Raw genomic sequence first — 72089 nt, forward strand, 5'->3', positions numbered from 1 at the left:
CAGACATCACTCTAGGCTTAATTCAGTACGTTATCCCACTAATTTAGTACGTTATACGACTTTGGTGCACCATTTACATGAAATCGGTCGAAACTATATATAGGAGCTATATCTAAATCTGGACCGATTTAAACGAAACTTGGCAGGCATCATTCAAGGCTCAATTCAGTACGTTATGCCAAATTTGATGCAAATCGAAAGATATATAGCGACTTTGGAGCACCATTTACATGAAATCGGGCGAAACTATACATGGGAGCAATACCTAAATCAGGACCGATTTTCATGAAACTTGGCAGACATCATTCTGGGCTCAATTAAAAACGTTATGCCAAATTTCCTGGAAATCGAAGGATATCTAGGGACCTTGGGGAACCATTTACATGAAATTGGACGAAACTATATATGGGAGCTATATCTAAATCTGGACCGATTTTCACGAAACTTGGCAGACATCATTCTAGACCTAAATGATTACGCTGTACCAAATTTCGTGCAAATCGAAGGATATCTAGGGACTTTGGGGCACCATGTACATGAAATCGGACGAAACTATATATGGGAGCTATATCTAAATCTGGACCGATTTTCACGAAACTTGGCAGATATTATTCTAGGCTCAATTCAGTACGTTATGCCAAATTTCGTGCAAATCGAAAGATATATAGCGACTTTGGGGGACCATTTACATGAAATCGGACGAAACTATATATGGGAGCTATATCTAAATCTGGACCGATTTTCACGAAACTCGGCAGACATCATTCTAGACCTAAATGATTAGGCTGCACCAAATTTCGTGCAAATCGAAGGATATCTAGGGACTTTGGGGCACCATTTACATGAAATCAGACGAAACTATATATGGGAGCTATATCAAAATCAGGACCGATTTTCATGAAACTTGGCAGGTATCATTCTAGGCTCAATTCAGGACATTACGCCAAATTTCGTGCAAATCGAAAGATATATAGGGACTTTGGGGCACCATTTACATGAAACCGGACGAAACTATACATGGGAGCTATATCTAAATCTGGACCGATTTTCTCGAAACTTGGCAGACATCATTCTAGACCTAAATGATTAGGCTGTACCAAATTTCGTGCAAATCGAAAGATATATAGGGACCGTTTACATTAAATCGGTTAAATATATATATGGGAGCTATATCTAAATCTGAACCGATTTTCCCAATTTCAATAGGGTTCGTCCATGGGTCAAATAAGTGACCTGTGCCAAATTTCATTCAAATCGGATCATAAATGCGACCTGTACTTTGTTTACAATTTAACAACTACAGACGGACGGACGGACGGACGGACAGACGGACGGACGGACATACATAAATCGACTCAGAAAGTGATTCTATGCATATTCTCAAAAGGAACCATGTGACTATCTCGTTTCCTTTTGCCTGTTACAAACATATGCACAAAGACATAATACCCTGTACCACAGAGTGGTGAAGGGTATAAAAATATTAGACACTTCCCTGTCTTTAATCTGGGGATTATAAAAACTTAGCAATTTTTTTTAATTCCGTTAAGTAAAATTTTTATTAGTATTTTGAGTTCTTATTGGTTAAAAAATCATCCTTTTAAAAATGATAAATATATTTTTTATACCCTCAGCCTTATGGCCAATGAAGATGGGACCCATTGGTCCACTCCTTCTGGTACCTCCCCCACAGAGGGTCAAAATTGTGCAAAGTTTGGTTCAAAACGGAAATTCCATTCGCCTGATATTGGATTTATAAATATTGAAAATTTTTACTCTTTGTGTGGGAGGTACAAGACGGAGTGGACCGATATTCCACATCTTCGAATTTGAACTAAGTTTGGAAGAAATAATAAGATGTGCAAAGTTCGGATGAAATCCAAATTTTCTCAAACGGTTTTGGTCCAAAGAAACATGAGTTCTAGAAGCAATATTTCGATGAGGCACATTTTCACTCTATCACAGTGTATACACCCTCATTAGCCATAAGGCTGACGGTATCCATTAAAAATTGTTGGAATTTGTATTTTGTGTACATTAGGGTTTAAATAATCGGTTTGTAGAAAAGTCGGTATAGGTCCACTTTTTGGCATGTTCCGTATATTGTCATTTTTAGAACCGGTCAGTATACCTATGGTGGAGGGTATCCAAAATTCGCTCCGGCCGAACTTAACGCTTTTTCAATCGTTATTTTTACCTTTGACCTTTGTTACGCAAAAAAATATCAAACAAATAAAATGGTAGTACACATTACCCGAAGTTCCTCTAATGAATTCGCGACTCGAGCAGATTGGAACTCCAGTGAATTATTAAGTAATAATGCTACACTCACAGAATTGTTAATACATTATTTATAACATACTCATTATTGTAAGTTGTCATTTTATTGCTGTAATTAGAATTGTAAATAAAACATATTTAAAGCAGTTACTTTATTTTAATCATGTCGAACGATTGTTGAATTCGGTCAGAACTGGGTCCGATTTAGTTCTTAAGCTAAAAAAAGTTATTTATTAATATGTAGTTTCGAACATCATTTTTAAATACCTTTGCCTTGATTTCTTGTATCTCTTTTTCCAGTTCCTTCAACATTTCATTGTTATCATTTAAGTGTTTCAAAGTATTATTACTAAAGCCTGACATTTCCTGAGATCTGCAAAAAGGAAACCAATTAATGTTTATACCCTACACAACTATGTTGTCAGGGTATTATAGCTTTGTGCAGCCCCAAATGTTTGTAACGCCGCGAAATATTGGTCCTAGACCTACCTTTAAGTATACCGATCGTCATATCTCGACTAGCTGAGTCGATCTAGACATGTGTGTCCGTCCGTCCGTCCGTCCGTCCGTCCGTCTGTCCATTATAATTTGTAAACACGATACAGGCCACAGTTATGGACCAATCTTCACGAAATTTTGCATGTAGGATGTGTTCTGGCCAATGAAGACCCCTATTGTTTTTGGAAAAGATCGGTTAATATTTAGGGGATGAAATGGACCAAATACTAAATTTTTGTCGGTTTTTCTGGTCGCTCTAGAGGCCGCAATTATGGCCCAAACACCGCGAATTTTTGCATGGAGAAGGGGATCGGGCCAGAGAATAAGCATGCATGTTTTGATAAAGATCGCTCAATATTTAGCGGGTCAAATGGACCCTGACTTTTGTGTGAAAAATGACAAAATTTGTATTCTATGGCATATATATTTACTCCTGGAGGATGTAGACCCCAGGAGATGATAGCATATCCAAGAGGAGTGGTTGGCCTTTAAATTGACACCAAATATAGTGATGTATCTACTCAGATGTGGGAGTTACAGTCAAATATTTACAGGTGCTTACGTATTCAGATATTATTTAGTAACCCATTACCACATTAGAGGGAGAAATATCGCGCTGATGGCTTTGAAATTTTTCATGAAGTTCCAGTTATGGTCAAGAACAACGCCTACAATTTCCGGTGATGATCAGATTAAAATTTTGGGATGAAATGGACGAAGAACATAATTTTTTGTGTGTTTTCGAGTAGAGTATAATCCGAAAATCACAACACAACCCACCGTGAAGGTAATCCGGACAAGTAAATAGAAGGGTTGTACTGAATATTCGAAAAAAGTAAGGAAGAGATGTTGTTAACCTCTAATCGGACAAGAGGGGGCAAATATCACGAAATATTACTCAGACTCGGAATAAACATCCTCAGAAAGTTAGAGTTCGTGGTAGTTGTGTAGGGTATCGCATGGTCGGCCCCGTCCGACTATACTGCTCCGCTCACTGGTTTTTTTTTGTTTTTTTGTTTTTTTTTTTTTTTTTTTGCTGTAGTTGCAGTTTTTGGCTTACCTATTGTTCAAATCAATCCTAAATTGATCCTCCCAATCTTTCACAAAATTTGAAATAGTGTTCTCAGTTTTTGTAAGATGATTTCTCGTTGCATTCAGGTTGAATTTGTGGTTGCTCATTCTAAATTAAAAACACATTGTTGGGTTAAAATCAATTAATTAAAAAATAAAAAAATAATTGTAATGCTTTTTATGATTATGATATGCTTTTTATGATGCTGGTCCATTAGTCTCGAGTTTTAATTCATATTGTAACTTTTTTAGTGTCACACTCCATTGGATTGTATCCAAGTTATTAACCCGTCATTGGTTTTGTTGTTGTTGTCATTGGTTGCCATATTTTCCTACCAAACATTAACGATGGTACCAAAAGGTTACATGTATTTTAAATGTCCAGCTCATGGTGGAGAGTATAAAAAGTGTGGCTCAGCTGAACAGAGCGACGTCTTTACATGTTTCTTCTAAATATTTACCTTCGATTGAAATCAGCAAAACTTTCCATCGATGCATTCAAATTTCGTTCGTAACCATCGATTTCTAGTGCTATATTTTCCATAAAGTTGTTAATTTGCGGCGAAATGTCATTAAACTGTTTCGTCACATTCTCGAAACTATGATAATAGAAGAAATAATACGTTATAATGAAATACTAAATATGCGAATGGCAGTATCATACGTTTGTTTCAGGTCAAATATGTCAGCTTCAATTGCAGTAGTCGCTTCACCCAGGTTAGATAAAATAGTAAAAAGTTTTGCCACCATTTCAACATCGTTCAATTGTTCCAAACCGCAAAATCCATACTGATATAAACCGAAGACAAGAAAAATAACTAATTTCATTTCTTCAAATTTTTTACGCTTTTCAAAAAATTGTATTGATCGGAAAACACTACAGCTCTGCAACACACAATGTCAAAGAATGCTGATTAAATGTTAATATTATCGTTTTATATATCTGTTGTTTCTTCTTTTACAATACGATGTTGAATTTTCTGGAAATGTTAGTCATTATGTTGAACTGTAAGTTAAAGAATAAATAGATTGCGGTTTGTGTTAAGTTTTTATAAATAAGTTAATATATGGAAAATGTATAAAATAAATCAGAAAATTTCGATTACAATTGTTGGGTGTGCTCTAGAAGTACAGCTGTAAACTTGAACTTACTGCTGAGCTAAATCCCCATTTATCATAGATAAAAAAAAAAACAAAATGAAAAAGGCGTTAAGTTCGGCAGGACCGAACTATGGATACTTTCCACGATAGGTATACTGGTAGTTACTTCAAATGAAAATATTCCACAGAATGGGCATTTAACGATAATTCTACCCAACGTTTTGCATCACAGTACCTTGATTCATGTTAAATATTAACTAGTAAGGAAAATAGTAAAGTCGGATGGGGCCGACTATATGATAACCTTGACCACTTCGGGTATATTCAACAGATGAATCCTAACAGACGTCGCATTTTTGAAGGACCATTATCATGAAATAGTACCCATAAACATGTCATTCTGCAACCTATACTAAATTTTTATCTGGCCAGATATAGAGTTACAATGGGACAAAATTATGTAAATAAGTTTAAAGCAAATATCAATCGGACACCCTTTGATTATTTAAGTAAATATCAGATAAACATGTGGAGTTTGGTGCAACATTCACTTAAAATCGGACGAAAATAAATATAAAAGCTATATCGAATATGTTTTGTGCATATCGGCCATTACGATATGAGTTATTGGTGCATCATTTACTTAAAATCGGGAGAATGTATATATATATATATATATATATTCGTTGTGCAAAATTTTGCGTCAATCGGCCTAACTTTGGGTCTTTGATGCATCATTTACTTAAAATCGGACCAAACTATATATGGGAGCTATATCTAAATCTGAAGCGATTTTCCCGAAACTTAACACACACCATTTTATACTTAATTCAGTACGCTTTGCAAAATTGTGTGCAACATTTACATTACATCGGACGAAAATATATATGGGAGCTATATCCAAATCTATTTTCGGGAAGCTTAACACACATAATTGTAGACTCAATTCAGTACACTGTGCCAAATTTCGTGTAAATCGAAAGATATATAGGGACTTTGGTGCACCATTTACATTAAATCGGACGAAAATAAATATGAAAGCTGTATCTAAATCTGAATAGATTTTCAGGAAACATAAGACACAAAATTCTAGACCTAATTAACCCTTTGATTATCGAATTTTTTCCGTAATCATAGAACAATTTTCTTTTCCCAGATTTAATGAAACTATTTTAAGTAAGATATGAACAAAATTTGACATCGCTACATCCTTGCATTCGGGAGATCCAGTACATTATTTCTGAAAAATAAAAGTCCAATATCAAGTAACCAAATGGAAAATCGACGGAAAATGCATTTATTTTTTTTTCTCTACATTCTTTTTTCCAAGAATCAAAAATAATTCTGATAGCAGAATTCGTACGATTCAAATACGAAGCGATTTAAATAATGTAGACTGTATACACAAATTAGTGCTGTACACATATTTGCCCTCTTCTGTACATTGAAAATCTCATAACTTTACAAAAAAATTGAATTTTTATACCCTACACAACTATGTTATCAGGGTATTATAGCTTTGTGCAGCCCCAAAAGTTTGTAACGCCGCGAAATATTGGTCCTAGACCTACCTTTAAGTATACCGATCGTCATATCTCGACTAGCTGAGTTGATCTAGACATGTGTGTCCGTCCGTCTGTCCATTATAATTTGTAAACACGATACAGGCCACAGTTATGGACCAATCTTCACGAAATTTTGCATGTAGGATGGGTTCTGGCTAATGAAGACCCCTATTGTTTTTGGAAAAGATCGGCTAATATTTAGGGGATGAAATGGACCAAAAACTTATTTTTTGTCTGATTTCCTGGTCGCTCCAGAGGCCGCAATTATGGCCTAAACATCGCGAATTTTTGCATGGAGAAGGGGATCGGGCCAAAGAATAAGCATGCCTGTTTTGATAAAGATTGGTCAATATTTAGCGGGTCAAATGGACCCATACTTTTGTGTGAAAAATTACAGAATTTGTATTCTATGGCATATGTATTTACTCCTGAAGGACATAGACCCGAGAAATTGATATTATATCCAAGAGGAGTTGTTGGCCTTTAAATTGATACCAATTATATTGTCGTATGTGCTCGGATATGAGAATTACATTTAAATATTTACAGGTGCTTACGTATTCAGATATTATTTAGTAACTCATTACCACACTGTAGAGCGGAAATATAGCGCTGATCGCTTTGAAAATTTCCATGAGGTTCCGGTTATGGTCAAGGACAACGCCTATAATTTGCGGTGATGATCGGATAATAATTTTGGGATGAAGTGGACCTAAAACTTAATTTCTTTGTGTGTGTGTTTTTTTCGAGTCGATCTATAGGCCACAATTGAAAGCGGAACATCACAACACAATCCACGGTGAAAGGAATCTGGACAAGTAATTAAAAGGGCTGTATTGAATATTAGTAATATTTGTTGACTTCTAGTCAGTCAAGAGGGTGTAAATATCGCGAAATATTGGCCAGACTCAGAATATAGAACCACACAAAGTTAGATTTTCTTGGAAGTTGTGTAGGGTATCATATGGTCGGCCCCGACCGACTATACTGCTCCGCTCACTGGTTTAGATTTTACTTTTGATATGAGTCGTCCATAAACAGGTCTTGACATACAAAATCCAAAGAATATATATCTACTGGCTGTATATTAACACCAGAAAGCCTGGAATTGTGTATATACTTGTATTGCCTAAAATCGGTCAAAATGACCTCATTCTGAAAGAATTTTTATTGTGTAATGAATTTGTTTTTATACCCTTCACCACACTGTGGTACAGGGTATTATGTCTTTGTGCATATGTTTGTAACAGGCAAAAGAAAACGAGATAGACACATGGTTCCTTTTGAGAACATGCATAGAATCACATTCTAAGTCGATTTATGCATGTCCGTCCGTCCGTCTGTCTGTCCATGTTAAATTGTAAACAAAGTACAGGTCGCATTTATGATCCGAATTGGATGAAATTTGGCATAGGTAACTTATTCGGCCCAAGGACGAACCCTGTTGAAATTGGGAAAAATCGGTTCAGATTCAGATATAGCTCCCATATATATATTTAACCGATTTAATGTAAACGGTCCCTATATATCTTCCGATTTGCACGAAATTTGGTACAGCCTAATCATTTAGGTCTAGAATGATGTCTGCCAAGTTTCGTGAAAATCGGTCCAGATTTAGATATAGCTCCCATATATAGTTTCATCCGATTTCATATAAATGGTGCCCCAAAGTCCCTAGATATACTTCGATTTGCAGGAAATTTGGCATAACGTACTTAATTGAGCCTAGAATGATGTCTGCCAAGTTTCGAGCAAATCGGTCCAGATTTCTATATAGCTCCCATATATAGCTCCCATAGTTTCGTCCGATTTCATGTAAATGATGCACCAAAGTCGCTATATATCTTTCGATTTGAACGAAATTTGGCATAACGCACTGAATTGAGCCTAGAGTGATGTCTGCCTTTTTTCGTACAAATCGGTCCAGATTTAGATATAGCTCCCATATATAGTTTCGTCCAATTTCATGTAAATGGTGCACCAAAGTCGCTAAATATCTTTCTATTTGCACGAAATTTGGCATAACGTACTGAATTGATTCTAGAATGAATGCCTGCCAAGTTTCGAGAAAACCGGTCCAGATTTCTATATAGCTCCCATATATAGTTTCGTCCGATTTCATGTAAATGGTTCACCAAAGTCTCTATACATCTTTCTTTGCACGAAATTTGGCATAACGTACTGAAAATCGGTCCAGATTTAGGTATAGCTCCCTTTTATTATAGATTGATTATAAGTAATTGACGAACCAAGGATCCAATAGGCTGATAGGAACAAAACGTTCTGAAATTAGTATAACCTAACCTGTGACAAGTTTGTTTGAAATCGCTTAATATTTGGATAGAGCTTCCATATATATTTTCGCCCGATTTCAAGTAAATTGGGCATCAAACTCCTCATGTTAGTCAGATTGACATCAAAGTTGGCACAACTTACAAAATTGAACATAGAATTACGTAGTTGCGTTTTCTAGAAGTACAGACATGACCTATTTATATTTGTTTGAAGTCGATTTACATACTTTATGGATAGATCTAGGTAGATTCATATTTAGATAAATATCACATATTTTATTTCATCCAATTTTTAATAGTCCTGTTTTATATACCCATAGTGGTGAAGGGTATCATATAGTCGGCCCCGTCCGACTTTACTACTTTCCTTACTGGTTTTTTTTTGCTAAATTGGTTTCGTTGGGATGGGGAAAGGGTTTTAGCATCTATTTACTTTGATATACAAATAAATGTTTGTATATTTGTAGATTGCAAGAGGGTGATGCCATATTTATCTCATGGAACAGGAAACAACAAACATGATAATAGAAAAGAGGAAGTGCGATAATTTTGAAAATAAAACTTTCTTTTTTCCGGTTTTTGTTACAGCAACAATTAGATATGATAAAATTTAACAATTTCAATGGTCATACATATTGTTATTAAACACGCATACACATACAAAATTTGCTCTGCACCCTATTGTACACACACATCCAAAACGAAATGATGCTGCTGTGTACATAGATCCCCGAATGATGGTCACGGACAAACAAACATCTGAATTAGTCGTGATAATGATGTGAATGGTGTTAAAAAGTTCCATGCATAAGGTCGACGAAAGGTTCATTGGCCCGAAACATTGCGACCGCCAGCCAACCAACCAGCCAACCCAACCCAAACGAAACAAAACGGAATGAAAATCTGATGCTGATGGTTAGGACGTTGACAACCCGTGTTGAAAATGATGTTAATCTACAGAAAAAAGCCAACACACTCAACCATGGGAGGTCCATTGGTCTTAGGGATTTTATGTTTGTTTGTAAATATACATACATATATATTTTCCTACTATACTTCGTCTGTGTGTCCTTCATGGCTTCCGTATTTTGTTGTTTGTATAAAAATAGGGATACATAAGGCTCTTTTATTTGAACAATGGAGGATTTGGCAAAAAGTATTTTTGAAGGCGTTGGGCAACATTTTATTTTGTATAAACATTCGAGTACACTGTGGGGAAGCAATTGAATTTTTTCTCTGCACACCTCTACTCCAAGTAAATAGTCTACGTTTATGACAACGTTGGATATTATAGTGATAACAATTCTCATTCATTCTGCAAATCTAAAATCAGTTTTGCAAGATCCATCTGAAAACATATAGGTGTTCTATAACTGAAACTTCAGAGAACAATCCATTATTTTTATACCCTCCATATAAACAGTAGTCATATCGTCTTCGACTCATTAACATAATGATTGGCGAAAATAGGTTCAGGTTTAGATGTAGCTCCCATATATATATGTTTGTCCGATTTCATAATAGTTAGCTCACGTCACAAGGTTTGTCCGATTGAAACATTTTTTGGCACATTGTACTAAATTAAGTACAGATTACCGTATATGAAGTTTTGCTCAAATTTGTGCAGATTTCGTTTATGTAAATGATGCACCAAACTCCCAAAGTTTCTCCGATGGATACAAATTTTGACCATCCCTCATTGAGTCTAGAATAAAGTGCAACAAGTCTTGTAGAAATCGGTTGAAATTTAGATTAGCATCAATATCAATTTTCTTCCAATTTTATGTAAATGGTGCACTAAACTTCCATGATAACGAGTCCAATAAATGTGAAGTTTTATTGAAACCTGAACATACCTGCACAATAAAATCGAAACAGACGTAAATATAGCACCGATACGAACGAATAGAAAAAATAAAAGAAATTTCGCATGGCGTATTAACCTGAGTTTTGTTGATAGCTATTCGGTTATAGGTATAGTTTCCTCCTATAATTTCGTCCGATTTCGTCTAAATGGTGCATTAAATACCCAAAGTTTATCCGATTGCAATGAATTTTTGTACAGCGTAGCTAATTAAGTCTACGATGAAGTGTATTATGTTTCGTTTTGTACGGTTGAGTATTACATGAACTCTTATACATTCCTTCGAATTCATAAAGTTGTGTCGTAAATACCCAACGTTTGTTCAATTCAGATATATACCTATGGCTGCACGTTTTGCTGTAAAATTTGTTTAAAATCGGTAAAGATTATATATCACTCTCATACATCATAGAACCCAAGTATTGGTATATATACCTATAGAGATCAGGTATTTTATTTAGTCCGATTCCATGTCGATGGTCCTCAAATTACGCTATGTCTATTCTGTCAACAGGATATTGTACGTATGAGCATCTCTGTATGTATACAAAGTGGTAAAGGTCGGCCCGTCCGTTTTATTAATATTTTATTTCACACGTAGTGCTGTTTTACTATCTTTCGTTTAACTACGGAAACTTAAAAGGTGGTTTTAGGAAAGTTGTAATGTCCGACTTCATTATTTACCCAGGAACAGTCATGTTCCTTTCTTAAGCGGTGGTATTACTTAACCTATCTGTCACGATTCCTTGTGATGCAAAAGGCTCCACCATAAGGGGAGCATTCAAAATAGATCGGGGTTTTAATACGCTGTTTATGTTATGTGCAATTGTCTCTAAATACCAAACCGTTATATTAGGGCTAATACGGAATAATGTAATGCCAAACTCCTTAAAATCTAATATATGGGTGTACTTGGACAGATATTTATTTGCAATACTAGGCACCCTAGGAGTAATAGCAGTGTATGTACAAAATCGATTCCGACCAAGAATATACATATGAACATAATAGGGGTTCTTCGGCGAATATTTCGATGTGTTGCCAAGGCAATGACAAATTTTCACCTCACCTCTCCTTTTGATCGCAATGTGGCAGCGATTTATTATTTTGGGAGTCAATTTGGATACAAAATTTACTTTGTTTCACTTTCAGTTTTATCACATATATGAAACAACACTTCTCTAAAACACCGTTACCGTTACTTTATTTGCCTGCAGGCAAAATACAACTCTATGCAACATTTAGTCGATCTACCTCAATTCATTTAGAAGCTAGAGTGATTACAACAGACAGACGGGCATGCTTATATCATCATTTTACTCTGATCAAGATTTTAATATCGGTTCACATTTAGACAAAGATCATATATTTAATGCAGTCCACTTTCATTTAAATTGTCCTTCAAAAATGCGAGGTCTGTTATGATGCATCTCTTGAATATAGCCAAAGTGGTAAAGGGTAATACAATTCCTACTTAACTCTCGACCCGTCCAACTTAACTCTTTTCCTTACTGATTTAGCATATAAATTCAATAATATTCAGTCAAATTCGATAGAAATTGGCAGTTTTCTTCTAATTGGGACGAAGTAAAAGCAGGCGGGCCGACTATATGATACCCTTCACCACTATGGGTATATTAAACAGATGCATCCTAACAGAAGTCGGTTATACTAATTTCAGTACGTTTTGTTCCTATCGTCCATACTTTGGGTCCTTGGCGCAACATTCACATAAAATTGCAATTTTTCGTGGAAGAAGCACTTCGAAGCAAATGACAATTTGTGTGTAGCTCTCATATTCAAACACATACGACAATATAATTGGTATCAATTTAAAGACCAACCACTCCTCTTGGATATACTATCAATTTCTCGGGTCTATGTCCTTCAGGAGTAAATATATATGCCATAGAATACTAATTTTGTCATTTTTTACACAAAAGTCAGGGTCCTTTTGACCCGCTAAATATTGACCGATCATTATCAAAACAGGCATGCTTATTCTTTGCTCGCAAAAATTCACCATGTTTTGGCCATAATTGCGGCCTTTGGAGCGACCAGAAAATCAGACAAAAATAAAGTTTTTGGTCCATTTTATCCCCTTAATATCAACCAATATTTTCCAAAAACAATAGGGGTCTTCATTGGCCAGAACTCAACCTACATGCAAAATTTCTTGAAGATTGGTCCATAACTGTGACCTGTGTCGTGTCTACAAATTATAATGGACAGATGGACACACACATGTCTAGATCGACTCAGCTAGTCGAGCTATGACGATCGGTATACTTAACGGTGGGTCTAGGACCAATATTTGGCGGCGTTACATACTCTTGGGTCTGCACAAAGCTATAATACCCTGAACAACATAGTTGTGTAGGGTATAAAATTCAGAAACTATGTGCTGGAGGTGGTCTAAATCTGAGACTACATTTTCATTATTAAGCCAATAAATATATATTGTAGCTCTCGTAGTCAACAATTTTGCAGTTAGGGTTCATGGTGGACGGAAACACTATTTCATAATTGTTTCTAGGAAAGAAATCCGACAATAGGGGGGTTTTCTAGAACCATCCCATTTTTATACCCTTCACCACACTGTGGTACAGGGTATTATGTCTTTCAGCATATCTTTGTAACAGGCAAAAGGAAACGAGATAGACACATAGTTCCTTTTGAGAATATGCATAGAATCAGTTTCTGAGTCCATTTACGCATGTCCGTCCGTTCGTCCATGTATTTTTGTGAACAAAGTACAGGTCGCATTTACAATCCGATTTGGATGAAATTTGGCACAGGTCACTTATGTGGCCCAAGGATGAACCCTATTGAAATTGGGAAAAATCGGTTCAGATTTAGATATAGCTCCCATATATATTTTCGTTCGATTTAATGTATATGTTGCACCAAAGTCAATATATATCTCTTGATTTGCACGAAATTTGGCACATCGTAATAAATTAGGTATTGAATGAAGTGTGTTTAGTTTCCTGAAAATCGGTTCAGATTTAGATATAGGTCCCATATATATTTTCGTCCGATTTATGGTAAATGGTGTACCATAGTCCCATACATCTTTCGGTTTGCACGAAATTTGGCACAGCGTAATGAATTAGGTCTAGATTGATGTGTTTTAAGTCTCCTGAAATCGGTTCAGATTTAGATATAGCTTTAGATATAGACCAAATGAAAAATTAGTATCGGTTGCAGAATGATATGTTTATGGATCCAATTTCATTTTACTGGTCCTTTAAAAATGCTACGTCTGTTAGGATTCAACTGTTGAATATACCCAAAGTGGTGAAGGGTATCATATAGTCGGCCCAGTCCGACTTTACTACTTTCCTTACTGGTTTGTTTTTAGAAAATTCTACAATTTTGCACTACTGCACGAAGCATCGCTATTGTTATTAAGGAGTCGTTTTATTAAATCACAATATAAAGAAGACACCATTAAAATTACAATATCAATAGAACTTTGCCAATGATACTTCGATTCGTATGTTTGTATCAAACGACAAAAATACATTCGTTGTCTCAATTTGGTTGAGTGGGTTTAGGATACGGTTTTAATATACATACGTATATATATATACTTGCCCTGTTGTTGTTTATCCCTTTTGTATTTGCAAAGCTTATGCAAATAATACAAGAGCCCTTCCTTAAATTTAAATGTTGATACTGGAGGAAAACATTTTGCATCCTGTTCTGTGTTGGTGGCAGGGAACTAACTTTTATATAATAAGGATGTACGTATGTACATTGTACATACATGCGAAGTTATGCCACGCGAATACTTACATATTGTGCTGAAGTTTGTATGTAAATTCTATTTTTAGTTATTCTTTTTTTTGCCAACCGGAAGATATGCGTAAGTAACAAAGGATGTGAATGTATGTTCGTTTGTTTGTTAGTATGTGTGTGTGTGGGGAGCATTGATGCGGCATTCGCACACGTGTGCTGTCAATTCTTTGAATTTTTCATGAAATGCTTAGGGATTGTGACTGTCAACCTCAGCTCTGTCTCAATCATCATTTTGCTAGCATGGTGCCGAGCAGAGCAATACGACAAGAATGTTCGAGCAGGATATCGCATTACAATGGCAGGAGACTTCAAGACAGTTTAAAATAATATAAAAAATATGTAACTACGAAACGGATATTGCATGCGAAAAGACATATTTTCTTGTTAGAAATTGCATACAATATTATTATATTATTCTTCTGGAAAAAATGTAAGGATATCCTTAAAGAAAATAACAAGTAATTTGATGATTTTGGACACGTCTTCCAAGCAATTTGTAGCCAATCTGTATGCCAAAAATTATCAAAATTGGTTCCATCCATCCTATATATATTTGTCATCGTTCCTTTTAAGAATATGCATAGAATCACTTTATAAGTCAATTTATGCATATCCGTCTGTACAGGTCACATTTATGATCCGAATTGATGACAGGTCAGTCCCCTAGTGAAATTAGAGAAAATAAGTTCAGATGTTGATATAGCTTTTAAAAAAATTTCCGTCCGATTTTATTTAAACTTCCAATGTTTTTCCGATTGAGATAACATTTTACACAGTGTACTTAATTAAGTACAAAATAGCGTATGTACTTTTTTATATCGGTTCAGATTTAGATATTAATATAACAGATAGGTTGAAATGTTGAATTAACTTTTCTCACAGCAATTCCATTTGTTTTGTAGAAACTGGGGAGAAAAATAAATTGATTTGAAAAGCTTTATAAAGGAATTTAATTTTATAATTGTTTGTACATTAGGGTGTATGATTTGCTACAACACGTATACTGACCAATGAATATATGAGCTCTTCAGAGCTCCCCTGTTGTTTAATTTTCTGTAGCAGAAATGTTTAAGAGCAGCGTTGAGAAAAGAAAATTCTAAAGAAAATTCTCCTACGTATATATAATGACAATATGTATACGCCCTTTATTTTCCAAAACCGTCTAATAGATTATTAGTCACAATGACACCTGAGTTTTTGGCAATAAAAATAAACATTGACTGAACTTATATGCATCATCTCATTGCAAGTTCAAAAGAACCGGTTTTTCTTAAGAAAGAAAATGTCCCATATTGAAAAAAAATTCAGACCGTGAGGGTCAAAATGTTTTTCTTTAAAAAAATCCAGTCAGAGACATAATGTTTTTTAAGGATTTTCTAAAAAACCAATTAATTATTTTTAGTAGAGGTATTCCTGAGTTCCTCATTTTATTTCTGATATTACCCAAATTGCGTATACATATTGTCAGCACGTATACGCTACCTGAAAATAGTCCCAAATATTTATCATGTAGGAATTCACAGACCTCAGTTCTCAGATAATATATATTTTTTAAAATTGTCCTCGTCAACTTAATATTTTTTATAAGAAAATAGTATATTATTTTTTATAAAAGACAATAATTACTTTTAAAGAAAAATTGGTCCACAGTTACAACGGATTTTTTTTTTATAACGCAAATTGACCTTTGTGACTGACTGCGTTTTATTTTATAGAAAATAACTCTTTAGGTACTGAGAACACATTTTGTTCTACAGAAGATCCTCAGTTGCTGAGAGCCGTATGAAACAAATCTTAATTCACTGATTAATAAAAAGCATCTGCTTACTTTAGGAGAAAATGTCCGCAGTTCCGTTCAACGCTTATACGTTAATTTCAAAAAGTCACACACATATTTTTTAAGATTTTGGTTTCCACAGAAATAATCACACGTATGAATAATTGTACCTTTGTGACTGCGGATTTGTTTTTATGCAAAAAATGGACCTCGATGACATATGTTTTTATAAATAAATTGGGCCTAGGTTGCTGAAGACTTTTTTATCAAAAAATTTTGATAACTGAGGATTTTTTTGTGCGAAAATAGAAATCCAAATTACAGACAATCACGTTAGAAAACAGGGCTAGAAACATAAGTGTACTTAAGGGGACCCCCCCCATTCTCGGTGTCAAAATTTTTGTTGATATAATTCGAATCTACAATGATTAAGGAATGTCTCTACAAAATTTCAAGTGAAAATCTCAAGAAGTCTTGAAGATATATCCGATTTATTGTATCAACATTAAGTGACGGCTAAAGGGCTTCTCAAACTTTAAACGCGTTTTACTCTAAACATTTTTTTGTGAATGGCGGGCACGATAACTCAAAAACCAATAATCCAATCGGTTCCAAATTTTGCAGCGTTTCTCTGAGAGTGTATAGCTCTCGTATGAACTAGGATAAAGCCAATCGGTGAAGACCTTCTTTATTTTTTAACATGGTTTTTGGTAAAAAATCGGCGATTTTCCAAATTTCCATTTAAAATCTTAAAAATACAAAATCGGGAATGGGGGGGGGGGTTCCCTTAAAAGTATGTCCATTGCATAGGTTTGATGTAAAAATCATAAAACTTTATTGAAAACTTCCGGTTTTATTCCCCACAAATCCATAAAATGGAAAATTACAGATACTTTAAAGTAACGCAAATGTGCCACGTTCCTCCTTATATGGAGTTTATGTCAAAAAGTGGATATGCATCAAACATACTTTACAAATTTCTGCCACTTCACTGGAAAATGCTTTGAAAATCTTAAAAGTACGCAAATTGGGCGTTCCTTTATATGGGCGCTATGTTGAAAAGGAGACCTATGTAGACATTTTAAAAATGATTTATCCTACAAAAATCCGGGGTGCCAAATTACAGCCAATTTAAAAGGAGAATGTGGCTAAAAGTTTTAGAATACCGATACTAGGGTGGTACGGTTATATGGGAGCTAAGCCATAACCTGGACTTCTATTTCGGGCGAAGCAAAATATGAAATAACAAATAGACGGTTGGTATAGCCACATATAACGGCACCCCCAAATATTCGGTATTATGGAGATTTTTGACATGCTTTTCAACGTTTGGTTCTCACTGGATATCAAATCTTCCTGCTAAAAATTATCAAGATTGGTCCAGTTTTTAGAGTAACCCCATATAACGGTACCCCCAATTTGTCGGTATTCACATTTTCAACAGAATCAGCTGTAAATTGGTATTTTGGATTATCTTCGTATATCAGATCTGCATACGAAATTATCAATATTGGCCCATGATTCGGGGTATCCCCCATATAACGGTACCCCCTAATATTCGGTATTATCAATATTTATCAATATTTACCCTGCTTTTAAGGTAGCCCCCATAAGGAATTTTGAATGCACATCCCGTGGTGAAGGGTACGAAATATTCGGCCCGGCCGAACATAACGGCCTCTTTACTTGTTACATACAGCTCCGCTGTCTATCATGCACGCCTTGTTTATCCAATCAATATTGAAATTTACAGAGGCTACCAAGAAGATTATAGAATGACTTGGCTCAATTGATTTAAATGGTTTCAGATCCTTATATCTGGCCGGTTCGAAACTCCTGGAACAAGGTAAACCTTTCAGAATAAGTCGATTACATCATTCACGTTATAGGAACGCGTTCATCTGAGCTCTCAAAATGTATTTTTATTTTTTTATGTACATGGGGTTTTCACATAATGTTTGGTTTTATTTAATTTACATTAAAGTTATTTTAAAATTCCTAAATTCATCGCACACCTACCGTCCTCCACGATTTGTTCTCTGTTCTTTCCTGTCTTTTTCATATGATTCAGAGGAAGGAGCAAACACAATGTGCCTTAAAAGATTATTTTTCAGACAAGGTTTTTGGACAAAAAAGTAAAAAAAATACAATAAGGTTTTCACACATACATAGATATAGAGCGACCAACACATCAACACCATATGAAGTTTAATCGAATCGGCTTTAATATTTATATGAAAAGTGTGACAAAAAACCCTTTGACTACAAATGAATGTGTGTCCTTTGACAAATAGCACACACACGGACGATAGTTGATTCTGTTCATAGACATGTCGGTAGTTATGGTCTGATTCATGCAGTCGTACACAGTTGTGGGTTGATAGTGAGGGTGTTGAAGTCCAATATAGCTACACAATAACACCATCATCCATGTCTCCCTTTCCTAACAGAAAAAAAAAACAAAACTGAACCAAAAAATAAAAACGAGCCAGTGGAGAATATAAAGGCCTACCCAGTGGGCTGTGCAGTTGTAAGTTAACGAAATTCATTTGCATTTAAATTAATTTTTATAATGTTCATTTTTTATTGCGTATGGATGGTTGTTTTTTTTTGCGGTGCGGTTTATGTGTTAACGAGTCCATGGTCGGGAATTTCCATGAATTCTCGGTGCGTGATTTTGTTTTCTTTCTGTTACATTTTCTAGGCAAATTGACAAGGAAAAAATCTAAAATTGAATGAATTAATTTTATGTCAATTGTTTAGAATGGATTTTGTTTTGACCATACACCACGACCAGTGCGGCAATTGTGGACACAAATTGTTTGTGGTAGAAAATGAATAAATTAATTTATTTGGAATGTTTGTGTGAGCGTGTGTGCGCGCTGTTTTTTTTCCTTCTTTTGTTGTAATAAATGACAAATGTAATCAGTGGTTTTGCGGTCATACAACTGACACAGCGTGCACATTTTTGCCCAATGAAATTGTTTAATTTGAAAATGAACAATTTGTGAAATTTGTTTCAATCAATGTCGTCGACAATTGATGTATAGATAGGATACATTGTTATGAAAATCATAACGACAATTGGGTACAGTCAGAACAAAGAGTAATTAAAAAATAGCTTGGCATGGAAATTGTTCGTCTCGACTAAATACTGACCGGTTGTTTGACGTTGCGTACGAAGTCAAACAGAAGATTCAAACGGGGTGAAAACAACAAAACTATAGAAGGCCCTAAATTCAATAATGGAAAGGATTTTCCACGGATATTTCAATTTTATTGTATGTTCAAGACATTGTATGCATCCAATTTACATGGAACTGGGCACGAATCGGTCCAAATTTAGGCATAGCTCCCATATAAGGGTACCCCCCAATTTTCCGTATTTTGAGGTTCTTGAGCGCGTTTCTCAACTGAATTCGCTTAAATTTGGTATATTGAGTTCTTATTGGGTAGCAAATCTCTCCACTAAAAATTATAAATATAGGTCCATTTTTTCTGGTAGCCCCCATATAAGGGTACCCCCCAAGTTTCGGTATTTTTGGGTTCTTGAGCGCGGTTTTCAACTGCATTCGCTGAAATTTGGTACATTGGGTTCTTATTGGGTACCAAATTTCCCCACTAAAAATTATAAATATAGGTCCACTTTTTCTGGCAGCGCCCATCTCCCAATTTCAGTTTTTGGGAGGTTTTGACCGGATTTTTTTTTTACCGAATTGGCTGTAACTAGGAATTTCAGTTATTATTGGGTAGAAAATCTCTCCATAAAAAATTATAAATATAGGTCAATTTTTTCGGGTAGTATATTTTGAGGTTCTTGAGCATTCCGCCTTCTAAAGATATTGTGATAAAAGAAAACTCAATCATGACGATAATGAAATATATCGGCAGACATTTAGGCATCTCCTCAATATATATATATATATATATATATACCTGCTGAAGGAAATAATATTGGCCTCCCTTCAGGCATAGCCTCATATAACTTTGTAATTGCTGAAATAACCATTAAAAATTGCTGAAGTTTGTATTTGGTGCAGGGATGGTCCGTGTGACGAATTTTTAGGTTTTCGACTGTCAAAAAGGTGTAAACGTCGAAAGCGTCATATACCTGTATAAAATGTAATAAACGTAGTAAACGTCATTTATATCAATATTATCAGCATATACAGTTATTTTCAAGAATATATATTATTTTTACATATATCTGACTATTTCTTACTAGAACTGATAAAAATTTCTAAATTGTTTTGAGAAGAACATTTTGAAATTTTATATCGATTTGAGTAAAGCATGCGTAATTCCCAAATTAATTAATGGAAATAGCTATTTTGTCAAAAACCTAGTGGATTTAGGTAGGTTTCCGACGTTTCTGACGTATGTATTATACATCGGAAATGTATGTCATTTACGTCACTGTTTCTGACAGGCCATCTCTGATTTGGTGTAAATAATGGTTTACATAAATCAGTTGTAGAATTATCGGTATATGCCCACTTTTTGTTATTAGGGAACTTAACACTTCTTCTTTATATCATCATACCAATTAATGAGTATTTTGAGAAGAAAGCCTAAGTTTGTTTGATTGGGACGACTATGACTATAACTTTTTAGTTAGGAGGAATTGAAGGCTTTTCGAATTGACTGTAATTTTTTATGATGGGCCCTAATTGTGTACCAAATTTTCTTACCAACAATTATCAATAGCTCTGATGTTTAATCGATATTTGGTAACAATTGTTACCAAATGTTACTAAATGTTGTCTGTTTACAGAAAAATACAGTAAAAGAGAGTGAAGTGAGAGAACAATTTTGACAGTCAACAACAACAAACTTACTTGATTTTACTGGAAGAATTTTATGCAGTAAGATTTTGCAGACTCAGCCATTTTTGGGTCAGCTGTTTTAATACCAAACACAAAAATTATTCAAAACAATTTTTTAATTGCCAAAGTTTAATTTGAAGTTAAATTGTATAAAAAATACAGAAAATGGAAGAAAATTCATAATTAATGCAAAGTTTCATTAAATTAGAAGCCAATTCTTTATATTTTTAGCCATGTTCCATAAAGAGCCCAATGTATTGATGCAGGAAGCATAAATGTTCCCGGGGAACATACCAAATCAATTTTTCTTTTATTGTTCATTTTATTTTTAATATTAAATGCAATGCAAATAATTGTGTTCGTCCTTCGTTTGTTGTTTATTTTGGTGCAAATAAAATGTTTTCTTGAATATGCTGTTTTGCTTACTAAATGTTGTCTGTTTACTTTTCGCAGTATTATCACAAAAGAGAGTAAAAACGGCTTACTCTCTGAACTAGAACTTACTGAGTAAATGATACTGGAAAAGTAACCAGACACACCTAATATTGGTGGAATTTCCTTGGTAACCCCTATATAACGGTACTCAAATTCGCAGTAATTTTGTATTTTGAATTCTATTGGGTAATAAATCCTATTACGTTTTATTCAGGTATGTCACAGAAAAGAATTCCGTTCTGAAGTGGAATTAATTCCGTATTTAGCTTCTTCAGAAAACGAAAAACGAAATTTTTTTCGGAATGAAACCACTTTGGTTTTGAAAGTGGAATTGCATTATTTGAGAACTTGTCACTTTAAATACTCTGAAATTACTTTAAATTAATAAAAATATTGTTTTTAATAATAAATTCACATTAAACTCACATTTTTGGGCTTTTTATTTCAAAATTTTGTTTATCATATATTTATTTATCAATAAATGAAACCACTTTTTAACAAAGTGTTGTCACATGTTTTTTCTTGAAAACAATCACCATTTTTCTTTAATAATTTGAAGGAATTTTACAATCTGGCACTACAAATGATATACTAAAGCAAAAGTAGAATATAGAAAAACACAACAAAAGTTGCCATGTATAATTTGGAAATGTAAATTAACTATTTGGTCACTGGGATTTAAAGAAATTAGATTACTTTAAAATTCAACATTTTTTCCCGATTCTCTTTTACGTTGTTTTTAATCATATGGTTTTGTTTTGATTATAGCAATGTTGCCATATTTCAACTAAGCAAAGCGATTCGTTTCAGTTTTCGGAATTCAAACAAAAACGATCGAAATTCAATTACGGAATTGAAACCATTCCGATCGGAATCTGTGACATGCCCGTATTTGTCACTTTTTTACCGCCTCTTTTAAGCATCGAGGAGTATCAAACTGTCATTCGGACGAACAACCACTCAATATCGTTTGCGCAAAGACATATCGTTGCCAAAGGTAAAATTGTTACCAACAACCAAAGTATCAATAAATATTGAATATATTACTTAGAAAGCTCATGAGTTTTATTCTTTCTTTATTTACTTTCTCCCCTAGGGTCCACTGCTCCACGCATTCGGCGTATCAACTCCCATCGGCGGAGCCCCTCTGAGCTAAAACTTTGTGGTCCTTCGAGCCGGATCTGGAGCCAGAATAAATTCTGAAGTCAGAAACGAAAACGTTCGTATTTTATTTCTCTCCCTTTTTCGAAACGCAATTTCGGCGCCTTTACAGTGACCTTGGCAATATTACCGATTTAAATGTGAGGAGTAATTGTGTTTAATACATTAACCTTCAATCGACCTTCTGAAGGGGTCGTTTTGGTCCCCTTTTTCTTCTCTTGCTGTCAACTTTTTAATCGCGAAATACCAACCAAAACAGGATAAAAACTCAAAATATATTTCAATAAAACCTAATGATAGTAATGTGCACGTATATTTTGGTTCGAATAAAAATATTTTTTGTTTATTTATTCTTCAAACAATAAATTTGACAGTCAATGAAGACTTCGAATTCGCCTCCTTGTTAACCTTATAAACCTTGGAATAGAGCAGAAATAGAAAATCACCCTAAACTTCAAAAATCTGAAAACTCATTTTAGGCTTAAAATCGATCTTATTTCGAGTTTGTACCAATTTCTGCACTAGAAATCGTTTTAGCAGGATGGTATAAGAGACAAAAGTATTCTCCATCAATTTCTAGTATAAGTCTATTATATCGTGTTTATACCCTTCAACACACTGTGGTACAGGGATTGTGTATTTGTACATATGTTTGTAACAGGCAAAAGAAAACGAGATAGAGATAGGGCACTTCCTGAGTTGATTTATGCCCATCCGTCCATGTTAAATTGTCAAGAACGTACAGGTCACATTTATGATCCGAATTGGATGAAATTTGACACAGCTCATTTTTTTGGCCCTACTGAAATGAAAAAAAATCGGTTCAGATTTAGATATAACTCCCATATATATTTCCGTCCGATTTAATGTAAGTGGTGTACCAAATTATAACTTTCGATTTGCACGAAATTTGGCGTGGCGTACTGATTTAAGTCTAGAGTGATGTGTGTTAAGTCTCAAGAAAGCCAATTCAGATGTAGATAAAGCTCCAATATATATTTTCGTCCTTATATATCCTCTGATTTGCGCGAAATTTGACAAAGCCTACTGAATTGAGTCTAGAATTATGTGTGCATATATATTTTCGTCTTATTTTAGGTAACTGGTGCACCAAACTCCTAATTTTTGTCCGATTGACTCGAAAACGTATCAAATAGAGACTAAAATGACATTATTGCGTTTTATTGAAATTGATGCAGTAGCAGACGTAGCTTCCATATATATTTCGAAGGGGTGTCTGCTTAAGATTAAACTTTTTTAGTATAAATGAATTTCTATACATGTACGCAAACGACTTTAAAACTGCCCGAATGAAATTAAATGTAGCATATGCTGCTAAAGGCATGTGTATGTTCATTAGAGGGAATATTGACATGAAATTGTTAGGATTCATATGTACAATATACCCAAAGTGGTAAAGAGTATCAAATAATCGGCCCAGTCCGACTTTACTACTATCCTTACTGATTTTTATTTAATTACTTTGTAAAAATCAGCAAGAACCGTTGTTTGAATGATTGTCAAATTGTACGGGATACACACAACACATTGTCGTACGTCAAACCCCACGGAGTACGTTAAAGCAAATGTAAATACAAATTTTCTAATGAAAATTTCAGATTTATGTATATTGAACCTCCAGTACACACATTTTTGTATTATAATTATTTATTTCAATTGCTACAAATTGATTGTATACAAATACAAATATACACACATATGCACATTTATTTATATTGACCTGCTAATAAATTATCAGACAAATAATCCATTATTTTAATTCTTTTTTTATACATTAGAAATATTCTATAGTAGAGAATCGCTTGACTCTTTTTTCATTTGTTCTGTTTTGATCACATATTTTAGGTCTTCTGCTGTCCGTATATTAAAATCTACCCAGCGTGGGCAATACAAAAACAAGTACTACTGCACACACAAACATTTCCTGACGGCTACTACTACCACTATCAATATCTTTTAGGTCATGAATTTAGCTGTGGGTTTTGTGCCAGTTGTAAGGTCCAGCAGCCATGGATGGGTATTGAATATGGTGTGGGCGAAAAAGAGTTGCTACCAAATGTATCCATATCATCACTACATGCTGAAGCCTGCTGTGTTGCACAATAATTCATATGAATCATGATAAATGGCTTTGGAACTTTTTTGGTTGCTTTACTGGACTCAGCATTTCCGTTTCGTTAAGATAGAAAAGACAACAAACGACAATGGCCACAAAGAACTGACAGCTAGCCAAGTCAGCTGATTTTACGTGCTTTTACTACGAGCAGCTTTTGTTTGTGGCTGGGCTAATGGCCGGCCTTATGCGTATAGCTGCTGCTTCTGCTAAGTGAAAGGGTTGAAATGCGTACGTAAAAAGGATTTAGCATTTCGTTTAAAAATGCCACAGCAGGTATTTCAGAAAATGTCGTTTTGTACCCTACAAACCAACTGGGATGTTTATGAAGTGAAAGTTTTAGTGTTGAAATATCCGAAGATAAATTGAGAGTGACCTAATTTTTGGGACATAAATCATTTGATCTGTATCAGAAGGGAATATAGATGGAATATTCTTTTTAATGTAACTGTCAATGATTTATCATTTAAATAGTTAGAGATAATATTTTGTAGATCTTTTAAGCAAACCAATACCCTCGCCTGCAATATTATCATTGAACCATTCAAAATAAAAATGTTGCAAAAAAATGTTTGGATGAGATTTCGGAGAAGTGGAACTGGTCATCGAATAATTGTATAAAAAATACCAAATTTTAATTTTAAGACATGGTATGGAGAGCAGAATTGTTGTTATTGATATTAATATCAAAGTTTATTAACATCAAATAATCAAAGTTTATTAATATCAAAGTTTATTAATGCCAAGTAATATCTACTTCAGGACTAAAATCTTCCAAATACAAAAAATGGGGCGGGTCCTATATGGGCAATATTGCCAATTTTTTAACATAGGTGAAGCGGAGGTTCACCCCTTTAAAACTCGGGAACTACTTAAGTATATGAAAAAAAGTAAATAGTTTTGGGTTAATCGATCTGTCGTTGCACACTGCACATGATATCGACCTCCAAACTTTATTTTGGTGGAAGCTGTGTCTGCTTTAATGTAAAAAAATGTGTAAAAACAGGTTGAGGCGAACCAGTTTTTTATGTTCTCTATCGATTTGTGACTAAAACTAGAAGCCAACAAAATGGGGACTACGCCCCTTATGTATCATTTTTTAACATTTTAACTGCATCTACCTTTAAATGATGCTGACATTTTGAAGCTCGATTTTGAGTGTTTTTTTAATTTTACTTCTAGCTTTAATACGCAAACAGGAATTTATAAAAATCGATTATAAGATTATTGTAGTCGCGAATCTGCGTAATTTGATATGTATTTTGTGTATGTAGTATGCACAGCTTCAGAGTAATACTCATCCGAAGGTGTGAATTTTGTGCGATCAAATTTCTAAAAAACCTATTTTTCGGGTCAAATTTTTAGATCTGTCAACTGAATGATATGGGTACCCACGATCAATTAGGTTTTTTACGTTTCGGATGATATAAAATCTTCTTCGTGAAAATCCATCTACTAGAACGGCGGAAACTGGCCTTCCAAAAACACGAAATTTGGCAAAAATTTTTTTTTGAAAATATCGCTGATTTACTTGCGTTTCTGTGTATCATTTCCGTTTCAATAAATGACCTCATACGGATTTTGATCTTTTTCGAAAAGAGAACTTTAAAAACTTCAGCCGAAAGGGAGATGTACGCAAATTATCTCAAAAATAGATTGTGCTGGCACATCCATGGTTCTTAATGGACCACATTGAAATGGTATAGATCGATGTATTTTTTTAGGGTACACACCGAAATCGGATGCGCGTTAATGGCATATGGAGTTTTCAACTTTATCGTGATTATTATAATATATTCATATTCTTATTTTACGAAGGAAGATATATATCAAAGTTTTTGGTCAATATAATAAACGGCTTAATTTTAAGATTTTTTTCTTATGCCCAAAATTACAACCTCGATAACTTTTGCGCGCATCAACCAAAAATTTGATCGCGAACGGTTTCGGAGTCAGAACATTTTTCTCTATATGTGTACCAAAAATCATTGATGTGCCACAAAAACAAAAAAACTGATTTTTTGAAAATGGAATATTAAAAAATTGGCAATATTGCCCATATAGATTACTTTCTGCAATGATGTTTCCATACTGAGAGAAAAACAAAATTACAGCCATTTCGATGGGAAAGCAAGTAATTTCGCATAGCTGCCATGATACAGACATGAATTCGGATGCGGATTTATGGTTAACAGGAGAATAAAAATACCTCGTTTTCAGATTCACTCCAGTAGAATTGCTATAATCCATATAAAAGCGAATTAGTCTTATTTGGGCCTATTTTTCAACGGACGACAAAGATGAGCAGACCAAAGACATAGTTACGAGCGTCTAGAAACAGCATAAGATCGCTGCCCTGGCCATTACATTTAAAATTCAATTCAGTCGGAAGGGATTTTTTGGCCTCAACGTTGGAAAATTACGCCAGCAACGGCATGAGGTTGATTGACTTAGCGGCAGCAAAAAACCTGGTAGTTAGAAACACTTGATTGAAGAATCTCGACTTTTTCGAAAAAAAAAATTGATCATGTTGTAATAGACGGAAGGTACTCATCAAGTGTTTTAGACGTTCGGTCGATCCAGGGAGCGAATATCAATTCGACCATTACCTTGTAGCAATCAAGGTTCGCACTCATCTTAATATTGCAGCAAAGGTGTGATCTGAAACAACAGGAAACTTGACTTCGGAAAACTGCAAAAATAGCAGTTAGAATCCGCTCAGCTATACAAAAGCACTCCTTGTCCCGATTATTATACAAACGGAATGGTACTGTTACAGACAGTACCAACACGTAGTGCGATGGAGAATTATTGGGAGAAAAGGAGAGAGGAGAAACGTATTTTTAGAAAAAAGAAGGAAGAACACGAAAAACGCGAGCGTGAACAAATCGAGATGTACAGGGGTCAGAATGAAGTCCAAAAATTTTACCAACCAAAACGACGGCTTTAGTGCGGGTACATCGGCAACTGTTGCTTTATTGTTCTTCGGCCGGTTAATTGATATTCTAACCTCATCTTGGCTAGGTTTTATGCAACGTATACCGTCATCTGTTATAGGTTCTGTAGTATCTTCTTCGCCACTATTATTTGATACCAGAAGCTTTTCAAAATGCTCCTTCCAGATCCTGAACACGCTGTCCGTATCTCCTACCAGGTTTTATTCTTCAGGAGGATGTACCCTCCTTCAGGAGGGTACATACATCAGCTAGTAACCGATGGGTTACTAGCTGAAGTATACTACACCATATTAGTACAATTTGGCTAGAAGAATGCAGGGACAATGATTGGAACCTCAGAATCCTGTGTCCCGTACAAAAAAAAAGGAAACAAGGCGATATAGACGTCAATGGTAAATGATATTATTGAACCATGCCAATGCGGCTTTAGACCTTACAATTCCACAATAGGACTGATTTTATCACTGCGCCAATCCTGGAAAAGACCACATCCAATATCGACACATTCCACCTATTCGTCTACTATAAAGCTGCATTCGACAGCCCAATACGCTCGGAGGCGTTGAAAGCCAGGTCTACATTCGGCATTCCTGTGAAATTAATGCGGCTAACATTAACTGGTACAAAGTCAGGAGCCCTTCAATACCGAACGATAATTCAAACAAGGCGACAGTTTGTCGTGTGACCTTTCTAACATACTGCTGGGAAATGTCATACGAGATGCAAAGTTGAACAGAAATACCACTCTGTACCCCAAACAATACATGTTGGGTCAGATAAGTGGGCTGTACTAAATTTCATCTCATTCGGATCATAAATGAGACCTGTAATTAAAGACGGACATGCATAAATCGACTCACAAATTCATTCTAAGCATATTCTCAAAAATTCCTATGAGTCTATCTCGCTTCCGCTGATATGTTACATACATATGCACCTAGACATAGTTACCTATACCACAGTTAGTTAGTGAAGGGTATAGCAATTGTATTTCATACCAGTTTTTATACAATTTTATTTTCTCAAATATATTTGCTTCAATTCTGTGTAGAGCCCATCAACGACGACTTAAACCCACTATAAACTGATGTCCATAGATGTCATTAATTTAAACGACCTGTTTCACCTAAAAGTTAATCCTTTATTTATTGATAGCCATTAAAGCGACCAAAACAATTTTAACTGTTTTACATTAAAATTCCGGTTGCTTTTTTTTGGTCATACTCAGCGTATTGCGTTCTATCGTTATCGTATTTTTTGGGGGTATAATGTCACTCGTTCGCATATAATGTTCATTTTGTTTGTTGTTGCCATTCTACGTACCTTTACGATTTAGCTTTCAATTTTTTTTTTTTTTTTTTTCTTCTCCACTTTTTCTGATGTTGCTTTAAATGTGTTTGTTGTTGTTGTTTCTGTTACGATTGCTATTAATTTCGAATTTATGCTATTAACTTTGAACTTTGCCACAAGCTGTTATAATTTTGCCGTTCGCTGGTAACTGCAATACAATAGCTTCTTCATCGTATTCCGGTTGTTTCGGTTGAAATTCATTCGGGTTGTCTTAACAGCGGAAATGTGCGACGACATGCGAAATGAAAAGAGTAACATTATAGCTGTACTTTTCGAAGCGGAAAACTGTCATTTCGAAAGGTAATGTCATCGATTTTTATTCCTTTTATAGACAACAAATGGGAAATGAAGAAAGGAGCAAAAAGAAGAAGAACGGAAAATACGCTAAGTGACAAAACGTTATAGTCCACCAAAAATATATAGTAAAGGTTGCACATTTACTTTTGCCAATAAGTTTTGTATATCAAAACCACAGTTATTTATTAAGTGGACAATCGCCAACGTTTTTAAGTTTATATATTGGATCATCGATATTAGTATTGACGGGCTTGCTCCGCATACGTTGTAATATTGTATAAACATATCCTCCAGAAACAGGTGGAGTGGTCAATTTTAGATATATGTAGAACATCGCGCAGTTAGGGGCCAATCGTCAGGAAACTTTGCATTTAATTTCGCATTTGTGAAAAAATGCATATATTTTTACAGGTAGATTGAGTGGGCATCATAATATATTTTGGTTGAGTCCAAATATTTCTCTTCACTGGCCGAGTACAAATTTACCGCTTTTCAGGGCCTTATAGCTAATGAGGGTATATACCCTCTGATGCGGCAAAGATTTGCCTCATCGAAATATTGATTTTAAACACATGTTTCTTTGGACCAAATCGGTTTCTGACAATTTGGACTCAATTTACAAATGTTCGTCCGTCAGTCTGGTGCGCACGATAACTCTCGAAGGAAGTAACCGATTTAAACCAAACTTTGGACATGGTAATATTTCTTCCAAACTTAGTTCAAGTTCGAAAATGGCAAATATCGGTCCACTCTTTCTGGTACCTCTCCCACAAAATGGTCATAATTGTGCAAAAAATTAATTTTATAGTTTCATGCGAACGGACTATCCAATTTGAGGATATATATCTGTCGACAGCACTGATATATGGGATATATCAATCAGGGCAGTGCCATATGACGATATTTTCACATTTTCAGTATTTTGGAGGTTTTGTAAATCTAATTTTGGAGAGCCTACAAATCTCCTAGTTGGTCTTAGGCAGCGAAATTTTCCGGAATAGGAGAGATGTTATTGAAAATTCCTATTGGGATTGAAAGTTCTTGGTGAGAATATATATTCAAAAAGGAAAAATTCGCCATAGGTCCAACTTAGTAGGTCATTGATAAAGTGTAGGGTAGATGTACCAAAGGGTTCTTGGAAATTCGAACTATAAGTATACGAAAAGTAATAAAATGTATTAAATTGGGAACAATTTCATAGTATGTGAACGGATAGAGCTAAAAATTTGGAATGCGAATCAAGGTTGAGAAGTGAGGTCGATATAAAGAGTTGATTTTGGAAGTGTGTACTCATTTATAAAAGTACTAAATATAGTACAATTTGAATTTGGAGAAACGGATGGAAATTTGAATTTATAATAACGTCGAAGTGTAGGAATAGAATATGTATAAAAAAGTACTAAATCGTACAATAATTGGTACAATTTTGATTTGGGTAAAACGATAGAGCTGGAACACTGAAATTTGGAAATATTGTTACTTTTGGATTGTAGGATTCGGGTATAGATGTAGTTTTATAAATTCATACTTATGGGTACTAAATTGGGTACAATTTCCATTTTTGGTGGACCGATAGAAGTGAGATCCTGAAATTTGGAGCTAGGATCATTTCCAGGTTAGGATTTGGGGTTTTTGTAGCAAGTTTTGGAAATTCGTACTATTGTGTACCAAATTTGGATTTGGGTGAACCGATAGAGCTGGAACCCTGAATTTCGGAAATGGGGTAACTGTAGGAGTGTAGGATTGGGGCATGTATGTAGTTTTGGAAATTCATACTTATGGGTACTAAATTTGGTACCATTTAAATTTTGAGTGAACCCATAGAGCTGGAATCTTGAAATTTAGAGTTAGGATCACTGTTGAGGTGTAGAATTGGGCTATGTATGAAGTTTTGGAAATTCATAACAATGTGTACTAAATTTGATACAATTTAAATTTTGGGTGAACCGATGTAGCTAGAATCCTGAAATTTGGAGTTAGGATCACTGCTGGTGTGTAGGATAGAGCTATAATTTTGTAATTTAAAGTTGGGTTCACTATTGGAGAAGAGAATTGCTGCTAAATTTGGTACATTTAAAATTTTGGGTGAACCGATAGATGGGGTGTAGAATTGGGATATGTAGGAAGTTTTGAAAATGCATACCAATGTGTTTTAAATTGCTATAGAGCTCCAATGATGAAATTTGGAATTAGTTTTGGAAATAAGTACTTCAAGAGTACGAAAAGTAATAAATGGTATAAAAATTATTATAGAGCTAGATTGCTGTTGCTGTAGTTTTGGTAATACGTAGGGGAGACTGGGGCACCTTCGGCACTTTTTGTTTAGAGCTCTATATCTCAGTACTTATTCAACATATATAAAAACTTTACGGCTGATTATTGTCCTCTGAAACTTAATTATAAAAACAAGTACCAAAAAGATATAATACATTAGTATTAGTTAAACATTTTTACAGTTTTGTAAAAAAATCAAAATCGCCGAATGTGCCCCTACCCGGGGTATCTTCGGCATTTGATGGGTCACATTCGGCAACATAGTCATAGACTGGTAATTACCACCGCTATTAATGTGGTTGAAATTCAGATCCTCTAAATGTTCCATTTAGTTTTAATTTACGACTCAAAGTTTGACTTTTAAGGCTATATTTTCTTGCGGCGGGCGTTGACATGTCAAGGTCACACACACCATCAGAAATAGCTTTTTTCTATCGTATTGACGTCAAAGCAAGCAAGTTTGGTCTTATATATGTAATTTCAAACCATATTAAAGGATTATTTTTAACGAAAAACTCAAAAACATTTTAAGGAAATAATATTGCGCCATTTGTATATGGTATATGGCCCCACTTCAAAATGCAGAATCTACCCCGAAGGTACTTTTTATAGTTTTTTAATACCCTTCACCACATTGTGGTACAGGGCATTATGTCTTTGTGCATATGTTTGTAACAGGCAAAAATAAGCGAGATAGACCCATGGTTCCTTTTGAGAATATGCATAGAATCACTTTCTGAGTCGATTTAAGCATGTCCGTCCGTCTGTCTTTCCATGTTAAATTGTAAACAAAGTACAGAAAGCATTTATGATCCGAATTGGATGAAATTTGGTACATCTCATTTGTTTGGCCCAAGGACGAACCCTATTGAAATTGGGAAAAAATCGGTTCAGATTTAGATATAGCTCCAATATATAGCTTAGCCCGATGTTAGGTAAATAGTCCACTAAAGTCCCTGGAAATCTTTTGATGTGCACGAAATTTGGCACAGAGTTATGAATAAGATCGAGAATGATGTCTGTCAAGTTTCGTGAAAATCGGTTCGGATTTAGATATTGCTCCCATATGTATTTTCATCCGATTTAAGGTAAATGGTGTACCAAAGACCCTATATATCTTTCAGAATTAAGTCTAGAATGATGTTGCTAAGCTTCGTGAAAAGATCCATAGCTATGCCGATTGACACAACGTACTGATGTTATATAAATTAGTCTATGGCAAGTTTCCCTGGAATCAGTTCAGATATAGATTTATAAGAAAACGCGTCGTCTGTTAGGATACATATGCAAAATATACCCAAAGTGGTGAAGGGTATCATATAGTCGGCCACGTCCGACTTTACTACTTTCCTTACTGGTTTTCATTTATTTCTATCAATCTTCTGAAAATATTATATATTTAATTATTTTTATAAGAATGCACATTGTAATTAACTACTTTTTAATAATACTGCCTTAAAAATTGAAATGCTTTATACGCGAAATACTTACGAAGTGGAAGGGAAGTATTATAAATAAGATTATTAGCTAGAGATATCAAACTTTGCGACAGTTATTTATTTTGATATTCGATACCTATGTATCAAATATCGAAAACGCAAACGCCGAATGTGCCCCGATGCCGAAGGTGCCCCAGTCTCCCCTACTATAAGAGAAAAAATCTTCTGACTACACAGTTCTCTGTGAAAACAAAATAACATATTAAGACATGTTTAAATACTTTTCACGTTAGCTAACGAAGTAGAGGGCATATGCTAGGAATATTTATAAAAATTAAAGAAAACAAACGACATCCACTATTACAATTTTATTTGTTATTTACTATTTACATATCACTATAAGATACACATTATTTTTTATATATCACTATATATAGTCGATAATCGATTGTTTATGTAAGTAGTTATCTCGTCAAGATTTCGCTGTGTCCATTGACGTTTTTGACTAACTTCATCGATTATTTGCTGTAGATATTTTTCGAAATTTTCAAATAGCTTAGGATGTGTGTTTATAAAATTACATAGTTTGGAGAGATCATCTGGGGCAAACACAAAACTGGCTACATGTGACAGCAAATGAGGCACATTGAAATTCTTTTGTAGTTCTGAATAATTTTCAATTAAATATTTTAAAGCTAATGATGTACCGGCTGGATTACTTGCAACCGATTGGAAGGCAATCTGGGCAAATACAGTTGGCATTTGAAGATTGTCATAAAAAATAATCTCTAAGAAATTCCACAATATTTCTCGATTTTGTGTGCAGCCCAAAGATTTGAGAATGAATATATCCTGTTGATGGGTGTTGTTGAAATATTCCCATAGGCAATTCCAATCATTTTCATTGCCATAACGTAGAGCTGTACAATATGTGGTGCCTTTCCAATCATCGGGAATTAGATTTTCAACGAGAGAATTTAGTTGAGACTTCCATTGTTGAAAATATGCAAGGCTGGTGTGGACACAGTCTTCCAAACCCATTCGGCAGGCGTATTCTATTAATAAAGTTTTGAGATCGTTAAGTTGTAAATCCTTTGTGGAGGTGATTGAGTCATTTTTTACTGCACTGACATAAGAATAAATCGGTTGCAACAAATAACGCATGTAGGCCATAATGGAACCACTGTGTTCCGGCAATTGAGTGAGTAGACTGAGATCTGGACCAATGGCATTTAATGCAATTAACCATGGCATTATTTCACGTTCCCTGCGCAGATATTCCATTACATCGAATGCCAATGAGTAACCATTGTAACCAAAACGGGCACAATAAATGACATCACTTAGAAGTTGAATACGATTAATTAGTGGAATTTTTTCAAAATTGTAATTTTTCAAAAAATTTGCAATATTTTGCCAATTCTCTATGTCATAGTTAACTCTATAAATTCCCATTATTTGGATATTGAAAATAAACCATTGATTTTGCGCGACTGTTAGATTATTCATTTGAATAGGGTGGCTGCTATTATCACATGTCATCCATGCTTTGGGTGTGGTATCATTGAAATTCAATTCCTCCGATGTGGTATATGTCAGGGGAATCCACCAACATTGTGCCGCTTCCGAATTTGAATGATCTGTGGGATTTTTCAAAAATCGTTGTTGAGAAATTTCAAAAGTCCCGCTATTATTATTATTTCTAAGTGATTATTTATACTCTTTCGAGTCGAGCTTGATGATCTAAATTTTGCAATGAAAAGGAAAGCCAGGAGAAGAACCTACGTACCCACCATTATGCGACGCGTTTCGCCGTTGGTTAAGCGGCTCATCAGGCATATTGGGCTATGTGGCTTTACAAAGGTCGTACGTTGATAACTTGTATTTATTCCGCCCTGATGCGAAACTTGCATATGCGAATTAAATTCAAATTTGTCAAAGTTCGACATTTGTCTTCATTCTAGGAACAGTCCTTTTCAAAGCAGATTTTTGTTGTAGCGACGGATAATTAATCCACACACCTACAATTGCTTCCTGGTATACACATGTTTTTGCGCAACCGTTTTTGGAAGTGTTGATGGCTCAGAACGTTAAGCGGTCTTGGCAACATCTGTGTTGCTCTGAGGACCTAGGTTCGAGCCCTAGCCGTGCTCGGCTGAAATTAATTTTTGTTATTTGAATTTTTGTGACCATTTGAAAAGTGATTTTAAGTGATTATTTATACTCTTTCGAGTCGAGCTTGATGATCTAAATTTTGCAATGAAAAGGAAAGCCAGGAGAAGAACCTACGTACCCACCATTATGCGACGCGTTTCGCCGTTGGTTAAGCGGCTCATCAGGCATATTGGGCTATGTGGCTTTACAAAGGTCGTACGTTGATAACTTGTATTTATTCCGCCCTGATGCGAAACTTGCATATGCGAATTAAATTCAAATTTTGAATTTGAATTTGAATTTAATTCGCATATGCAAGTTTCGCATCAGGGCGGAATAAATACAAGTTATCAACGTACGACCTTTGTAAAGCCACATAGCCCAATATGCCTGATGAGCCGCTTAACCAACGGCGAAACGCGTCGCATAATGGTGGGTACGTAGGTTCTTCTCCTGGCTTTCCTTTTCATTGCAAAATTTAGATCATCAAGCTCGACTCGAAAGAGTATAAATAATCACTTAAAATCACTTTTCAAATGGTCACAAAAATTCAAATAACAAAAATTAATTTCAGCCGAGCACGGCTAGGGCTCGAACCTAGGTCCTCAGAGCAACACAGATGTTGCCAAGACCGCTTAACGTTCTGAGCCATCAACACTTCCAAAAACGGTTGCGCAAAAACATGTGTATACCAGGAAGCAATTGTAGGTGTGTGGATTAATTATCCGTCGCTACAACAAAAATCTGCTTTGAAAAGGACTGTTCCTAGAATGAAGACAAATGTCGAACTTTGACAAATTTGAATTTAATTCGCATATGCAAGTTTCGCATCAGGGCGGAATAAATACAAGTTATCAACGTACGACCTTTGTAAAGCCACATAGCCCAATATGCCTGATGAGCCGCTTAACCAACGGCGAAACGCGTCGCATAATGGTGGGTACGTAGGTTCTTCTCCTGGCTTTCCTTTTCATTGCAAAATTTAGATCATCAAGCTCGACTCGAAAGAGTATAAATAATCACTTAAAATCACTTTTCAAATGGTCACAAAAATTCAAATAACAAAAATTATTATTTCTTTTAATAGTTATCAAAGGATATCCCGCTTGTAAGGTCCATGAATCCATATTTATTTTAAGTTCCTCTTCGGTTTGAAATAGATTGTACTTTCTTGCCGTTGAAGCTAAAGCCGCCCATAAATCATCTGTTTGAGTATTACCATACATATGCTTGGCTAAATAGCTTTGAAGACCTTCCAGAAATGCATCCGATCCCATAAACAAATGTAACATTCTGACAACAGCTGCAGATTTCTGATAAGTAATGCTATCGAAATGTTTTTCAATTTCCTCAGAAGTGTGAACCTCATTCGATATGGAGTGACTATTCGCTTCTGCATCATTTTGAAATGTAATTTTTGCATTAAGAATGTAACTTTCCAGCTGGTGGCCTTGGCCAGGCATAATGTAATCCATAGCTAAGCTCTGGAAATATGTTGCAAAGCCTTCCTTAAGCCAGGCATCATTCCACCATTTCATTGTAACCAAATTACCAAACCACTGGTGGGCCAACTCATGACCCATAACATTGATCAGGAGACGTTTTGACCACTCAAACAGGCTGTCCGATTCCAAAAGTAAAATTGATTCTTTGAATGTTATAAGACCCCAATTTTCCATAGCACTGCTGCTGTATTTGGGTATAGCAACCATATCGATTTTTTCAAGAGGGAATGGTATACCAAACAAACGTTCAAAATATGCCAATATCTTGGGAGCAATTTCCAATGCATAGATACTTTGTTCAATGTATTCTTCTCGAGCCCATGTCCGGAAAATTACATTCGACGAATCAGCTTTTAATTCTTTGTAAGCAAAATCAATAATGCTGTAGGAAACCAAGTAGGTAGACATCGGCGGCGACTCTTTAAATATACTCCACACATAACCATTCACACCATACAATGGTATTTGTGTTTCCAATGGCATGTTACTCAGAGCCTTCAAAGATTTGCGATGACCCAGCCATATTTTGAATTTAGCTTTATATTCCGGTTCATCCAGGCATGGAAAAGCCGAACGAGCATGTACTGGTTCAAAATCAGTGAAAGATATCCAACGGGTCTTTCGCGTCTTTGCATCCTTATATGCATTGTAAAAATATCCCCTTTGGGCTTTGTTAAGATTTCCCGCAAATTCCACAAATAATTCATATTCTCGATCCCGTACTAAACTTCCATCTAAGTGTATAACGTACAGATCTAATTCAGCTATAATTTCCACATGCTCGGCAAATAATGAAATCTCTTCATTGTCAACAAAACTTGTCACCTGTATACTGGCCTTATTCACTGCTAGATTTTTCACATGCAATGTAATATTTCGGGTATCCACCAATACCTTGAAGTGCATCGAGACATCACCATGAAACGATAAATTTGCTGCATTCTCCAAATGTGTTATAATCTTCAGTTCATAATAATCGGGTTTTATGGCCCTGGGTAAACGAGTGTTAAATGCCGCTACCCGATGCCAACCTCCGTGAATTAAAATAACCAAAATAATTAACAACAAATATTTCATTTCCATTACATTTGTCAACAATTTTTTTCTCTGTTCACTTAACAATGAAATACGAAATCTGCTCACGACTACTTTCTAACATTTAAATCACAAACTATTTCAATGAATTCATTTAGCAAAACATTGAAAGTCTATTTCTCCTTCAAGCTGCCTAATCAAAGAAATGTTGACCCAAAGTTCATTCGGTTCGCAATACACCGGCAAAACAAAGGTGATAAGAAATTCGTGTTTACCAGTTCGTAAAACAAAAATCCAGAAATGGCAAAAATAAAAATAATTATGAAAGTGAAATTTATTTTTAGACAACTAATTATATATTCTTAATACACAATAGAAAACTACAACTGTAAAAAAAAATTGAAGCATGCATAGTGAGAAAGTAGAACTGAAAATAGGTTTATATACCAAACTATTAATGAATATTGGTAGGTTTTTCGATGTTGAACCTTGAAGATAATTAGGACTTCATAGAAAAACTTGTAAAATTGAATAGATTTGCAATGATATTTGGATATAAAAACTTTACGATCCTTGTCATTTTTAAACCTTGCCAACAGGCAACAAAATGTAAATGGGGACACCCTATATATATATATATATATATTGACTCAAGTTTCAGTTAATGGCACCATTCATATTCGGTATTTTGGGCACGTTTTTCAATCAAATTGGTTGTAATTTTGTATTTGGGTTTTTATTGTATAGCACATCCTTATACTAAATATTGAAGTTTGAATGTAACCCCCATGTAACGGTATCCTTACATATCTGTACTAAAAATGATTTCGCTAACCAAAATGACCTATATTGATCCCCTTTTTGGTGAAGCTCCATCGCTAACCCCCTTTTAACTTGAATGAACATTAAGCTCTATTCTTTGTCCAAAACATAGCACGGACGTCAAGTTATAGGTTTCTTAATTGCAAATAAAATTAAAAAAAAAATCAAAATTGGGAACATTCCTTAACTGGACAATTTCGATTGTATATTCCATCAATTGCGAACACAAAATCTCCAAAATAAATAATTCTGACAATTCCATTGCAAAATGTTCTAAAACATATAGACCTCCTCTATGCGAATTTATTTAAATTATTTATAATGTCATTAGCCCATTGTGCCCCGATTTTTTCGGTAATCATAGAACAATTTTATGTTCACAGATTTAATGCAGGATATGAACAAAATTTGACATCGCATTTGGGAGATACAGTACATTCTTCCAGAAAATGAAAAGTGCAATATGAAGAAAACCAAATGCTAAATCGACCGAAAAATTTGAATGATTCTCTATATTCTTTTTTACAAGAATCAAAAATAATTCTGATGACAGAATTCGTATAGTTCGAATACAAAGCGATATAAATAATTTGGATTGTATACACAAATTAGTACTGTACACAAATTTACCCTCTTCTCTATATTGAAAAGCTCATAACTTTACCAAAATTTTGAATATTTTTGAATTTTCTTTTGATTTGTGTCGTCCATAATCAGGTCTTCACATATGAAATCCAAATAATACATATCTACTAGCTGCATATTAAATATAAGCTCTAAACCATTTTGTTGCTTGTAGGCAACATTGGACCACAAAGGGTTAAATATTTTGGACTGTATACACAAATTAGTACTGTACACATTTTGACCTCTTCTCTATATTGAAAAGTTCGTAACTGTACCAAAAATTTGAATTTTTAACATTCTTCTTTTGATATGTGTTGTCCATAATCAGGTCTAGGCGTATGAAAGCCAAAGAATATATATCGACTAGCTACATATTAAATACAAGCTCTAAAGCTCTGATTAGAATGGAATTGAAAATTATTAGTAATACTAGCTGGCCCGGCAGACGTTGTTTTGCCTTATCAACATTGCATCAATATAGTAAGGAAAAATATGGTATATATTATGGAAGTTAGATTATCGATATTTTTGTTGTAAATGCAAATACCAATTTTATATGTTAACTATAAATCGCGATTTAAGAAATGTTCACATTATGACCAATTTGATTTGTAATTAGTTGGAAACATTTGAATAATTGCTGTTATAAGATACATAGGTCCACATTTTTGTGTAGCCCCGTGCTGTCACGTACACTTCAAGTTGTCGGCAAAAAACATTGTCTACAAAATAATAAATGTTTTTACATAAATTGAAATAAGATTTGATTTGGATTCTGTATAATCTATATATACAAAAATGGAGCAAAAAAAAATATATACTATCGCATCAATTGAGAACGGCTGGACCGATTTGCCTCAAAATTTCTTTCAGTTGTCGGTAATTACAGTGGGAAGGTTCTTATGCAAGAAAATTTTGAGAAAAATCCGCGAAAATCTTGCAAACATTATTTTAAAAAACGGCTGGACAGATTTGACTTAAAGTTACTGATAGTAGTCTGTAATTGAAGTGGAAAGGTTTCAATGAAAGGACATTTTGAGAAAAATCCGCGAAAATGTTGCAAAATATATTTTGAAAGATATTAGCATTTCCACACATTTTATATCGAACCTTTATGGTTTCATCTCTTCGTAGTTCTTTTTGGAAATATTTTGGGCGAAAATGGGCTGCGTATTTCTTTAATGGCTATCATTATTTGCTCACGTTTTCCATAAAATCAAGATTTATTTAGTTTGAAAATATAAGTTTTGTTATGTGAAATAATTTGCATGGTATGTTTAGGTTGTAAGACATGGTAAAGTAAAAATTAAGCGGTTGCATTATGTGGGGCCTATACCAAAAACTATACCGGCAATTATGAAGGAAGTTTCTTACCCTATGGGGAATACCGAATTAAAGGCAATTAAATTAAAAACGAAAACTTCTATCAAAGTATTCAATAAGTTCAATGGTGTTAGTAATTCGCTATATACGATTACAAATACGTCAACAAAATACGAAGGTATTATTGAGCATTTTCTTATAATCGGGAAGAATACATTTAAATTCGAATCCTGCATGGAGGCAATTCCGCATTATATGCTGTTTGTGTCTAACTTAAATGTGCCTTTATGGTTCCTCAAATGTATTTTTAAGGATGTGAATATTGTTTGCAATATTCGGCTGTTTGTAATTGCATTGAGAAGGTTTTTACGAGGAAAATGTTGAGAAAAACATCAAAAATCGGGAAATTGGAATAATCGAACGTTGTGTTATCGTGTGTATCGTTTATAACTCAAGAACGTCTACACCGACTTTGAAGATTCAAAGGACTTATAAATCGGAATAGGAAAATATGCAAAGTAATTGTAAGATTCCGCCAAAACAAATATATTAAGTAATATTTAAAATTCCCCAATTTTTGTATCGAGCTTCAATGTTTAAATACATTTTTGTTTTTTAAGACATATGGTTTTTTGAGCTAATTAAATGAAAACTTCTAATTTCATAAAATATGTGTATGTTCGAATATTAATAATGCGATTATTAACAGCGACGAAAATAATGGCAATGATAGCATTATTAGTATCCCTTTCAGATATTTGAAGTTTTGTCTTATTTTCTATAGAGCCCAAGCTGTTGGATATGAAATCTCATTTTCATATTTGTCAAAAAAGTGTATTACTTTTTCGACAATGTTTTTTTTTTCTTTTTGCCGGCAACTTGAAATTTCGATGTGGACCTATGTAATCTTAAACAACAACTTATTCAAATGTTAAATTAAAATCAAGTTGTTAAAAAATGTGAGGATATAACAAATCCGATTACAACATTTTACGATGTAGAGTTGATTTAAAGAAGGTATACGGCGTCAACATTGGCCAAACTTTAGAATATATAGCAAACATATACAAATCTATAACGGCAATCTGAAAACTCATTAAAGATTAGTTTCAAAATGAAAAATACCTATAACTTAGCGGAAACCACAAAATTTCTATGCCAAATCTACAATTTTTCGAGTTATATACTGATTTCAATATAAAAATCAAAAGGACAGTTGGACATGAACAAAATGGCATTGTAATTAAGAAACCTTCAAGAAGGGACAAATGAGATAATGTAAAAACGTTTGAGCAATATTATTCATAAAAACTTTCCCACTGCAATTACCGACAATTGACACCCATTTTGAGTGAAATCGGTCCAGCCGTTCTTAATTGATGAATAAGTATACCTTTTTTGTACTCCATTTTTATATATCGTCAGCTAAAATGCAAAAAGGCGTAACTAACAAAAAAAATTTAAATTGACTTTTTGAATGAGTATTGTGAATGTCAATAAACTACATGTGTTGACCAAGTTTTACACGTCTGTGGTCAAAAAGGAGCTTCTATTAACAAAAACAAATAGACGTAACTACAAGTGGGTTTATTTGATAAATGCAAAAAGGCGTAACTAAAAAATCTAATTTTTACTTAATTGTTATGACTGCCATTAAATAAAATAAATAAATTTGTTAAAAAAATTATAGTCTATTATTCGTCATATGCAATATCACCCTGCCGGGCATACTTTTTCATTTCACATGACATGTTTATAGTTTTCATTCAAAACAGTTTTTTGCTTCTCCTACACAATTATGCTTTTGTTAGTTACGCCTTTTTGCATTTTAGCTAACGATATATAGATTATGATGATAATCATATAAAATATAAATTAAATGGAGTTCCAGAACCTAGTGCCAAGCACTGCCTTAGGATATTTTAATGGTTATAGCACCAATCGACACCTTAATATGTTCCCTGTCCAGAATTTTGCGATCTCCTCCGACCGTTAATAAACTTAAGAGTTATAATATGAAAATGATTGTTGAAAAATACATGTGCAAATTTAATAAACAAAATTTAAATTGAATTTTACTAATAAATTTTTTATAATAAAATTGTAAGATATTTGCCTTACCTTCCAACAAAATGGTTGTAATTTAGAATTTGGTTTAATATTTGGTATCAAATCGTCCTACCAAATATGATACATTTTGGTCCACTTTTTAGAGTAGCCCCCATAAAACAATAAGTTCCGGGGTAGGCCAAATAATGGGTGTTCGTTAAGATAGGAACACCCATTATTTGGTATTTTTGAAATTTTGAACCCGTTTTCAAACAAATCAACTATTGCTACTTTGATATTTAAAAATGCTGATATTAAATATTTACAATACTAATTACATACCAAATTAAACCTACAATATGATGCATTGGATTTTGAAAAATATATTCAGATATAAATATAACCGTTCTATATTTTCTTCTGAGTTTATGCAAATTGAGCACCAAATAATAGATTATCCTATCGAGATAACATAGCTGCCATACATAATTTTGCTCGATTTCATAAAAATGGTATCCTAAGTTGATTGATATACAATTATTAACAGATTTTAGAATGGTATGTGTATGGGTTGTTTAAAATTAGTTGAATATCTATGTAGATCACAAATTTAATTTCGTCCGATACCTTTTCAATGGTCCTCCAAAGATATGTTCTAACTACAGGATATTTTACATATGATATATACATTAGTTGTGTTTGAAATGATTGTTGAAATGCAAAGAATAGTTTAACGAAAAGAAAAAACGATCACTGAATTCTTCCTGTGCCCTTACAACCAAAAAATTAAAAATTTACAATGGCACTATGAAAACATGCTCACTCATCTACATTTTGTCGACAATTGAAAAAGCTATCCGATGTTGTTTACGCTGCTAGAGAACAAGATTGCTATGCGAGTCGGAAAAAATTTAAACCGATATTTTATGAGAGCTGTTCAAAGGTGCCCCCTCTCCCCTATAGACAGTGGTGGTCAAAACATATACCAATGAAATTGACTATGTAGTAATCTCTTTATTTGAATTAAATAAAGGACAACTTGGTATTTTTTCGCGTTTTAGGTTTTATTGAAACTGTAAATATAATTTTACCCATATTAACTGGGCCAAAACATATGCAACTCTGACGAATTTAAAATATACAGTTATTATAAGTATTATAGTTTATATTTTTATTGAGTGTTCACTTTGTCATCAAGTGAATCAGTTGAAAATTATCGTGGATTTCCTCCTCGATGGGTCATAGAAACAGTTGGGGACATTATATTCTTCAGACATCTCTTATAGTAATATTCTAATCGAATAATCTCTAATAATCCGTGGTACTAATTGCCCACATGTACTAATTGCCCAATATGTTTGTTAAATATTTACTAAAAATACTTCTCAACACTCAAGAATAAATATAAAATGCGCAAAAATATAAAATATTATGAGACAAGCTACCTATAATAATGGTTGAAGAAACTCGACGTTGAGTGCCAATAATGCCGGCCTCACGTTGGGCGTCCATAAAGCACCTCGTGAGCGGAGCTTGTGTGGCTTCAACCGAAACAACACGATTTAAAATAATGTTTGCTACTCCTTGTTTAGGAACTACTTCCACCTTATGATCTAGTCCATCAACTTGGGCAAGCGTGGGTAATGATCTTAAGCCTTCAGTGTTCGCTTAAACGAATTAGAGTCGGGGGGCCCGGACTCGGGGTAAAGCGATTTTATTGCAATTTGGGTTTGCATAACTACTACATTTGAGAAGCGAGATTCTAATCTAGGATTGGTTGTATAACAATTTAGTAATATCAGAGATGTAGGTTTTGGTACTGTTTACAGACTATTTACATTAGTAGCCGTTAATTTCAAATATTTAAATAAGTGTTGCATTTTAGTACTCAAATGTTCAATAAAACGTATGTGTTTATACTATAGTAATTAAAATTAAATAAAAATAGAGTTGATCCGCTTCATGCTATCTTTTAATTTCGCAAAAATTGCATTTGTTTTGGTTTTCTCTTATATATACCCAAATTGGTGAATTTTCCGTATTTATATAAGTTAAAATCTCTGATATTTTTAAATATTGATGTTTTTACACAAATTTATTTTCAATTTTTATGATCCATATTTACATAAAGCGCGCATGGGTCTATTACAAAAATAAACAAACATTCAAATTATAGATTTTAGCTTGCCAAAACAGTGTGAGTATATAGGAATTAATGTATATACGTCAACTACAAATACATCTGTTTTGTTTGCTTGTTAATTCTTATCATTTAAAATATGTTCATACGTCTCTCACATATTTCTATATATTAAAGCTTATCTCATTGACAGAGTGATCATTTCCTCGTGCACATAGTTATACCCTACACAACTATGTTGTCAGGGTATTATAGCTTTGTGCAGCCCCAAGAGTTTGTAACGCCGCCAAATATTGGTCCTAGACCCACCTTTAAGTATACCGATCGTCATATCTCAACTAGCTGAGTCGATCTAGACATGTGTGTCCGTCCGTCCGTCTGTCTGTCCATTATATTTTGTAAACACGATACAGGCCACAGTTATGGACCAATCTTCATGAAATTTTGCATGTAGGATGGGTTCTGGCCAATGAAGAGCCCTATTGTATTTTGGTAAAGATCGGTTAATATCTAGGGGATGAAATGGACCAAATACTTAATTTTGATCGGTTTTTCTGGTCGCTCTAAAGGCCGCAATTATGACCCAAACATAGCGAATTTTTACATAGGGAAGGGGATCGGGCCAAAGAATAAGCATGCCTGTTTTGATAAGGATCGGTCAATATTTAGCGTGTCAAATGGACTCTGACTTTTGTGTGAAAAATTACAAAATTTGTATTCTACAGCGTTTAGTTTTACCCCTGAAGGACATAGACCCGAAAATTCTTGGTATATCCAAGGGCAGTGGTTGACCTTTAAATTGATACCAATTATATGGTCGTATGTACTCAGATGTGAGAGTTACACTTGAATATTTACAGGTGCTTATGTATTCAGATATTATTTAGTAACCCTTTACCACATTAGAGGGCGGAAATATATCGCTTTAAAATGTTCCATGAAGTTCCAGTTATGGTCAAGGATAACACCTAAAATTTTCGTTGACGATCAGATAATTATATTGTGATGAAGTGGACCGAAAACATAATTTTTTGTGTTTTTTCGAGTTGATCTATAGGCTCCAATGGGAATAAGAAGATCACAACACAAGGTAAGGGAATCTGGACAAGTAATTAGAAGAGCTGTACTGAACATTACTAATAATTGTCTTCCTCTAGTTGGTCCAGATATTTCAAATATCGCGAAATATTGCCCAAGCTCAGAATATAGATCAACAGAAAGTTGGTTTTTCGTGGAAGTTGTGTAGGGTATCATATGGTCGGCCCCGTCCTACTATACTGCTCCGCTCACTGGTTACTTACTATGTCGCGTTTATTATTTTAGTGTAGTGTGAAATGCTACACCACATTCACTGTGATCAGTGTTGCCAATTTAGCACTTTTAGTGCTAGATTTAGCACTTTTTGAACTCGTTTAGCACCAAAAAAATTGATCTAGCAACTAGCACTTTTTTTAGAATTTTTTAATTTCTTAGGATTTTTTTTACAAAATTTTGGTTTCAATCCAAAAAATCCCGTTTTTCGATTTAATATTGACGCATTAAATTTTTGCTATGTTTTACGCGATGAATTTAATTTTCCAATGCTATCCAGCATGTGCCGTGCATTCCAAATTTCTTAAAAAAATGGTCGGGTACTTCATGGGGTGACTATGACATTGTCTGTTGGTAGATTGTTTGTTTGGGAAAATGAAAAACCAAATTAAGTTGTACATTTTATGAGAACGATGTAATAATAATGAACATGAATTATATTGGAACTTTCTGAAAACTAGTTTTTTATTCAGCGGGAATCCCGAATGCCAAGTTATAACCACTTTAGATTACTGAAAAGGCGAGCGTACCCCTTTATATTGGGATTGTGCCAGAATAAAGACCAAAATAGAAAAATTCCGGCAAACATATTTTTTATATTAAAGTCGCTGTTGGGAATGAGATTATAAAACCTTAAAAGTGCGCAAATGGGACGAAAATTGATAATTGTCTTCATATTTGTACGCAATGTGAAATTACAGCTATTTTCCTTAACCAAATTTGGACATTATTAGTATTTATATTTTATTTCAATTCGGCTGCGTGTCCGCCGTTCCCAAAATGTCGAATAATGGGGAGGGTACCGCTCTCTGGGGGCTACACTTAATATTGATCCATATTAATAATTTTTGATAAGGAGATTTTTACTCAACAAAATTTAAATAATCAAATTAAAACCAATGCAATTGATGAGGGCTACCCTTAAGAGTGGACCAATATTGATAAGTTCTAGTAAGAAGACTATATATCCAGGTAGGACACAATATACAAATATACAGCAATTTAGGTTGAAAAATGTACCTAAAAGCTTAAAAAACAAATATTGGGGTATGGTGTACCCAAAAACGACCGATATATTCCATTTCCAATATCAAATCTCATAGGGGTAGTACCAACGTATGTGCAAAATTCCAAAGCTCTGTCTTAAATATTGCGACCTCAATCGGACGGACATGGTTAAATCGACAACAAATAACCGTTAAGAATAAATGGGACAACAAATAACCGTTAAGAATAAATGGGGTTTCTGATTAATATTTCATTATTAAATATTAACAATTTTGTTCTAGAAATTTTCAGCATTTTTTCTGGCACTTTTTTAAATTTTTTAGCATTTTCTAGCATTTTTTTCAACAAAATCTAGCATTTTTCCTCAACAAAGTTTTGTCTGGACAATAGCTGTACTGAATACTCGAAATATTCGGAAAATATGTCACTGTGAAGTGCTGTTTACCTCTAATCGGGCAAGAGGGGGAAAATATCACGAAATATTGCCCAGGCTCGGAATAAACATCCGCAAAATATTTGAGCTCCGTGGTAGTTGTGTATGTATGTACTGCTCCGTCACTGGTTTTTCATATTTTGTCTTCACTTCAAATACTATTTTCAATGAACTTATTTTCCCAAACGTGCCATTTTTTTATATATGACCAATCTCTAATATTCGATATTAGGCATTGACATTTTTTCTATAAGAATAATATTGTTTTTGGTATTTTTTTATTCAAATAAAATTTTTCACAAACTGACAAAAATGAAAAAATTATAATGTCAATTATTTCTTTCTATTTGCATTTCAATACACATACATATGTATGTATGTACATATTTTGTATTTTATGTATTTTAAAATATATCCTCAACATTCCAAAATCTTCGGATGATGCGCAATTGCAGCCATCTTTCTGAAACAAATTTGAAAGTAGCTACATGCTACTAACATACATACAAACATATGTATATTTTTACGCCGCATCCACGCGAAGTTTTAGAAGTTTATCTAACCTATGTTACTTCCATCGCTTGACGTACTCTTGGTAAAACTTGTTCAGTGGTTCTTAAGTCCACAAACAATATGCTTTCGATTTTCTATATACATATGTATAGATAGGAATGCAATGAGGAGTGCATTTTCCTGTTAAATGGATTATGCGTACTTACGCCCACGTTACTCAGACATATTTTAAAGTCGGTATCTGTAACCTTTCTTAGGATATACAGAAATTACATGTTCATAATTTCTGAGGCATGAGTACGTTCGATGCTATAACTCCGCGTACACGCCGAATCTTAGAGGTTTATATAACCTATGTTATTCCAGGACATGCCATGACATTCTGTGAAAGTCTCAGTAAAATTTGTCCAGCGATTTTTGAGACTACAAACGAAATGTTTTCTGTTTTCAATATGCAGATTTTGAAAATGCAGCAGCAAATGTACTTTCCGTTGATCATATCAAGCTCGTTTTTGTGTGGATGGTGTGTATTGACACCTACGTTATTCACACAAATTTTGAAGCCGGTATCTGTAACCGTTCTTAAGATATACGCATATTACATGTTCCGAAATTTTGAGGTTTGTTTACTATTGACGCTGTAACTCTGCATCCACGCGGAATTTTAGAAGTTTAGCTAGCCTATGTTACTTTCAGGGCATGCCCCGACATACAGTGTAAATATCATTAACATCTGTTCAGCGGTTTTGGCGTCTATCGGGAACATACACACAAACAAACAAATTTTTTTCTATTTTATATATATAGATTCTTTAAACTTCATTATAACTCTAACAATATTTAAACTTTCGTGTATTTTTCAATTTCACCCTGAAACAAAGTAATTATATTTGTTTCACCTTTCTCTAATTGGTCACTCTTCAAAGAAAAAGATTGGTGTGACACTTTTTTCTTATGTCTACCGCTAATAATTTAAGCTCATTACCTAATAACAATATTTGCATTATAAAACACCCTTTTAGCCATCATAATTAATCTTCTAGATGAAAATTTGGTCATAATGAAAAAAATTGGGAATGATAAAGTAAAAGAAAACCTTAAAACTTCTGCCGAATTTAATTCACCGTAAAAACCATTTCAGCATTTTTTGTTTCTCTCCTTTTTTTAATCCTTCCGAATATCCAAAGTTTGAACCCATGAACTCTCCTCCAACTGATAGCCACAAAAAAAATATATATATAGAAAAGGAATCAAGAAAAGGAAATAATTCTAATTGTTTACGCTGAGATTCACCTGACATCCGTGGTGGGGACCTAAGTTTGGGGGGTTGTTGATGGAAAATAAAGAAAACTTCCCATATTTTTGTGTGGAAGTTCCATCAATATAAAGCTGGGAAGATTAAAGTCATGATATGGAAAAAAGTGTAACGTCACGTAGAGCACCACCATTATTTTTTTCATTATTTCTTGTTTTGTTTTCATTTTTGTATTCTATTTTACTGCTGATGTTTACTTGTTTTCGTTCTATTTTTTTCCTTTTTTTTGCTTTAACAGCACACTGACAATGCGGCAAATGGACAAAAGTGCACACCCACCAACTCACCCACATATTGTACTGACAACTCCGTAGCAACGGTCTGATGATGCCCATCTTCACCATGATTTTCCCGCTGCCTCCATTTGCTTATATATATTTTCCCATCTCCTTGCTTTTTTCCATTTTTCTTTTTGTATGAATAATCTTTTTTCACTTAAGTGAACTCATTAATATTCAATCTGACCATGATTACAGGGACGCCCTTTCCGCCGTCTTCTTACTTATGTGGACTTATGCTGGTGTTCGTGTACCGGGAAGTGTGGTGGGTGCCGGCACGAACAACAAACGTCGGTGAAATTGTAATATTCCTAAGGTGGAGATGGAGAATGTATTAGCGGTCGTGGCAGTGGTTAAAATGCTAAATGGATAAATATGTAGATGCGGTGTCCATAAAAAATCAAACAAGCATCCTAGAGATACGTGGCACTTGTCTCACTTGTACTACTTCTTCTACTTATTTTGCGGAGTAGAGGGAGGAGGATGATGTATTACTCGCTACCATGCAGTTGTTACTTTAGTCGCAGTGTTGTTGGTCATTGGTTTCAGCTGGCGTTTTGCTCTATTTATAAATGAGCGCTGCAAAATGTTTAGTGAAATGCTGCTGTTGTTCTCAGAGCGTGTTGTTGGCATCTCCGCAGCAATGTTTGCATAATGTATAGATTTCTCTAAAATCATATTGTTGGGAACGTTTCTGAACAGTGTTCTGATTCCTCTTTATTAAATGTAGTAGCAAAATTAGAGCTTAAATACAGTAGTATCAATGTCAAACTATTAATCAGCTTCTATCTATGTTGTGAATAATACGTTGCCCCTCATTTCAATAAAAAGCGGAAAATCTCTCAATTTAAGCAGGTTGAAATACAAATTTTATGATTTTTTATTTATTTTCTATAGCTCTTAATAGCCATTTACATTGGATTAAGTATTTGTAAGTTTGTTTTTCGATATACAGCCAATATTTATCAGAAATTCCATTTAATTATTTCTGTGGCTAAAATCTGTATGTCAATTTCATATTTCTTAATGCGTAGAATCGTGCCACAGAGTTATATTTTGCCTGTTCTATCGGTCAAAAATGAGCGATATCGGCCCACCTTCCCCCAAATTTTTGGAAATTTGGACACTTTTTTTAACTTTTTTAAATAATTAATCAATTTAGGGTTTTATTTATTTATTTTTTTTTACTTGGGGTGGTTTTTCATTAATACATACTGCTTATCATGTGAACTACTCAAAATATTGACTTTCAGTCTTCAGCAAAATTTTACCCCTTACTAAGATCTACAAATTTCCCCTTCACCACACTGTGGTACAGGTCATTATTTCTTTGTGCATATGTTTGTAACAGGCAAAAATAATCGAGATAGACCCATGGTTCCTTTTGAGAATATTCATAGAATCACTTTCTGAGTCGATTTATGCATGTCCGTCCGTCCGTCTGTCTGTCCATGTTAAATTGTGAACAATGTACAGGTCGCATTTATGATCCGAATTGGATGAAATTTGGCATAGGTCACTTATTTGGCCCAAGGACGAACCCTATTGAAATTGGGAAAAATCGGTTCAGATTTAGATATAGCTCCCATATATATATTTAACCGATTTAATGTAAACGGTCCCTATATATCTTTCGATTTGCACGAAATTTGGTACAGCCTAATCATTTAGGTCTAGAATGATGTCTGCCAAGTTTCGAGAAAATCGGTCCAGATTTAGATATAGCTCCCTTTTATTATAGATTGATTTTAAGTAATCGATGCACCAAGGAACCAATAGGCTGATAGGAACAAAACGTTCTGAAATTAGTATAACCTAACCTGTGACAAGTTTGTTTTGAAATCGCTTAATATTTGGATAGAGCTTTCATATATATTTTCGCCCGATTTCAAGTAACATTGGAAAAACATTACCATCAGATTTTCGATGTTTAGAAGGGTGTTTCTATATAAATATATGAATATTTCAAGATTTGTACACATTTTTAACCGAATTGGGTTAACACTAGTTCTTTAGGTAAAGCATTTCCACAGAATTGACTACAATTTTCTGCCAACAAAAGTTTGTCAGTATCGGTCTTCTTATAGGTATAGCAACCATAAAACAGTACTCTCCGATTTCTACAGAATTGACTGTAAATCTATTTTTAATTAATTTTTCCTTTCAAAAATATTAATATTGGAAAACATTTGAATATGATATACATATAACGGTTCTACCGATCTGGGGTATTTCAAGTATTTGGACCCAAGTTTCAACCGAATTGGCTGGGTTAGGTTCTCATCTCTATCTTTGGGTACCACAATAACCTGTCTTTTTGGACTCGTTATTTTAACCGAATTTGTTGTGATTTGATATTTTGGGTTCTGAGCCACTTTGACTCATATAATGGCTTAATGTTATGCGTGGTTAACTTTTAATCCATTCTTTGAATTGATTGGTCCTAAAAAGTAAAAATTTAGAAAAATACAAGATGTTGACAACTTTTGGAGGCTTTATATAAGAGGCTGAAACAATAAGCCTCATTTTAGGAATCGATCTAGATTTACCATTTCAGAGCTTTAAAACTTTTAGGGAGTTACCAAAAGGAGTGGACCATTGTGCTGCATTTTGGGAAATGTTCTAGATTTGTTAAACATATTACTTTAACGGGTTGTCAAAATCGTGGTTTCAAAACTATGCGACTGGAATTCGACATCTCTCAAACTAAGTTGTTAGAACAATTTATTTATTTTCCGTTGAAAATATCATATTGATGAAAATGGTGATCCTAAAATCAAAACCTACTATAAAATTTTTGATTCTACCACAGCCCTATATATTGATTACGGTTTATATAATCATCCAACTACGGGTATGTTAATAGCCCAAATGATCAGGCAATCCGTCAAGAAAAATTCACTGTTTGGTGCGGTCCGAAGGTGCGATTGAACTTTTCTTATCACCGTTAGTGTTTATATGATAAAAGACTTTTTTGCCTACTATTGAGGAATACGACTTGGAGGATACGTGGTTTCAACAAGACAGTGCCACATGTCACACAACTCAAGCGAATATGGCTTTATTGCAAGTGAAATATCCTGGCCGCGTAATTTCTTTTCGGTGCAATATCAATGACCACCAAGATTATGCGATTTGACACAATTAGATTTTTTATGGGACTACGCAAAACACCTTGTTTATGTAGATATACCTTCAACCACTGAGCACTCACAAATCAAAACTTTTAAGTTATGGTTGAGATACCAACCAACGTGTGTTTGAATAAAATTACCTCAAAAGAATCAATACATGCAAAAGTTCGTGTGGAGGTCATTTTAATGCCATTTCACACATAATACCAAAGTTTAAACTTTACAATAAAAATTTCACTTCTGAAAACATCGTAGTGGCTAACCCTTAAAAAACTTCGTTATGTTGGACAGAGCGGACGTTATTATACTCTCCAGTATGTGGTGTATTCATAATTCCTTAAATCGGTCGGGGCCTTTTATGGGGTCTATGTTATGCTCCGAAAAAATAATATTGAAAATAACAGACAGGTTTTGAAACTCGGATAGAACTTCAATACTCGGTCAAAATCTTCAAAATAAATTCGACTAAAGATTTTAAAATAACGAAAATGGATCAGTACCATTAAGCAGGAAGATTTGATACCCAAAGAAATCTTGAAAAATCATATTATATCCAATTCATTTGAAAAACGTGACAAAAATTCAGAATAGGGTGTGCCATATTTGGGAACTACACAATGAGAATCCAAAAAATACAATTTGAGCCAAGTGGCTGAAACACGTAAATGTAGGGTTGCTACTCTAAATAGTGGACAATTTTTAGTATGGGGTTACCCCGAACCTATTTTACATTTGGCCATCAATTCGATAATCGATACTGGTAGGTTACATTATGCTTTCGTTTTTCGTCGATTCCTTAACTTTAGGCACGCAACGAAGTACGTAGATAAAATTCTAACTGTAACTTTTAATTAACACAAATTCAATTTCACAACACTGTGCATTAATCGCAAAACAAGGAAGTGTTTTTCTTCCATAATCATTTTCATCTCACTTTTCTATATTTCTTCGTGTCTAATTTATGAAGAAAAATTAGTAACACAAGTGGACTTAACTTGAGATTATTACATTTTACTTTCCTCAGTTTTTTTTTGTTTGTTTTTTTTTTTTCGTCATACATTTATATTTTTATTATAGAATAAAATCTTTGAATTGTAAAATTTTGATTTGACGGTAGCTTAAGTCAAAGTCAAACATTTGTTTTGATAAGACATTCTCCTCTAAGGAGGGCGTGGGTGTGTGTTCCCAGTCATTTGATTTAGACAGGGGATGAGGTTTCTAATTTAAAATTTTCATAATTTTTACGACAGCGACAATGAATGAAAGCCCTGCCCTGCCATCACTGATTTTGACTAAGACCAATGACTGGTTGGTTTGCTGCAGTGTCGACAACGACCATGGCATTTGGCAATAACGATTATGATGATGAAGAAAAATATGATTTGTTGGTCCTGAGGGAGGATTTCGTTGGTGTTTTCTTTTTTTCATCCATTTTGCTGCCACGTTTTTCGTAGTTTTGACGGAAAAGCCATTTGTAGTAAAGAATTTATAAATTAAAAATCAGACAAACAAAAAATAAATAAATCAGAAAACTTAAAGAAGACGTTTTGATGGCAGCGATTTAACAGCAGTGAATTAATCATTAAAAAATTGTTTGATAAGCCCCATGGAAAACGAATAACAAACATTGTAGCACTGCAGTTGCTAACGTTAATGGAACAGTCAGGCCGTACTAGTTTTTCATAATCGTGATAAAATGGCATATAAATTGCTTAGGGGAAAACGAAATATGGGATAACAAATTCGACATTGAATGCATTCTTAATTGACTCCAATTTATCAATAATTTTGGGTATTGACAATTTTTTAGTGGGCTGAGACATTACAGTTTTCTTCATTGTAATCACCTTCCAAAAATAAATACATTTATTCAGAAAATGTGACTTTAATTTGATAACCCTATTTTTGATCATTGTTACACCTTCTAACCACAATTACTAGGAAAAATTAACTAAACAATTACCAAAATTTATGATGTTTATTTGATGATGCTTTTGTAATTTCGAATTGTACGGGTTTGGAAAGTGTGAAAATTATCAACAATTTATTTGGTGCGTCATTATATAATAGAATCAGCATAGAAAAGCCCAAAGACGGACGGGAACGAGTACATATCCTACAATATTCTAAAACCAGTAAGGAAAGTTCGAAAGTCGAACGGAGACGACTATATGATACCTTTCACTAATTTGGGTACACAGTGAAATTTGGAGGAACAGTGAAATGGAATCGGAAAAATTAAATATGAGAAATACATCCATATTTGAACCAATTTACATCCATATTTGAAATCTGTAAAAAAAATCATGTCAATCGGACAGTACGTTGGTGTACCATTTGTATGAAATCAAGCAAAAGTTTTATGGTTAGCAGCAGCATAGTGCGCTCTCCAAAATGTATCTCGATCGGAGAAACGCTTATTATTTGGTGCACAATTTGCGTGAACATAGACGAAAATATAGAGCGGTTACTCCAGTCTCGAATTGGTAGGTTGTGCAAATTCGTCCTAATATATATCTGAATCTGAAGCGATTTCAATAAAATATAACTAATAACTAATATAATATAATAAAATATAACTTAACTCAATACGCTATGCAAAATAAGGTTTCCATAAAAAAAAAAAAAAAAAAAAAAAAAAAAAAAAAAAACCATTGGGGGTTGGTGCACCATTAATATAAAATCGGATGAAAATATATATGGGAGCTATATCTAAATCTAAACCGATTTCAAGAAAACTTCACGGACGTCAACCTGTAGTAATTTCAGTGCGTTTGGTGATCCATTTGCATAAAATTGGACGGAGCAATATTTAAATCGGAACCAATTTTCTCCAATTTCAATGGGATCCGTCCTTAGGCAGAGTAAGTGACATGTGGCAAATTTCATCCTATTGACATCACAAATACGACCTGTACTTTGCAAACAAAAATACAGACGGACGTGCAAAAATTGACTCAGAAAGTGATTCTATGTATAATCATAAAAGGAACCGTGGGTCTATGTCGATTCCTTTTGCTTGTTTTTGCCCTTTTGCAAACATATGCACAAATAAATAATACCCTGTACCAGAGTGTGGTAAAGGGTATAAGTAGTATTTTAAATCATTGACGCACTCCATTCTATGTTATTTCGGACCAATATTGATTATTTTATACCCTCAGCCTTATGGCTAATGCCTCATTGAAATATTATTGCCAAAAAGATATAATCTATATATATAAAAATGGAGCCATAAAAATGTATACTAACTCATCAATTGAGAACGGCTGGAGCGATTTGACTCAAAATTTCTTTCAGTTGTCGGTAATTACAGAGGGAAGGTTTTTATGAAAGAAAATGTTGAGAAAAATCCGCGAAAATCTTGCAAAAATTATTTTAAAGAAACGACTGGACCTATTTGTCTTAAAGTTTCTGTTAGTAGTCTGTAATTGAAGTGTAAAGATTTTAATGTAAGAACATATTGAGAAAAATCCGCGAAAATGTTGCAAAATATATTTTGAAAGAAATTAGCATTTCCACACGTTTTATATTGAACCTTTATGATTTTATTTCTTCGCAGTTCTTTTTGGAAATATTTTGGGCGAAAATTGGCAGCGTATAATTTCTTTAAGTAATTGTCAATTATGGAAAATACTCAAAATACGTTAATTTTCTACAATCAATTCGATTGTCATTGCCTTAAAAACTATTGTATATGAATATAAATTTACATATATTTCCATTAGAGTTAAATTAAATAATAAGAAACCGAAAAGATAGAGTAAGATTAATTGCTATCATTATTTGCTCACGTTTTCATAAAATCAAGATTTATTTAGTTTGAAAATATTAGTTATGTTATGTTATTTGCATTGTGAAAATGTGAAAATGTTCCCAAATCAAACACAGTAAGACATGGTAATGTAAAGATTAAGCGGTTCCATTATGAAAAAAAAAAATGTTTTGAACTTATAAATACAAGACATATCCCATGTGATATCTGGGCCACTGACCGAAAGTTGATCGGATTATTTTTGAGAAAATTGCTAATACATAGACATATGTTTCTATGTTTTAGTAAAAACGAAAACGTCTATCAAAATATTCAATATAGTTCAATGATGTTAGTAATTCGCTATGTACGATTACAAATACGTCAACAAAATACAAAGGTATAATTGAACATTTTCTTATATACGGGAAGAATACATTTAAATTCGAATCCTACATGGAGGCAATTCCGCATTACATGCTGTTTGTGTCTAATTTATATGTGCCTTTATGGTTCCTCAAATGTATTTTTAAAGTTCTGAAAAATGCTTACATGGTGTATTGACTGGACCGATTTCACTGACGTTTTCCTTCGGCTGTTTGTAATTGCATTGGGAAGGTTTTTACGAAGAAAATGTTTAGAAAAACATCAAAAAGTCGAGAAATTGGAATAATCAAACGTTGTGTTAGTTACATCGTTCAAAACTCAAGAACGTCTGCACCGATTTTGACAATTCAAAGGACTTATAAATCGTATGTGGTCGGAAAAGGAAAACAGGCAAACTAATTGTGAGATTCCGCCAAAACAAATATATTAATATTTACAATCCCCGAATTTTTTTATCGAGCTTTAATGTTCAAATAAATTGTTGTTTTTAAGAGATATGGTTTTTTTGAGTTAGTTAGATAAAAACTTCTAATTTTATAAAATATGTTCTAATACTAATAATGCGAAAATGAACATCGAGGAAATGGTAATGATAGCATCTGAAATCTCATTTTCATATTTGTCAAAAAAATTGTATTATTTTTTCGACAATGTTATTTTTTGCCGTCTACTTGATGTTTGGATGTGGACATAGGTAACCTTAAACAACAACTTATTCAAGTTTTAAATTGATATCAAGTTGTTAAACAATGTGAGGATATAACATACCCGATTACGAAATTTCACGATTTAGAGTTAGTAGTAAAACTGGCATTTGCAATTAAAATAAGGTATACGGCGTCAACATTGGCCAAACTTTTTCCCCTTAACTGTCAAAAACTATATATAGAATATATATACAAACATATACAAGTCTATAACGGCAATCTGAAAACTAATTAACAATTTGTTTAAAAATGAAATATACTTATAACTGAGCGGAAACCATTAAATTTCTATGCAAATCTAAAATCTTTCGAGTTATATGATGATTTCAATATAAAAATCAAAAGGACAGTTGGAGATGAACAAAATGATATTGTAATTAATAATCATTCAAGAAGGGACAAATTAAATCATGTAAAATCGTTGGAGCAATAACAAAACATGATCTGCTATCGAAAAAACATTTGCTGGAATACGTTCTACCAAATTATAAACTGTTATGTGCTTGGGCCTGCATTGGGCTACCAGTTAATACTGTTTATTGACATAAACTTAGTGGCAAATGTTTTTTACCAACCTTATATTGAGACAATATTGATAAGGCAAAACAACGTTTGCTGGGTCAGCTAGTAAACAAAAAAAAAATAGAAAATTTGTAGCAAAATTGGCTAAGAAATTGAAATTCGACCATAGAAGCCGCCACAAATTTGAAGAAAACAACAAGGAGTGGTTAGACGGATAACTTTTATTAGTTAATCCACTGACGAATGTTCCAACAAAACGAAACTAAAATGTTATCCAAATGGAGTCCAATTTACGAACTATTCAGCTCAAGTGCCTTTACAAGATATGGTAGATCATATTGTTACGCGCCTCGAAGAAGCTCATTTTTCTATCAGAATTTAATGTTGCTGAACGGAGTGAGCAGAATCTCATTTCTTGCGGGCTCAAAATCGATATTGAATCTTTTATGGAATATGCTTTACAGAACGCAGAACTTTTTATCATACTGTAACCTTGGTTTTATATGCAGTGTTCCATACATAAAATCTTAATACATGGAGCCGATATAATTAAAGTATCACCACTTCAATTAGGAAAAATGTCGGAAATGGAAGCCCGGCGAAGATTACCGCAATTTCCGTGAGCACTATACGCGAAAGACATCCCGATTAAATACAATGAAAGACTTAATGCATGAGCTTTTGTGCTAATCAGATCCCTTGATTTCAAATTTGCGCAAACCACAAGGCAACCAAAAAAAGAAAGATGCCGATAATGATATTTTACAAGGCCAAAATATTATTAAAAAAATGAATAAATAAATGTTAAAAAAAATGTTTTTATTATTAAAGTTTAATATATTCTTGGCCCCAAAGAATGAGAAACGTCAAATATACTAACCTTATCATGTTTTCCTGAATGAAATAAACACATTCTAAAAAATGAAAAAAAAATGCAACTTTCAAAAAAAAAAAAAAAAAATAATAATATATAAATACATTTAAAAAATGTTTTTTGTTTAACTCTGTAGCTTAATCTATTTTCAACTAAAAAAAATATTACAAAAAATAAAATACAAAATCCCTAAGCGCTATTAATTAAACACCGCTAGATGAGCCTTTTCGCCCAATGTGCGGCTTCAACTTTAAGGACAAACTAGATTCTTGAAATGGATTGCCATTTTTTTTAATTTGGGGTTTCACTCATTATGGTAGATACTGTCATGTTTATACTTTGGCCATACCGCCTTTCCCATGTAAAATTTCGTGATATTTGGGTAATTATCGTGAACTCTAGAGCGACCAGAAAAAAAGACAACAATAAAATTTGTGTCAATTTCATCCCGCAAACAATAATTACACGAATTATATGTTTAATTTTGTGCCTATTGCTCCATAACTTGACCTGTGTTTTGTTCCCAATATATAATGGACAGATAGTCTCAACTTGTCGAAATATTACGATCGGTATACAAACTCTTGGGCCCACACACATATATAACACCCTTATAACAAAGTTGTGTAGGGTATAATGCTTCGACGATAATTTCGTATACATTGCTTAATTCCTTAGCACTGCTGTTGGCTAAATGTCTAAATAATTCCTCCTCTAATTTGGAACACCAGCAGCAATGCCACCGGAAGTAAACAAAACAGTACGAAACAATGCTCATTCAAACTTTCCAGCTTTTTCTTTCAAAATATTGCTGTATGACACTAATGACACTTTAGTTAGCACTTTTCAATTTTTTCACTTTTAAATTTTTCTTTTGTCTCTTGGATAGTTGGCGTTATTTTGGTTTTACGTAGCCGTCTAGTTACTGTAACAATTTGATTTGGGGTATTTTAAAGAATCGTACTTCATTTCCGACAATATGTACATGTCTACCCATCAATGCAACCAAAATGTCCTTATTTTAGAAAGTAAATTTTAAAATGAATAAATTTGATTTTGTGTATAAATTCCAATACAGTCCTCAGCTTTCTTAATGCCCTATAGATTCTTCTTTTAAATGTCGAGATTGGCATTGTTATGTTTATCAACTCATGTTTAATTATACCCTACACAACTATGTTGTCAGGGTATTATAGCTTTGTGCAGCCCCAAAAGTTTGTAACGCCGCGAAATATTGGTCCTAGACCCACTATTAAGTATACAGATCGTCATATCTCGACTAGCTGAGTCGATCTAGACATGTATGTCCGTCCGTCCGTCTGTCCATCATAATTTGTAAACACGATACAAGCCACAGTTATGGACCAATCTTCACGAAATTTTGCATGTAGTATGGGTTGTGGCCAATGAAGACCCCTATTGTTTTTGGAAAAGATTGGTTAGTATTTACGGGATGAAATGGACCAAAGACTTTATTTTTGTCGGTTTTTCTGGACGCTCTAGAGGCCGCAATTATGGCCCAAACACCACGAATTTTTGCATGGAGAAGGAGATCGGGCCAAAGAATAAGCATGCCTCTTTTGATAAAGATCGGTCAATATTTAGCGGGTCAAATGAACCCTGACTTTTGTGTGAAAAATTACAAAATTTGCATTCTATGGCGCATATATTCACTCCTGGAGGTGATAGACCAGAAAAGTTGATAGTATATCTAAGAGGAGTGGTTGACCTTAAAATTGATACCATTTATATGGTCGTATATATTCCCTCAAAGAATACGTAGAGGAGTTTTCATGATCGGTCAATATTTATTTAGCGCGACAAACGAACCAAGATTTCTGTGTCCATTCAATTAATTATTTCTGTATCCATTCAATTAATATGTATCCACTTAGCATGTTTATCTTTGCCCCTGTACTTTACTTGAAATGTATAAAAAAATCAACTTAGCACCCGTTTTCAATTACATATATCAAATGTGAAAAATTTTCAAATAATTTTCATTTCAATTTTTCACCAATACAATTGAAACAATTGTTTTTTCAAATCAATTAATTTAAACGCAATCCGTCTATAAACTCTTTCGGGCATCAATTGCTCAAATATGGATAAACCAAATTAAATTTAAGGCGAATTTTTACAAATTTAACAAAAATACAGAAAACAAACCAATTTATTTTCTGACCAAAAATTTGCAATTCTATTGCGATCGTCAATGTGGGTCACTTGAAGAGTTTATTAATAAAGTGCTAGTGTTTGTGAAAAAATAAATATTTAATAAAATGCCGAGGACCGTAAGACAGAGCCATTCCCGGCGACGGCAGGCAATAAGGAATAGTGTTCGGCTCATAAGGACTGCGGCTAATGCAAGCGAGGCAAGTATAAGCGGTAATTCCCAATGGAGAGCTAGCCGACGTGGAAATGAAGAATTTCGGGACCAGGAGAGGACAAGAGATACACATGCACATAGATTAATGCGCTCCAACGAAAATATACGTCAGGATGAACAAGTTCGAAATACGATCGAACATCGACAGAGGCGCGCAATCAATTCAAATCGTGAAGCCGAGCAATTAAGGAACACGCAACAACACCGAGAAAGACGTGACAATTCCGCTACTAGACAACAGGAACAAGCTAGAAATACCACAGAACACCGCCAAAGGCGTTTGAGTCCCCTATATCGTGGAATTGAACAGGTAAGAAACCGTATTCAACACCAGATACGACGCTTAAATTCTTCATATCAAGAAGAAGAACAGCACCGAAACACAATAGAACACCAACGAAGGCGTACACGTTCCTCCTATAGAGTAGAGGAACAGTCTAGAAATTCCCTTCAACACCAGGAAAGGAGGCAGGATCCTATGGTTAGGGCACAGGAACAATTAATAAACACGCAACAACACTCTTTAAGGCGGTCAGATGTGACTCATCGAACAACACAACAAGCTAGAAATACAACTGCAAGGCGCCAAAGAAGAGAGGATCCTATAATCAGAGAGAGTGAACGAGCTCTAAACGAGCTCTAATGAACGATAGGCGTGCCGCAGCAAGGCAATCCAATTTCGATCTACTAAGATCTCAGCAAATAAGAGTTTTGAGATATTGGAATAATGAGGACAATAGAATTTTGGGGAATCAAAGACAGGCAGATAGAAATAGACGGGCACAGGTCGATTTAGAAGGACAGAGTATGCAAACTGAAGTACGTTCATATAGTAGATACTATGAGGCAATAAAAAGTGGACCGACAGTTATATGCATATGTTGTGGTGGACTATGGTTCCCACATCAAGTAAAATGCATAAAAAAAGATAGATACAGCGATGATCCAAATTTCATCTCACAAGTTTTTTGTTTGGTAGAAAAATTCCCAAACACGAATAATGTGTACAAATTTTGCAGAACGTGTGCGAGATCAGTAAAAAACAAAAAGTATCCAAACATTAGACTATCAAATGGCCTCGAATATCCCGAAATTCCCGATAGTCTACTTGGCCTCACAGCTATTGAGGAAAGACTAGTAACTGCAAGGTTACCATTTATGAAAATATTGTCGCTATGGTTTGAAAGGCAGAGCGCTATAAGAGGTGCGGTGGTAAATGTACCAATCAATGTCAATGACACCGTTACCTCTCTTCCATGAACATTTGACCAGGCTCAAGTTATACAAATGCATTTAAAACGTCGTATGTCATATCAACATGACAGAGACAATAAGACCAGCTAAAGTTTTACAAGCAGCTAGGTTCCTCGCGCAGACAGATCTGTATAAAAAACATAATATTAATATTGACGAGGCATGGTTAGATATGTTCAACACGCAACATGATGTCCCCTTTATAGCTGACCACGAGGACACTGATGTTATTATGGACATCTACAACGCCCAAACAATAAGACCCACACATGCCCTTAACGGAAATGACAACTTTGATGGCGATGACAATGAAGTATTGAATCCTGGTGGACAACAAACTTTACTGGAGAATGTACCAATAGAAAACCAACCCTTGGAAAGGATCGTAATGGCACCGGGTGAAGGTCAACGGCCACTCGATATGATTTATGATGAAGATTCGGAGGAATTGTCATTTGCAGCAATTTACTGTGGATCAAAACGAGAGTGCCCAGAAACATACAGCAAAATTATTCGCTCCGAGTTACGTCGCTATGACAGACGAGCGTGTAGACTTGATATGCTGTTGTACAGCTATAAGAAATTAGAACTTATACTTGTAAGAAACGCCACATCGATTGCCTTGCGAAAACATGTGCGGAGAAATAATGTTACCGCTACTAATGCACTTAACGAAAACTTCATAAATTCGTTAATTCGACACGATGAGGGATATCGTATTTTGAAGGGAGTGAGATCTTCGCCTGCCCATTGGGAAGCAGGGAGAAAGAAGGACATAGCCATGATTAGGCAATTGGGACTTCCAACCTTATTTTTAACTCTGTCGGCAGCGGAAACTAGATGGCCCGAGCTACTGGTTATTTTGTCCAAAACGGTAGACAATATAGACATTTCTGAGGACGATGCATCCCACCTGACATTTGGAGAAAAGGCGAAATTTATTCGCAGCGATTCTGTAACATGTGCGCGATATTTTGATTACAGATTTCGACAGCTATTTAATCTGTTGAAGGTAGAAAACGGCATTTTTGATACACATCCTGTGGAACAATACTACTGGAGGGTTGAGTTTCAACAGAGAGGATCTCCTCATGTTCACGGAATGTACTGGTTGAAAAATGCACCGAAAATAGATTTAAATGATACAACGACCTTCACACCAGTAATTGAATTTATAGATTGATATATAAGTACTGACAGCTCGGAACAAAACGTAGCTCCTTACATAACATACCAATTCCACAACCATAACCGCTCATGTACCCGTGAATATAGGGGAGAACAAATTTGTCGTTATGGCATGCCTTATCCTCCAATGCCACAGACGGAAATCCTTCTGCCTTTTCCAGATAACATGGAAAATACAGAGCGATACAAATCTGCATACGATCGCATTCAAAGCATGCTAACGGCAAATTTGTCTAATGATCTCATATCTGAATTGGACGATTTCCAATTATTTTTGCAACACGAAAACATCAGAATGGACTACGAAGTATATAAGCTGGCTTTAAGGTCCTCTTTAAAAAGATAAAATGGTAAACGCATTCAATTCCACTATATTGGAATTACATAGGACCAATATGGACATCCAGTTTATTTTGGACGCATATGCCTGCTGTAGCTACATAATTAATTATATCAACAAGTCAAATAGGGGGGTATCAAGGATATTAAGAGACGCTGCCGAGGAAATCCAGACGGGAAACTATTCACTTAAACAAAAATTACAGCACATAGCACACAAGTTTATCGGTGGAACAGAAATTTCAGCACAAGAAGCTGTATATTGTTGCCTGGGAATGCACCTTTCAGAGAGCAGTAGTTCCGATGTCTACATTAATACCGGTAGGTCTGAGCAAAGAGTTTCAATTTTAAAATCTCGCCAACAACTAATGGCTCTGGAAAGTAATTCCACCGAAATTTTTACATCAGGGCTGCTCGACCATTATATTAAACGGCCAGACGACCTAGAAGATTTATGCCTGGCAGATTTTGCAGCCAACTACAATTTCTGTAAAAATGTACGAAGGCAACTTGTAGAACATGATGATGATGATGAAGAAGAGCTAGAACAAGAAGATACTTTAATACCGGAGAACGTTTTGACGTTAAAAGACAACGCAGGCTTTGTGAGGAAGAGAAAAAAACACATGTTGTAAGATATAGAAGATTTAGCATAAATACCCATAGGGATGATTTTTTTAGAGAGATGTTAATGCTCTACAAACCGTGGAGATCGGAAGAAACTGAACTTTTGAGTGTTAAAGCGGAACAACAATGTTCAATAAACAGAGAAATAATAGAAGCGAACAGACGAAAATATAACATATTTCAAGAAGGTGAGCTAGATAACGCTTTTGAAAATATACAAATTGAGTATGATAATATTAATAACAATAATGAAGGAAATGGTAACGAAGGTACTATCGAAATAGACAATGATTTTAGAGTTCTTGCTGTACCTGAAATTGATACGAATATTAATGTTGTCAATCCCTCAGATAATGAAATTCATGATGAAAATCCCTCAATCAGATCTATAAGATTGCCACCTCTGGTACCATGTGGAGAATTATTATCAACTCTTCGGTCTCTGAATAAGAATCAGAGGCTCTATTTAGCACATACAATGCACAACATTAAGGTTGGATCGAATTTCCATGAATACGTAGGGGGTGGTGCAGGTGTTGGAAAGAGCAGACTCATATCGGCATTATATCAATGTGTTAACTACCGACTGAGCCAGATGCCTAGAAATGACCCCAATCTTATCAAAGTATTGTTATGTGCACCAACGGGAAAGGCCGCATTTGGCATTGGGGGCGCAACTCTTCATTCAATGTTTTCACTGCCAATAAACCAGTCTTCAGCGGCATTAAGACCTCTTAGTGTTGATACAGTGAATACAATGAATGCAAAGTTACAACATCTCAGGCTTATCATTATTGATGAAATATCTATGGTAGGGTCCCGCATGTTTGCACAAAAAGATATGCGACTCAAACAAATATTTAATATTGCCATTTGGTGGAATACCAATAATAGTTTTTGGCGATTTGAAGCAACTTCCACCTGTTGGTGATAGGTGGATATTTTCAACTGCAAGTACAGATGCCTACAGTGTAATAAATGGAACAACTTTATGGGAAAAATTCACGTTTTTTGAACTTTCAGAAATTATGCGCAAGAGGGAGGATCAAGCATTTGCCATAGCTTTGAACAACATGTCGTGTGGTACGATGTCTGTCGAAGACATTGCATTAATACGGTCAAGAATTGTGACCCATTCAGAAGTCCCAAAAGAAGCCATCCATTTATTTCTTTCAAACAATGAGGTTGACACTTTTAACGCAGAAAAACTTAATTCCATTCAAGTGGAAGGAATAACATCCAGCGCAAAAGATAATATAAAATCGTTAGGACTATCGAATGAGTCTAGAAGTAGAATTTTAGAAAGTGTGTCGTCCTTTAAAACGTCTGAAACTCAAGGCTTACCCAGAACTATAATGCTCAAAATAAATGCGAAATATATGATAACAGCCAACTTAGACATTGCTGATGGGCTAGTAAACGGTGCCACCGGTACCTTGAGGCAAGTTGAATGTGATATGCATAGCAAACCCTCAACATTGTGGGTACATTTTCCTGAGGACTGCGTTGGCCTAAAGGCACGAACAAAGAGGAGTCATCCAATTGAACCAAATTGGACACCATTAGAACCAGTTGTACGTTCATTTCAATTCAAGAAAAATGAACATGTCAACATCGAGCGTCTGCAATTTCCAGTTGTGCCAGCCGAAAGGGTTACAATCCACAAAAGTCAAGGTGCTACATATTCTTGCGTAGCTGTACACTTGAAACCAAGAATGAACCGTTCGGCATTGTATGTGGCCTGCAGTAGAGCAACAAAAGCTTCTGGTCTCTACTTACTAGGGAGTTTCAATCCCCCAAAGCCTTTCTCGAACGACGATGTAATTAACGAAGAGTTGAATAGACTAAGAAATAATAAGCTTTTGGATAATCACTTCGATTTTCTGACTGTACCAAATAAATTGAAAGTTGTTTACCATAACGTGGAAAGCCTACACGCCCATATAAATGATGTGCGCAGCCACAAACTTATGCTAACTGCTGACATATTATGCTTTGTGATATATGATATATCTGGTTACACAATTCTACCAAATATGCGATTAGATTCTAGTGAAACAACAAGACGACACAAACGTGGTAGTATTATTTATGTGAGGGATGAGCTAGTCAGTGGAATCCAATTTTGCCATAGCATTAAAAAACACGAAGTGCATTCAACGTTTGAATTAATATCATTCAAATACAACGATATTAAATTCTTCATAATATACCGCAATAGCCACTATCCAATAGCCGATCTAAATAATGAAATTGACGATATACTCACTGAAAATGCGGCTTCTCTCGAAAATACAGTGATTTTAGGTGACTTTAATATTTGCCGTAACACACCATGTGGTAATACCGAGAAAAAACTTATAGACAACGGATTTGTTTCATTGATCGATATAAACACAACCAAAGGTTTAACAAAGATCGATTGGTGCCTATCCAATATTAAGGAGGTTCCAATAACTGCATGTACATATGAAACTATGTACAGTTACCATGATGCAATATTTGTAACAATTTAGTTATTATTTCTTCTTTAGCCCACTTTCTTGCAATTTTCTTAATTTTTATATATCTGTGCACGATTTACTGCCAGCGTTGGTGTTCTTGCAATTGCGTTGAATTTAAATTATGAGGTTATTTTACTTTTTATACGACAATGTAAATACTTTGCATAGTCGTTTTACTACAATTTATCTAATTATTTATATTTATTTTCATTGGTCTAACTGAAATGTCTTATATTAATCGTTGCTGTTCTTTTCCATTTGATATAATGCAATTTAGTGTCTATTTCAGCAATACTGTTTCTTACATATCCCAATCTCCGAAAATATATTCTTGCTTGTTACTTATCTGTGAAATGTACGCCTGAAAATTTTAAGAATACGCACGTCTTTCAACACATTTCATGACTTTTGACGGCAATAAATGTTTCATGCCTGCCCATTTTGAAATTCTCCGGAAATGATTGTCGCTCAATCGTTGTTCAGACGTATTACTATTCGATCCTTTTCATCATTTCACCCAAAGAAGGGCTATGTAATTCCTCCAAACAATGATTTTTAAATTTGATGACAGTATCACTCTGTGGTGTTTCGCTTCATCTCAACGTGAATGCATTTCTATTGGGAACTAGTTTATAAACGTTAAGCCACATGGAACTCCAGCTTATAGCTGAGTATTGTGAGTTGTTATATATTCATATTTTGCGTACCCGTCCGCAATAGGTGTAAATTGTAATACTTGAGACACAATTATCATATAGAATTCAATTAATAATGTACTAAATTTCGTACAGACATTCATTTAAAAGAGAAGCACACGTAAAACCCAATTCATTTCATCATATTTATCAACATGTTTCTCATAACTATATAATTTCCACTATTGTTTTATAACGTCAATTCATATTTATTAAAACTATCAGGTGTGATATTCAATATTAGCACTAATAAACATTTGTATTATGCATAATTATATTTTCTTTATTTTAGAACTAATAGATTTCAGATAACTAATGGTACATAGGTACATTCGAAAACATATTTCACCACCTCAAAAATAGAACCACGAAGTTAATATTATAATAACGCAAAATTATGTTAACTTCTCACAAATATTTAATTCTGATGATAGTTGTGTAGGGTATCATATGGCCGGCCCCGTCCGACTATACTACTTTCCTTACTGGTTTTGAATAATATTTTTGTCTCATACTTTCAAATTGTTGTAATGTGACAAACTTCGATTTATTTTTACAAAAACAATAAGGAGATGTACACCATCTCTTCACTCGTGCCTTACAATTTTGGTTTTTCTATGTAAATGTCATTTTTATTCATTTCTTCTGTGTAACTAACACTTTGTTCTATTCTTTCATTCTCTCTTTTTTTGTAGCACATCATAAAAGATTAAATAACGGAAAGGGACTTTGAAAGGAAAAAGTTTTGTAATTCCCTGCTTTTTGTTTGGTGTGCCTTCTCCTTCATTGACATCAGTAATTTGTAGAGAAAGTTTGCTTTAATAAAAGGAACAGCACAACGATGTATTATTTCACAGACACAATGGATGAGTTACTTGTTTTTAATACAAACTTTTTAATGAAATTAAACGCGTTAAGATAAAATAAAAACCAGTAAGGAAAGTAGTAAAGTCGGACTGGGCAGACTAAATGATATCCTTCACCACTTTGGGTATATTATACATATGTATCCCAACAGACGTCGAGTTTTTGTTATATATCTGAACCGATTTCAGGGAATCTTGCCAGAGACTAATTTATATTACTTCAGTACGTTGTGTCAATCGGCCTAGCTATGGATCTTTTCACGAAGCTTAGCAACATCATTCTAGACTTAATTCAATACCCTAAAACAAAATTCGTGCAAATCGAAAGATATATACATAAAATCGGGCGCAAATATATATGGGAGCTATATATAAATCTGAACCGATTTTCATGAAACTTTGCACACATCATTCTAGAGCTAATTCATTACGCTATGTCAAATTTCGTGCAAATCGAAAGATATATAGGGACTTTGGTACACCATTTACATAAAAGCAGACGAAAATATATATGGGGGCTATATCTAAATCTGGACCAATTTTGAGGATACTTAACACACATCATTCTAGAGCTAATTCATTACGCTATACCAAATTTCGTGCAAATCGAAAGATATATAGGGACTTTGGTGCACCATTTACCATAAATCGAACGAAAATATATATGGGAGCTATATCTAAATCTGAACCGATTTTTCCCAATTTCAATAGGGTTTGAGCTGTGCCAAATTTCTTCCAATTCGGATCATAAATGCGACCTGTACTTTGTTTACAATTTAACATGGACAGACGGACGGACGGATATGCATCGATCGTTTTAAAAAGTGATTCTATGCATATTCTCAAAAGGAACCATGTGTCTATATCGTTTCCTTTTGCCTGTTACAAACAAATACAGTGTGGTGAAACTGGGATTCACGCCCATGCAATCTCAACTCACACGGATTCTTACGCTCATTTGTTTAGTCGTTGTTGAGGCTTCAACAAGTAAACATGTCTATGGTGGTGCGCATCATTTTGCGGCCATGGTTAATCGGCCCACGCACGTCAAACATGTATGTTTGATCGATGTGAAGATGATAGTCCACAAACGAATCAACAAAACTTTATTTCGATAGTGTTTTTTTAAAGAATGAAGATGGGCAGCAATAGTGACGACCAGAGATGGTACGTCAGAAACAGTGACGTAAATGACCTACATTTCCGACGTAAAATACATACGTCAGAAACGTCGGAAACTTACCCAAAAACATTAGGTTATAGACAAAAAAAATATTTCCATTAATCAGTAATGAAATTACGTATGCTTTACTCAAATCCATGTCAAATTTCAAAATTTTCTTCTCCAAAAATTTTGAATAGTTTATAAGTTCCAGTAAAGAATAGTCAGATATGTATAAAAATGTTATATATTCTACAAAATACCTATATATGGTAATGATATTCATATAAATGACGTTTACTATATTTATTAAATTTTATACAGTTATATGACGTTTTCGAAGTTTAAGCCTTTTTGCGCCTAAAAATTCGTCGCACGTACCATCCCTAGTGACGACGCAAAAAATACCGATCATTATACCCTACACAACTATGTTGTCAGGGTATTATAGCTTTGTGCAGCCCCAAGAGTTTGTAACGCCGCGAAATATAGGTCCTAGACCCACCTTTAAGTATACCGATCGTCATATCTCGACTAGCTCAGTCGATCTAGACATGTGTGTCCATCCGTCCGTCTGTCCATTATAATTTGTAAACACGATACAGGTCACAGTTATGGACCAATCTTCATGAAATTTGGCATGTATGATGGGTTCTGCCCAATGAAGACCCCTATTGTTTTTGGTAAAGATCGGTTAATAATTAGGGGATGAAATGGACCAAATACTTAATTTTTGTCGGTTTTTCTGGCCGCTCCAGAGGCCGTAATTATGACCCGAACATCGCGAAATTTTGCATGGAGAAGGGGGTGGGGCCAAAGAATAAGCATGGCTGTTTTGATAAAGATCGGTCAATATTTAGCGGGTCAAATGGACCCTGACTTTTGTGTGAAAAATTACAAAATTTGTATTCTGAAGGATATAGACCCGAGGAGTTGATGTCATATCCAAGAGGAGTGGTTAGCCTTTAAATTGATACCAACTACAGTTATGTATCTATTCGGATCTGGGAGTTACACTCGAATATTTACAGGTGCTTACGTATTCAAATATTATTTAGTATCCCATTACCACATTAGAGGGCGGAAATATCGCGCTGATCGCTTTGAAATGAAGTTCCAGTTATGGTCAAGGACAACGCCTACAATTTTCGGTGATTATCACATAATAGTATTGGGATGAAATGGACCCAAAAACTTAATTTTTGTGTGTTTTCGAGTCGAATATAATCCGAACATCACAACACAACCCACCGTGGAGGGAATCTGGATAAGTAATTAGAAGGGCTGTACTGAGTATTCGAAAATGTAAGGAAGAGGTGCTGTTGACTTCTAATCGGGCAAATATCTCGAAATATTACCCTGACTCGGAATAAACATTCGCAGAGAGTTAGAGTTCTGCGGTAGTTGTGTAGGGTATCGTATGGTCGGCCCCGTCCGACTATACTGCTCCGCTCACTGGTTTTTATTTATTTACATTTTTTAATTTCATTCACACCGATGGACCGCACATGTTTGTCGTGTGTGGCCCTCTTTAACTTTTTTGTTCTAGTTTCACACATACATTTACAAAATAGCCATCCTCTCACCGAGTGCATCACTGGTATAAAAACAAAATGGGATCGGACTTTATTTTATTATTTATATTTTCCATGCATTATTAAAAATTAATAATTTTTAATTTGTATCATTGTAAGTATGTACGAGAAGCGGCTTATAATAATACTATTAGTTCGAATGAATCATGGTCTTGAGATATGAGATACTTAGCTCCCATTGATGGGGACTGTCCCATTTGCGGTATTTTGAAGGTGCTAGCTTCATTCCCGACCGATGTAGCTGTAATTTCGCTACCTCCTCGCCGAAATGGTCCACATTTAACGTGGTCCACATTGCCGACTTTGAATTATTTTATTCAAAATTTATTTTCGACTTAAGTAATAACTACAAATTAAAACTCACTGATTGTAATTACAGCTAAACGTACATTTTTGTTGGGGAAAATATAGAACCATATAACTTCTTTATATTTGAGAAAAGCAAATTGTTC

The 72089-nt window shown here is 34.5% G+C and overlaps 1 protein-coding gene across 1 annotated transcript; it reads right to left on the reverse strand.

Moving 5' to 3' along the window:
* Window positions 1-2547: 2547 nt before the first annotated feature.
* Window positions 2548-44154, reverse strand: LOC133327330 (aminopeptidase N-like; the record flags this gene model as incomplete). The annotated part of the gene is made up of 7 exons (XM_061535892.1): window positions 44088-44154; window positions 36501-37817; window positions 34605-34767; window positions 33638-34469; window positions 4514-4638; window positions 4311-4448; window positions 2548-2653 (listed from the first exon to the last, which is right to left on the reverse strand). Coding segments are annotated over exons 1-7 (2748 nt in total), but the record flags the coding sequence as incomplete, so codon positions are not given.
* Window positions 44155-72089: the final 27935 nt, after the last annotated feature.

The sequence above is a fragment of the Musca vetustissima genome, unplaced genomic scaffold (genome assembly GCF_032173495.1).
Source record: "Musca vetustissima isolate MV318-11 ecotype Yass unplaced genomic scaffold, APGP_CSIRO_Mvet_v1 utg123092, whole genome shotgun sequence".
Lineage (NCBI taxonomy): Eukaryota > Metazoa > Arthropoda > Insecta > Diptera > Muscidae > Musca > Musca vetustissima.